This window comes from Aythya fuligula, chromosome 5, assembly GCF_009819795.1.
Source record: "Aythya fuligula isolate bAytFul2 chromosome 5, bAytFul2.pri, whole genome shotgun sequence".
NCBI lineage: Eukaryota > Metazoa > Chordata > Aves > Anseriformes > Anatidae > Aythya > Aythya fuligula.
Genome location: NC_045563.1, coordinates 6,023,101 through 6,083,323, shown reverse-complemented (window position 1 = coordinate 6,083,323; position 60,223 = coordinate 6,023,101). Strand labels below are relative to the sequence as shown.

Below are 60,223 nucleotides of genomic sequence, written 5' to 3'. Positions count from 1 at the left end.
GAGAGAAGGGAAGAGAAATCCTTGCAGTGCTTTTACACCCCAAATCTTTCTACAAACCTCTATATGAAACTATACATATAAACTTTTATGTATCTCTGTAGTTTCTACAATCTAGTCAAAGCCATGTCTCCTTGTATGTCTCCACAGGTGTGCACTGCTTCCATCATTCACAAAGACAGCAACAGCTGAAAATATTCTCAAACTTCAGCCTAATGGCTAACTTTCATCTGACTTCCATACCACTAGGACTGAGAAATCTGGGTCAACATCCTTCTTTGTTGACACAGCTAAAGACCTACCTGTTTTCACACTTGGTGTGAGACAGGCTCCTTGCAGCCACTATAGGGAAGCTGCTGCCCACTTCACCCAGCTCCAGGGAAAGGAGGTGTTCTTTGGCTTTTCTTAATGCTTGGCAGCCCACAGCCTCTTCTGGAATGGTGATGTAGAATTGCAAGGGTGGAAAGAGATTTCTCATAGGCTCTGTTATGCATTGTGTTAAAAAATTTAATGTCTAGCTGATTAAACACTTGAAAATTGTAGTTTCATGTTGTTCTATTAAGGATTTGACCTAATGGCCACTAAAGTCAGCGGGAACCTCTCTGCTAATCTTAAAATAGTTTGGATGAGTTGATATCAAGATGTGATGCAGAGCTCACCATCTGTTTATGCTACAAATAAGTATTACCCTTCTATTAAATAAATAAGTGAAACACTTCACTGATGACACCCACTTTGCAATGTCACCAAGGAGTCAGTCTGCTCCATAGCTTTTAGTGACTTCTGATGCAGTGCTGGTGCTCCCAGACACTCACGAGCTGCTCTGAGCCTTGTCCCCATGGCTTTACTGGAGACATAAAATGCAAACGGGATCAGCAATGCCGGGGTGAGCACCTGGGCCAGGGCACTGGGGGCTCTCTGAGCTCTCAGACGTCTGCACTTGGAAGGTGAAACTTAAGAGACCTTGTAATGGTTGAGTCAGCCCAGTAACACAAACAAAACTGAACAGAAAAAAATTGTATCTGTGTATGTACAGTGACATATAGAGGTGACATGTGAACAGCGAGTTCCAATGCCTGGAAGGCCAGGAGAGCCTTGGCAAGGTGACTTCTTCCTAACAAAGCACAGGAAATTGTTCAGAGTAATAAAGATAACAAATGAAAGCCATTGCTGCAGCCCTGTTCAGAGCAGCCTTTCTCCCGTCGCCCTGTCTCACACAATGCGGAGGTGACCCTGCAACCCCCCCAATGCTTCTTGGCACAAAAGGCCCGCCGACTCCTGCAGGACCACTGGGGACACCGGGGACTGCTGCTCGTGAAGGTTACACACTGCAGGATCAGGGCTGCACGCGGTGACAGCTCGGTCCCGCTTCCGCAGTGCGGGAGAGAAGGAAAAAAAAAAAAAAAGGCATTTTTGATGAAATAGTTGAAGCAGTGGGGATTTACTGAAACGGTGTTCCGCTGTCCATACAGCTTGCTCAGTTTGCTGTTGCTAGCAATTCAGATATTGTCCAAGCTGTCCTGCTCATCAGTGCATGAACTCTGAAAACACTTAGCCACTACCAGCTCTGTGCATTATTTCAGCTGGAAGAACCATGGTAGGTAAAGTAACGATGATGGATCTAAACGATAATAAAGTCTCCCTGTTGAAAATTTAAAGTGCTATACAACTATTTTTAGTGACCTCTCCAGCTGAGATAATGCAGAAAGCTAACTAGATGTGAACATCCATCTTAGGTGAATTGATTCTTACAGTTTGCAAACCAAGGTGAATTGTAGGAGGTTAATGCTCATACTCCAATACAAGAGATATCAGCTATATAAAAAGGCGTATACTGCACATGTAAAGAAATAACCTATTAAATATCTAATGTGGATGCAATGTGTGTTTTTTTTTTCCTCCTTTGTGCACTTTATATTTCTGTAATGGGCATTTATTTTAGCCTGAACACTAAGAGCTCCCTCTCTTATCTCCTCCTCCCTCTTCTCCCTCCATGTGTATGTGTGCATGATGTGCGAGAGGGGTTTTTGCCTTTTATTCAGGAAAGCAAAGGGTTCCTGAGTGCAGTGGCCTGACAGCACATTGAAAGAAAGGAATTACATATGATTTTCCAAAATAGAAGACATGAAAACAGTTCTAAAGTGATTTTTCTCTCCATTCAAACCTGCCCCAAACCTGAGTTCTTTGGTCAGCATTTTCAAATTCAGGACCTTAAAATGAAGCAACTGTGTTCATATTTTGTAGGATGAAAAGAGCTGAGCACTTGCAGCTCTCTCCGCGCAGAGATGCAGAGCTCTGGCTGCCTTTGCAAAATGTATTCCAGGACTGCTACGGCAAATTTGGTACTTCTCAGAGCTCGTTTATCTCAGAAGGGCTCCACGTCCAGCAGCTCGGCCTGTTCCCCCTCCCCTCCCAACCCTCTGATGGCAATTAGCAGCATCAATAAGTAATAGAACAAATACTTGTCTCAAAAAAAAAAAAAAAAAAAAAAAACAAGCCACAGACAGAGCAGCTCTTCGCTTTGCTCTTGGGCTGCATTACAAACCTTAATTTTTTATATTTCATCTGTTTAAAGCTCAACTCCTACAAACACTCTGTTTTGAGATGACACCCTTAAAAGTCAATGGCTGATGAAGGCTTAGGATGAGTGAAAGGCCAAGACCTGAAGCTACAGGGGCCCAGGGTGGAGAGCCAAATCCATCAAGCCCCATGCACACCAAGGATGCCACCATAAGGAAGATTTTCAGGTGAATTTTTATGACTCCATTTAGCAGAGAGCTTTGGAAGGGAGCAAGGAGCCTGTTGTTGACCTCTTGGCTCCTGGAGACAGCGAGTTTCCAACAGAAGCAAGGCCAGAAGAAAGTAGCAGGGACCAGCTAAAATATCGCAATAGGAGTTTTTATTAGCATTGCATAGCAATAAAGTGAAATATTATTTATTACTGAGAACAACAGCTTAAAGAAGTTGGAAAGAGACGAGCAGATCAGCGAAGGAGCCATGAACTATGTGCTGACAAGTAGCAGAGTGATTCTGGTATTGCTTCGAGAGCCTCTCCCCGCAGGAGACACCCCACCACCGACACCCTGAAGTACTTCTGACCCACGAGTGACCCGCCAAGCAAATCTGCTGGGAAATACTCCAGCACAACAATCAAACTGGTTAGCATCGCTCCTTCAACGCTCGAGGATGTCAAGGGATAAAGAAGACCGCGGGAAGAGAGGGAACAATACTCACAGAAGCTCAACTCTGGCCTCGGGAGTCTCACCTACCCCTGCAGTCAATAGACAGCAAGCTCTCGCAGGCGGGGAACTTGATTAGAGAGCTGCTCTCGGTTAAAGCCTCCTGGGTCTTCTCTACCGCTGGGGATTGAGAGGGAGGAGGCTGGGATTGTCCCTCGGGCAACGGAGCCAGATTGACGGGGCTGGATTACTGCACCCGGGTGGGATTAGGTGTGCGGAGTCACCTACCCCGGGAAGGCCTCGCCCCCACTGATCGTGCCATGAACCTGAGATCGGCCTCCTCCACGTCGGCATTGGGGACATCTCTCTGTCCCCACAGCAGCTGCTGGCCTTTATGGAGAAGCAGAGAGCACAAAGCGCATGGGAAAGTGATTGTGAGCCAAGGTAATTTTGAAGAATGACCCACAAAGCCTTCAAATTGACTTAAAAACCCTGCCCGGCCTGCACAGCGGTTTCCAGTACAGGAGTCCTGATAGAGATGTTTACGAGAAAGCTTGTTTTCTTTTTGTTTTTGTTTTTCAGCTTACAGACGCAGCAATTTGCTCCCAGAAGAGCAGTTCCATGTCCTTGTGTTTCTTTGAAGTGTCTGAAAACACAGTGGCTGTGCGTCCCTACGTGTGGCTGCCTTCACTGCACATTTAATGGGGAATTATCCTCCAGTACGATGTTGCAGAAGGAGGGCTGTCGTTCTGGCCTTGATACCTCGGCATTGCAGCTCTGTGGTCGGAAAACATTTCAAGAATTGCCTCTGCAGAAGCACATGGGTTTCAATAGGTAGCCCAACCAGGCAAAATTAGGAGAAATGGGATGTTTTTGTTCTGAGTGGAGCCACTAATGGTCATTGAAAGCAAAAGTTTTCGAGCCAAAAGAAAAACCATGTCCTGCTCTCCCATTGTAGGGTTCTCCATCGCAGACAGCGGGTCTTGCAAAAGAAGATGTAGTGCTGGCACAAAACCCCATGTTCTTCCTAGCAAAGCCCCCAAACCATGGGCATCACAGGTCGTGTATCTCCTGCAGGACCCCTTGGAAATCTGCATTTAGCCCAGGTGAACTTTTCCAAGGGGCTGAACTTCTGAGGCTGCTGAAGATGAGACATGGGCACTCAGGGCAAATATACACTCTCTTTCTGCTCCTGCCACTGGATTATGACAACCTCCCTTGCTGCAGATCGTCTACTGTCTGATCTTTGAACACCACCACCTGTCTGGGGGGGTAAGAGGGCTGAAGAGCATGGAGCAGACCATCCCTGCCAGTGGGCAGCACCACCAGGATGTGACATTTAATGACACAGACATGTTGCCATGTCCATAATGTGTCTCTACTGCGACTACTCTGAGTTAAAACCCTGCTAGATGTTTTCCAAGGGGGAGTCCATGCTGGCTAAAGGTGTGTTTGGGCAGAGAAACCTCCCTGTGCTGAACCAAGAGGCTACAAGAGGAGGTTGGGGGGTTTGAAGCCTCAAAATGGTTGGCACCATTTTGAGGCTTCCTGGGAGAGAAGCGGCCCAAGAGAGATGGGCTGAGGCCCCAGGGCTGACCCCAAGGAGGGTGGCACCAGGCCCTCCTCTGCGGGGTGTGAGGGGACAAGGCATGAAGCACAAGTCATGGTGTCACTGTGCCTCTGCCCGGCCTCTGGGAGACGCCAGAGGGAACAAAAACATGGATTTATTTGCTTTTGTGACCTTTGAAGCTGGGAACTGCCCTCCAAACCATTTTTCTTGCAGGGAAGGTGTGTGCTGGAGGGGTCTGTGCTGCAGATCAGAAGGCAGCAGGGTTAAAATGGGCTCCCCAGGGAATTTCTACGTTTTGGCAGGGCTTGGGCTGAATGTAGCAAATGGTGAAGGGAGGGGAGCCATTCCCTGGACTTGTGCTGGGAGCCTTGCAGCCTGTCCTGAAAGAGAAGGAAACAAAACTCCAAGGGCTTTATCCGTCACCCCCATGTTGAGAATAGAGGACGAGAGAGTGCAAAGTGCTCTATCCCTCAGGGGATCTGACACGACTTGTTCCTTCCCTCAATTCCCAGCCAGGTCTCACCCCCCCTCCGGGGCAGGCACAGCGAGGTCAGCCCAGAATTGGGGCTCCTTGCGGAGAGGACGGGGAGAGATCAGGCCCAGGCCATGCACGGTGCCCTTTGTGCCCTCCCACCCTCCATCTTCCCCTCTGGCAAAGGCGTTTGGATCCTCTGGAGGAGAAATAAAGAATGAAAATATAAAAAAGCCAACGCAAGGCATTGCTGTGGGAGGGTGCAGACATCACCGGGGGGTGTGATGTGTTCTTCCATGGTATTGCCCCTGCATCAGCCAGGGGTATCTGGAGCTGAGATGGAGTCTGATCCTCACGAGCCTTTAATTGGATGCATGAAAGGACCAAAACACAACCAGCTCTCGTGCTTCCCCCCGCCACAAGCTGCACCAGCTCCTTGCCTCCTTTCCAACCCCCAGCACCAGCCAGCTCCCAGGCCAGCGGGCCAAATCCTTGCAGCCAAGCAGGATGCTGGTGAGGGCCAAACATTGCACAGATCTCCAGACACCCCCACTTTTTGCCCTCCCAAGGGAACGCCACACTCAGGTGAGGGGCAGCCAGGTCACCGAGGGACGGTGCTCGGCGGCACTGCTGCAAACTGGAGCGTGGAGCTGGGTGTGCGGGGAGCATCACCGGGGCCAGGCAGCAGCTGGGGCACAGCTCCCAGCCTGCCAAGGCCGGTGTGGCCTTCCCGAGGCTCCTGCAGCCCCCAGCCCTCCCTCCAAGCCTGCTTCCAAGCAGCAGCAGCCCAGCAGCCCTCCTCTGGAGCTCCAGGCTGGGACAAAGCACCCGGGCTAAGTGGGCCTTCTGTCCCCAGCTGCACCGGGGCCAGGCTCGCCCCAACCTGCGAGCCTTTTGCTTTCCTCTTTTTTTTTTTTTTTTTTTCCTCTTGCAAAATCAATTTGCGGACAGCTCACTCCTTTCCCCCCCCTCGCAAACTTATTAGCTATTCAGCCCCGGCGAGCACTCGTAAGCATCCTTTGTCCCAGGGAGGGCTGGAGCCCCCTTCATTAGCAGTGATTACCCTGAGCAGTTTGACAGCCTCCCAGCCCGCTTACAAGACTTTCCCATTCAGCCCTGCCCGGGGCTGCCCCGTTTCTCAAAAGAAACGGAAATATTCAAACATTTCTCTCCCCCCCCTCCCCAGCTGAATAGAGGAAAAGCTGTTTCTCTTCCCCGCCCTCCCCATTCACTTCACTTCTGATACAATATTTTCCTTCTTTGTCAAACCGGAGAGAGAGGGGTCGAGGCAGACTTTTTAGCGCCCCTGTGCCGAGCGTTTTGTTTAATGTAAATACAGGCTCCCCCTGCCTTGCCCCCGATGATGATTATTATGATTTTTAAAACAGCCGAAAGCTCGGGAGGGCGACGGCTGGGGCCGACCTTATTAAACAAGAAAAACGGATGAAAAAACGCCAGGGGAAGGGCATTCCCTTCCAGGGTGGGAAGGGAAAGGGGCAGAGGGGAAAACCAAACCCGATTTTTCCTCCGCAGGTTGCGGCGGAGATGCCAAACGGCAGCGCTCGCAGCGCCCGAAGCCTCCGGCGAAATTCCGAATATACGCCCCCCCTCCTTGCCCCAGTCCCATTTTTTTTTTATTTTTTTTTTTAGGTGAAAACCCCTCGTTCGTGTATTTGTCTGCCTCTGCACTTGTCTTTCCCCGAGCTTTAATTCCTAAACGCTAAGCCCGCAAAGCCCGTGGAGAAATCTCGACGCGCTGCACCCGTCTCCGGGAAAGAAATGAAATAATAGGGCGCATTTGAGCACATTCCCTTTTCTGGTGGGAGAAAAAAAAAATCGTATTTTTTACTTTTTTTTTTTTTTTTCAAAAAACTCCTCGTTGGAAAGTGTCGCCCGTTCCCAAAATCCGGCCCCAAACTGGGTGCCTAGGTCCGAGCATCCCAGCGCGGTGTGCTGGGGACAAACCGGTGGCTTTTAGGGTTTTTTCTTCGGGCCGACAGAGCCGGTGCTGGGCTGCAAGCAGGGCTCCGACCCCTCTTTCAGGTGGGGAAGCCCCATCTCTGTTCCCCCTCCAAAAAAAATCGGGATTTACCGCACCACGATTTGCCCTCTCCAGCCACCGCAAAGAAACCCAGCCGGGGCACCAGCTCCTTGAAAACAACCCTAAAAAACCCACCTCGCAAACCTCTGCCCCACAGAAAGCTGCAGCAGCCCCGGACCCATCAATCGGCTTAGAGGGGAGGCAGCTCCCTGGGCACGGGGAGGAGGGGGGGGGAGAACAACGCCTGGACCCGGCAGCCAAAAAAAGCACAGCTCAGGAGCTTTAAAGATCAACGTCAAATTGTATAAGAGAAAAGCCTTCTGCCGGGAGAAAAAGCTTAGCCCTGCTCCTCCGAGCTGCCGTTTGGTCTCCTCCAGGAAAATCGCTGCGAAACAAAGCGAGGGGGGAGGACGGAGGGGACAGCCCTGCCCCGGAGCCGGGCTGGGTTTTTTGGGGTCTCTCGCCCCCCATCCGGCCCTTCCCGGTAAGTCCCCGGCTTCCCTTTGCTTTTGCCGACTCGGGGAGAAAACCCGGCTTTCCCTTGGCGTCCTCGGCTGGGCTGAACCCAGCTGCTTCTTGCCCTTTTTCCCCCTTTTTTCTTTTTTTTTTTTTTCTTTTCATTTTTTCCCCCTATTTTCCCCCCCCCCCTTTTTTTTTTTTTTTTAATATATTATTTTTTCCCCCATCCCTCCCCGGCAATTCGCCGCCGACAATCCCCAAAATCTCACCCCTTGGAATACAAAAAACCGCGGCGATGCCTTCTCCATCCCCATTCTCCTCCCCTTCCCTGGGCACCCGCATCCTCCAGCAACCCCAGCCCTGCTCCCATCGCCTCTTCCCGGCTCCCCCCGACCCCCCCAAGCCCCCTGCCTTGCACGGACATCACCCCCGGTGGCGAGCACCCGGCTATTTCGGTTCCTGCCGAGCTGATGCTGAAATGCTCGTGGCCTCCGAGATCTGCTCCGCATAAACCGGCGGGCTGGAGACCGACACCGTCATTTCAAAGCAGATCCGAGGGTCGTTCACCAAATATTTTATTATGGTTTTAGGCTGCTTCATACAGTTTCGTCCTGCACATGCTCTACAAGTCACCTGTGCACATAGAGAACAAGCCAAAAAATAATAATAATTAATAATAATAATAATAGAAAAAATCTACCATAGCAATCCCTTAAATAAGTAAATAAACATTATATATATATATATATAAAAACCCTTTAAAGTAAAGCGAAACCCAACCAAAAGAACAGCGTCTTTTCACCATGAAGCACCCCCGCGGGATAAGCGCAGGCGCTCGGACATTTTGCAGCTTGGCATTCGTTTTTTTTATCTTATTTTTTCTGTATTTTTTTTTTTTTTTTTACGTTTTGTGATTTATTTACTTATGTATTTCTATTTTTTTTTTTTTTTTAGGCATGAACTCTGCGAATCCTTCGAAATAAAGGCGGCGACGACTTTTGATCCCGTTTTTTCTTTTTTTTTTTTTTGTGTGTGTGTGTGTGGTTTTTTTGCTGAATGCAGTCCGCTGCGGGGGCCGCGCTCCGTGCCCCCCACGGGCTGGCACCGAGTTGTTGGGGGGGGGGAGAGCTCGACCTGCCGGCTCTCCCCCCCCACCCCGGCTTTGTCGTGGATGTCGGCGTCAGATGTCACATTCACTGTCGCTGGATGTGATGGAGATGGCGGAGGTGGCCGCTTTGCTGGAGAGGCTGGCGGCGGGGCTGGAGGGGGCCCCCAGCGCCTCCCCGCCGCTCTCCTCCTCCGCTTGCAGCGAGCGCCCCGAGCCCTGCGCTAGCACCTGCTGCTGTAGCCTGCAAGGAAGGGGCACACACACAGCATCACCGCCCGGCCCCCGCTCCCCCCCAGGCCGCCCCCAACCTCCAGTTCAACCCAGTTTCCCCAGTCGGACGGCTCCGTCCCCTCTCCGGCAGGGGTTGCGGGGACAGTGGGACCCCTCCCCGGGCTCCAAAATATCGGGGGATCTGCTCCCAGCGCTGCTTGTGTCGCTGCCGGGCGTTGTGGGCAGCTGTTTCGCTCTTTAAGGGAAGGGAAAAAATAGAAAAGAAAGAAAAAAGTGACCCAAGGCACGCTCGGAGGCTTAGTGCAAGAGAGGGGGGAGAGCAGGGACGTGGGGCCGGAGCGCCGGGGAAGGGCATTGCCGGCTCTGCCCCACGCAGCCCTACGTGAAATTGGGCTCGGTATGGCCGGGGAAAACTTTGAAGGGGGTTTTGAAGCCGCGAAGGGCCCCTTTTTCCTCCCTCCAGGTTCTGCTGGGGTCACGGCAGCATCCCCAGCCGGGGGGGTCCCATCATAAAAAATAAAAATAAAAGAAAAAATAGTACGAAAATGAAAATAAAGGGAAATAAAAGAACAGACAACCCCGTAGGCTTTTCCCCCTCTGCTCCTGCCTTGGCTCGCTGCTTTTCCCCGGGAGAAGCTCCAGCATCACGGCGGGGCCCCCGGCGGAGAAGCGAGCCCGGGGGGCTCGGGACCGGGCGCCCCGACGGGGCGGGCAGCACCTACCTGTTCTTGGCGGCTGCCGCCCTGTCCCTTTGCCTGCGGTTTTTGAACCAGTTGCCCACCTGCGTGGGGGTAAGTCCCGTGGCCTGAGCCAGTTCCCGCTTTTTGCTGGGGTTGGGGTAAGGGTCCTGCAGGTACCACTCCCGCAGCAAATGCCTCGTCCGCTCCTTGAAGCAATGCGTCTTCTGCTCGCCGTCCCAGATGGTGCGGGGCAGGGGGAACTTCTTCCTCACCCGGTACTTGTCCACCGGCCCCAGGGGTCGCCCCCGCAGCTTCTCCGCCTCCTGGTAGTGAGCTTCCAGCCAGAGGGCTTGCAGCTTGGCGTGGGACTCCTTGGTGAACTTGTGGTTCTCCAGGATGTGGTAGAGCTCCCGGTAGTTCCCCGTGTGGAAGGCCACGATGGCCCGGGCTCTCAGCACCGACTCGTTCTTGTTGAGAGCCTCGCAAGCCGCGGGGGCCACGGGCAGGGACCAGAGGAAGCGCCCCAGGCGCTCGATGTCCCCGCTCTCCTCCAGGGTCTCGCATACCCCGGCCACCTGCTGCGGGCTGAAATTGAGGATGGGCAGCTGGAACATGGAGGCGGCGCCGGGCTCCCCGCTCCTCTCCCCTCTCCGAGCACCCCCGGCGCCCCCCGGGCACCGGCCCCGCGGCGGGGAAGCGGCCGGCGGCCCCCCCCCGCCCCAGCGAGGCCTCCCCTCGCCCCTCCGCTGCTTTCTCCCGAGCCGGCGGAGCTGCAAAGAAGGGAGAGGAGATGGGGAGAGCTCGGCGGCTCCGGCGACTGGGGGGCGGTGGGTTGGGGAGAGGAGGAGGAGGATGGAGAAAGAAGAAGGGGGGAGGGAAGGAGGGAGGGCGAGGAGGGAGAGGGGGGGGGGGGGGGGGGGGGATGGGAAAGAGGGGGAGAAAAAAAAAAAAAAAGGAGAAAAGGGTAAAAAAAAAAAAAAAAAGAAAAGGCACAAGCAAAAGCTCCACGCCGCCGCCGCGCTGCTGCGGGAGCGGCTGATTCGCTGCCGGGCTCGGGAGATTGGCTCCGGGTTTCCATGGCGGGGCTGCCACTCACGGCCCCGCGCTGCCAATCACCGGCAGCCCGGCCCCGGCGCCTCCTTCCCCGGCACCGACGGCAACCGGGGCCCCGGGCCGCCCGGAGAGGGTCCCCGTCCCGCTGCCCTGCGCCCCGACCCGCTGCCCGGGGCACCATCCCTCTCCCTGGACTCCCCATCCCTCTCTCCATGTCGCCATCCCTCTCCCCGGGTCCCCATCTCCATCCCTCTGTTCCCATCCCTCTCCCTACGTCCCCGTCCTTCTCCCCATATCCCCATCCCTCTCCCCGTGTCCCCATCCCTCTCCCCGTGTCCCCATTCCTCTTCCCATGTCCCCATATCTCTCCCTATATCCCCATCTCTCTCCCCATAACCCCATCCCTCCCTCTCTGTGTCCCCATCCCTCTCCCCATGCCTCCATCCCTCTCCCCATATGCCCATCCCTCTTCCCATATCCCCATCCTTTTCCCCGTGTCCCTATCCCTCTCCCCATGTCCCCATATCTCTCCCTACATCCCCATCCCTCTCCCCATATCCCCATCCCTCTCCCTATATCCCCCTACTCTCTCCCCATGTCCCCATATCTCTCCCCATATCCCCATCCCTCTCTCCATATCCCCATCCTTTTCCCAGTGTCCCCATCCCTCTCCCCATGTCCCCATCCCACTCCCCGTCCTCCCCGTCCCGCAGCCCCCATCCCACACCGCCCTTCCCGTCCCGACCGGAGGGAGAGGCTCAAAAGGGGTCGGCGGTGGGGACCCCCGGGGCTCGGGGCGCTGTGGGGTCGGACCGGGGAGGGAAGGCAGGGCCGAGGAACCGGACCCAAATCGGCTTTTAGGGTCGCACCGGTGCGGCGGGGAGTGCCAGGGACAATGGATGCAGGCGGAGGGCTCCGGGAAGAGCCGAGGTTTACGGGAAAACTCCCCCCCGTCTCCCTATAAGCGAGACGAGGAATTCATCGCCCCTCTCTGTTCTCCCACAGCTTTATGATTTCGCCCCCCCACCCCCTAACATTTAAAACCTTATTGTTCTCGGCTGAGTGGCCCCGACCAGCCGCCGAGAACAGCGGCGGGGAGTGAGAAGTCATTTGTAGGTCAGGACAGCGACTCGAAGCAGATTTCGGGAATCTTTTGAAATATTGATCACCTCGGAGGCAGCCTCCGTGCGGGTTTCTTTGGCATCCCGGGCCGGGAAGGGAAGGGTCCCGGTTGTTCTCCGGGAGAGGAAAGCAAATAGGCAGAAGCCGCTCTTTATTCTGCACATAGCGGCTCTGTGGCAATTTCTTCCCGGGAACATTAGGGGCCATGCTCGGAAAGGCAGCATATATTTTGAATTAAGCTCAATATGCTCTTTCCTCCGCCTTTTGCAATGCACTTTTATTTATTTATTTATTTCTATTTTTTTTTTTCTGGAGCACTTGTCAAAGAAATGCCTCCTTAATTTGATATCTCGCCGTTGACTCTTTTCCCCCCCTCTCATTCCTTCATTTTTATTATTACCATTCGTGTTGGTTTTGTTTCCCTTTCCTTCCTTCTTTCCGAAAGCCCCTTTGCTAGCTGCCCACGGACCGAAATTAAACAGATTTATATTTTCTCCCATCATTTCTCCGCAGAAAGAAGCCGGGCTGGGGCTCGCCGTCTTTTCTTTAGTATCAAGTACAATTTGTCTTTTGCTTGTGAAGATTTGGTAAATCAGAAGGCAGATAGATAGCGCAGATGGTCGGAGGTGTCGGGTCAGATTATGGTACGCCTCAGTACAGTGCTAAGCTCATTCTGACGGAAAACCCTGATATTATTTTCACAGATCTACACAGTTCACTTGAAAAAAACCCTCCGAGCCATTTACATCATTTATGTGAGGCTCACAGCTAGCGGGATGGAAAAGCTTTCAATACTGCTCATTTTCATAAAACCCGACAGAGCCGGGGAGACAGAAAAGCACAGACAAAACTCACTAGTTCAGGGGCACTCCGCAGAAACTTGAAAAAAAATAAATAAAAGGGGGGACTTTTCGGCTTCACTTTACAGAGCCAGGTTAGGTTTCCGCTTAGGGAAAAGGGGGGGAAAGAAAAAAAAAAAAACAGAGAAGGGGAAAATATCTGCAAACATTGCTGAGGTTCAAAGGGTGATGGAGAGTCCCCTTTCCACCCCATCCATGTCCTCTCCGCTGGGGAAAAAAAAAAAAAAAAAAAAAAAAAAAGGAGGGGGAGAAAAAAAGAAAAAGAGTAACTTGAGCAGCTCAGTGAAAGGTCCCAAATAACCAAGGGTAAAAAAATAAAAACCCCAAGCTCCTCGGTGTGAGCATCGGGCTTCCCAAGGGAACGGGTGGGACGGGGCGACCGCTGCCCCCGCCCGGCCGCCCCCTCGAGCATCCCGGGCCGGGCCGGGGCAGAAAACCCCTGGCCGGGAGGTGGAAAGGTGGAAAGGCTGCGCTGCTGGGTGCCTAATTCCTCCTGGCCGTGTGAGGGTGATGATTACTAATATTACTGTAGGATTTATTTTTCCCTTTTTTTCTTTTTTTCCTTTTTTTTTTTTTTTTTTTTTTTTTTTTGAAATCGTGCACATGACCTGGCGAAGGGAGTTACTGGGCTGCAGCCTAATGACCATGAACAGAGCGAGACAGGCTCCATAATGAAAGCCAGGACTGTAGGCTAAAGAAATGAATCCTCATTAAGAGGAGGGAGAGCGGCTCGCAGGGGCGAGGGGCTGTCCCCCGGTCCCCAGCCTTTGTTCCCCAGGAACCGGCCCGGCTGGGGAGCGCTGGAGGATCTGCTGCGAGGGCGGGGGGGGTGAAAGAAAGGAAAGGCAACACTGAAAAAAATCCCTAGGAATCCTGCCTTCACCATTTAAAAGGTGACCCGAGGGGGAAAACCAGCCCAGCTCCTGCAGCTCTGCGCCCTCTCCAGCTCCGGACTGGGGAAGTGGCACGGCCCGGGGGGGGTCCTGGCCGGCGGGGGGCTTCGCTGTGTGTCACCAGCACCCAAACAGCATCCCCCGGGGTGTCCCCGCTGTGTTTCTGTAGGTTTTTTTCCCCCAAATACCAAGGGGACCGTCCGTGACATTGAGAGCCAGCACCAACAACCTTAAATTAAGGCACGGCTCCGACCCCCGCTACAGGTAGAGTGCGGGGTTATCCCCGCAGAGAGAGACCCACTGGAGGCTGAGGGATAAAATTGCACATTAAAAATAAAGATTAAGCGAAAGCCCTGCACGGAGCGTCCTTTGGCCTGCGGACCGCGGAGCATCCCAGCCCTGGGAGCGGCAGAGCTGTGCCCCCCCCCAGCCCGGCAGCGCAGTCCCCTGCGGTCCTTTCTGCAGAAGGAGTTTTCTAACGCCGCCGAGGTGCGAATACACTTTTTTTTTAAAGCCTTTGATTGGCGTTAAGCATTGCATTAAAAAAAAATAAAAAAAAATCCCACCCCTGGGAAGGAGAAGCCCCACTTTAGAGGTCTCGGCGGGCTCGCTGTGGCAGTTCACCAAGTGATGCTCACCGGGTCTGCAGCGCTGGCTGAGAGCCCCTGGGGCGGCTCCCCGGGAAATCAGGCGGCGTTTTTGTGCCTCGGCACCGGAGGGATGCTCCGGCTCGGGCAGGATCCGGGGAGCACCCCTGGTGGCTTTGCCCCCCGGCCCGGAGGAGCAGGGATGCTCGGCCGGAGCCCTTGGCCCCTGCGGGACCGGCTGGGGGTCTCTCGGGCTCCCGCTGGGCTGATGTGGGGGGAAACGCCCGGGTTTCGTTGGTTTTCGTGTGCTCGCCTTTCTTATTTTTAGTGTTAAGAGCGCCAGGATTGTTGAGAAAGCGGTTACCAGTCTTTCCGTTTCTCCCTAAAAAGGGCTGTGTTTAAAGCCGTAATTTGCTCAATGTTAGAGAGTTTGCAGGCTGGGTCCTCGCTTAAAGTTCCGAAAACCTTCGGAAACTCTGGAGAATCCCTTAAAATGCTGCCGGACAGACAGGGGTGGTCCCTCGCTTTTCACTCTCACCACGTATTGATCAAGAGTTTGTCCTGCGGATTACTTGGGTTCCCCACAATACGAAGCATCAGACCACAGGCAGTGTATTTCGCGTTAGAAATAAACACTGGAAACTCAAAAACCGGAGTTATTCGGAGACTGGAGAGTGAAGACCCTCCTTGCACAGGGCCCTGGCCAAGGCCAGGGCTGCAGGCAGGATGGATCTCCCACATCCGAGCTCTCTCTTCAGTTTTCTTGAGGTTATGGGCCTGGTTTAGGGTCCCCGATGCACCCGGACTTGTTTGCCCCCTGCCTCTACCCGAATATAAATTCACACAGCACCGAATCTCCTATTTATCTGGGGTGTATTCACTTAAAACCCTCATTCTGCTTAAAATTCCTGGTTTCCGTCAGGTTTTTATCTGAAAATTCGACGAAAAGGAAACAAAAATGAAAATGCTCAATTAAATATGGAAGTTTCTGCTCATACACATTTCCTCCCCAAAACATTCCCTCTTTTACACCTTTTTCCCATAGGAACAGCTCCTTTGCGAAAAGAAGGTGCTCGTGCGGAAAAATATTTCGGAATTGAAAGAAAATCCCTCAAATACCGCATGTTCTCCCAGGACGGGGGCTGTCACCAAACCATCTATTTAACGGAACACAGCAGTGGGGACAATTCAGGTGTTTAGGGAAGCGTGAGGGACCAGGATGAGAGACCCTGGGACAGCTTGGTGCCCACATGTGTGTCTACACGTCTTCTGGAGTTGCGCACATGGGGCAAAGCTGGCTCAGGGCTGATCTGGGACCCCAGAGGATGCTCGCTGCGGATGGAGGCTGCTCGAGGGGGAGCTGGGGTCCCCCGTTTTTTGGCGAGGGAGCATCTCGGCAGCTTTGGGGGCTCTGTCAGCAGCAGCACGCCCCGGGCAGTCCAGCTCCGGCTCCAGCTCTGGCACCCCGGGCTCGGAAATAGGGTCAGGAGCACCTGCCTGGGTTGCTTCCCCCTCGGCATTTCCAAAGTCCTGCCGGCACCCCGTGGGAGTGAAGACACCGTCCAGTCTCCTTCTGCGGGAGGAAAACCATGGGAGACCCAAGAAGCGAAAGAAAACGACGCTCCTCTGCTTTCCTCTTGGTGGATCTGGCCCTATAGAGATGTCCCCAGGCTCGTTCATGGGGACGCGGGGACAAGGTGTCCTGTCCTCCCTGCGGGGAAGGACCGGGGGTCCTTAGCCCTTTGCATCAGCTGGAGGAGGCTGAGGGGAGCTGGCCGAAATGCAAGGGGCATGTGAAGCCCTAAAAACAAGAGCCGGGGCCACAGAGAGGCAGTGTTAGGGCTCTCCGCGACGGGAGTCACAAGCCCTGGTGGTCTGCCAGGCGGGAGGGAGCTGGTTTGGGAGCCCTTTCAGAGCCCCGCATTGACCATATCTCTTTTCAGAGGAATGCGAGCCATTCAGCATTGATTGGAGATGATACTATGAAAGAGTCCTTCCTGCTTGCCGGTCGATAATGAAAGTAGTTGTTTATGACTTTGGGTTTCTTTAAATGAATGCTGTTGGGAAGCAAGGCAAAACAAACAAGGAGGAACCAGCGGGACACAAAGCCCTCGTTTCTGCAGCCTTCAGAAACCGTTTTTGGGTGGATGTACAGTGACAGCCTCGGGTCGGGCGTCCTTGTAATAAATAAATGGGTTAAAGCAGCTCAGGAGCCCCGGAGAACCCCAGTGGGGACCAGATCTTGACAGTCCTTAGAGGGAATTAACCGGGAAGTCCCCGCTGGCTTTATCCAAAGCCTGGTGAAATGGCTGGCACCCTTCCGGGTGAGCTCGGGTGGGACCTGTGGGAACCTCAGCCTCTCTTGGTATCGTTGCTCAAGGCACTGGGACATGGAGAGGTGTTAAGGAACACCATCGCAGTGTTAAACTCCTCTTCCTAGACGTTTAGGGAAGGGTCTTTAAGAGACTTGCTTAAGGTAGATTGAAGCTTTGAAGAGATTTCTCGATGGCTTTATTTAACGATTTGTGAAGGGGGAGCTGCAAAACAGTGATTTCAGAGGCCCTAAGGGCATCCAGGAATTAAAGAGTCCCTGGGAGCCAGGCAGGGAGGCTGCTCTCCCCTCCAGGACACCGGGGAGATGCGGAGGGGGGCACAGCGCAGAGGCTGCTTCCACAGGGACACGCTGCTTTTCACGTGTCTCCCTCTTTTCATTCCCCTCCGGCTCTGACCGGCAGCCAGGTAGGTCAGCTATTCCTCTTTGAAGCTGCATTTTTGTTGCTTCAATTCACTCTTCTGAAAGCAGCATCGCATCTGACCGACACCCGTGCTGCGGGTGGCAGAAACAGTTTTCTGTTTGTCTCTTCTGTCCTGTTTCTATTTTCTCTGCCCTTTCTTCTTTCATCCTCATTGCTGATGTCTTTTTTTTTTTTTTTTTTTTTTTTTTTCATCCCTCCACACTATACCCTCCTCACCTTTCCCATCTAGCTTATTTTCTTGCGTTTATTGGTAGCTTTAAATCCACCCTCTGCCTTAGTGACAGGGAATAAAACCCAACCCCATAGCTACTACAGTTGGTCGGAGGCAAGTATCAGCTTCTAGCCTCTTCCGAGCTTGGGCTGTGCATTTTAGCCGTGTAATGCTGTACATCAATAAATAAAGGCAAACAATTTTGTTAGCGCAACTTCTAGGCGAGCAGCGAGACCGTCAGCAAGGGCAGGAGCTGGTGGCATGAATCGGAGCTGACGGGGCTGGTGGCGTCCCCCAGCAGCTTCCCCTTCCAGCCCTGCTCCAGGATGTGAAGAATGACACTTTAATGCGTTTTCAATCCCTCGGAGGGCTGGGCTGCATCTCTGTAGATGTGAAGAAGGCTTTATGTGATCTCTGCTCGGCTTGCTCCGGGGTTAGCTTGGTGCAAAGCGGAGCGCCCTGCTCTCATCTAGCATGAGGGCACCTAGGAAAAATTGTAACATGAAATCATCCCCAAGCACAGGATAGATAAATGTATAAAACACCAACACGAGCAGATACTAGGCATTGGCTCAGATCCTCCAGTTGCCCAACCTGGTGTGAAGTCGCTGACTTTTCCAGAGTTGCTACAGATTGCACCAGGGAAAGAGGTAACAGAACCAGGCGGTCTGCAGGAAGGGCCTGAACTATAAACAAAGAAAAAAAAAAAAAAAAAAGTAAACTTGTGTTTTCAACGTTTTCAGGGCCGGGGGCTCCTCCAACACACCTGCTCCCCCACCCGTGGGGCCAGAATCATGCGTGGCACCAAAAAAAACCTTTATTTGTTTGCAAGGAAAACGCCCGGGGCCTTGCAGCCGCCTCGCCCGGCCTGCCTGCTCGCTCTGCCCGGCAGGTGGAGCATCCTCATCGCTTTTCACCCGCTCGTGGCTCCCCGAAGAGGAGGGGAAGGCTGCTCCTTCCCTCTCGGCTCGCCGTTCACGGGTTATTTTTTGGGGGACACCCGCACCGAGGCGAGGAGGGCCGCGCAGCGGCGGCGCTGAGGGGAGGAGGCGGCGGGGACAGGCGGGCGCTGCCCCGCCATTTTGCAGCCTCTCTGGGAGGCAAAGGGGAGAAGTAGGCTCGTAGTCGACCCCAGAACGGGCCCTTTGCCGGGTGCAGGGCTTCTCCCGGGGTAGGTTGGCTCAGGGTCGGCCTCTTTTTCCCTTCGAGGCCGCGGAGGCGAAGCTGAGGGAGCGAGGCGGTGGTGGTGCCCCGCGCTCCCTCCACCTGACGGCCGGGGCTCAGGCTCTGGATAGCTGTCTTGGCGCCCCTCGTCCTTCCCCTAATGTCAGTGTCTCTAACCACTTCAGGGCCACCACGTCCTGGTCACCTTCCAGGTGCCCATGTCCCTCTAAAAGCCGGAGCGGCCACTGACCGACCCGACCCCGTCACCCCGCTCCCGTCGGGGGCACCCGCTGCTGCGCGGCCATTTTGTGGAGCTCAGCCGCGGGCCGTCAGGTGCCCCGCAAGGCGGGTTTTCCCCTACAATTTAGTCAAAAATCGGCTTAATTTTTTTATTTAGAGGAATTCAGAGAATCGTCTACGGCAATAGATTCTAAGTTGTATGTGCCCGATTAGGTAAAATGCGTCAGTCGAGGTGTTTAACTCCGGGAGGACTCGACAGACGCGCCCGCAATGAAGGCATGGCACACGAGGCACGGTGGCAAGGCGTTTAAAGTGTTAAAAACAGCGAATTCAGAAATGAAGAGCCATACAATTATGCCAACTCAGATGTAGTAACTAGCGCTGTGGAATTGTCATCAGTCAGGAAAGGTCTCCGGTGTTGTTGTAAGCAGTGAAAACTGCAGCAGTTGTCACCTTGAATGCGGTGTTCAAGTCTCATTACCGGGTTCCTCAAACGATGTAGCAGAAGAGGGGCAGAGGAGGGTAACAGCACGATGAGAGCCACAGGCTTTTTGCAGACATAAAATTTAGCCCAGAAATGTGAACTCAACTAAATTTCAAGAAGCAATCACTCACGTAAGAGTGTTAAGGGATAATGAACAACATAGGAGAGGTACGCCTCGATCTCAAAAGCCTTGGTGGAGTTAAAATGATTTATATAAAGTTAACAAAAAATAGTGGTTTTGCACAGCAATGTGTAGAATTGAGCGTCACAACGGAATTCGAAAGAGTAAGGGTCGTATAAATAACACATACATCACAGCTTATTCTGGGAAGATAGTACTTGTAAAGGATGCCCTCGTGGTTCAATCTGAGCGCTGGGCATTTGATTTTAAGGAAGGAATTTTTCTCTTAGCTTATGGGTATTTTTCACCTTTTAATGAAGAACCAAGTAATGTTGTCAGGTGGGATATGAAACTACATCTATAAGTCTGCTAAGAGGTACTGCATTAGTGTTAGTATGGTGATAATAGGTAGATACTCCGGCAGATAATCAGGCAATTTGTTTGTGATTTCTGCAGTCAATGCAATCTCGTAATGCATGAAACTTCATTGCCACAGTTGAATTTCATATAATTACATTTATTAATGTGGTACAAAAATGCAAGATGTACAGTAACATTTTTCTCCTGGAAACGTTCTGAATATCACTGGCAGCATTAAGTGGAGACATCCATTAGAAATGAAGTATTAGTGTTTGAAACTGTTTAATATATGTATTAAATATTCCTTACACTTTAGCATTAAGATCCAGAAAAATGACAAATACATTGTTACCAAAGCTATCGATTTAATCACGACGTCTGATAAAAGTTTTGATTTTTAATTGCTTTGGGAAAAGTAAGTATCCCAACCTTTCCTAAAAACGCCTGATTTTCTGCTGTAGCAGAAGTTGATGGAGCAATTATTCTGCTCTTTAGTACCTCTTTCAGACTTAATAACAGCCTCATATGAGAACATCTTAATTTGTCATCCAATATTGGCTAATGGTTTGATGCAGCTTTTCTCCAGTAGCACCAGGAATCCTTTAGGACAGTCATATCATGGAAGTTATCAGTTGTCCAAAATCTAGACGTCTTTTGTTGCAGCCTGGTGCTTACTGCTGCTTTTAAGATCTACAGTAATCCCGTAGATTACCAAGGTAGTTGAATCTCTTAGTCCTTTCTACCAGGGACATGTGTCCTCTGAATGTATAACACAGGACAGCATTTGTCATTTGTAGTTACAATACTTCATTTAAATAAAGTCCAGAATATAAATGTTTTACATAAACATGCTTTCAGAAGCACTATCATTTTCTGCAATTTTACCCTTTAAAGAAATTGTATTGTGAAACCAGAGAGGAGGGAATAAACACCCCTCTCCCTTTAGTTCTGTTTCTCTCTTTTTCAAAAGCATTCAAAGACTAAGATGTATCATAGCTATTTTAAAGGAGTAAATGTTATGTTTCATCTTAATAATTAGCAGTTGCATAATCTGCTCTATGGATGGACCTCGTGTTGTGATTTATATAGCAATGAGTAGAACTTCTTAGCTCCTATGTGTTTAAAGTCTTTTTTTTTTTTTTGTACGTCTGCATAACTCCTGTGTATGCCCCATTTTCTTGCAGATTTTATAGGAACTGTCAGGGAAACAACTAACAAACATTGTTAAACTGTTTCTAGAGAAGGAATAAACAAGCCATTAACGTTTTCCACATGGTGCTTGCTGTTTGACTCCCAATTTACTTACAATACAGATTTCCTGAAATTCATATACTTCCTAAGGATATTTAACTAGCAGTGTCTACTTAAATACATTTAGGGTCAGATACACATCAGTCAACAGTTTACTGTGATAGTTTCATTTTGCATGCTGCAAACTTAACAGATCTTTAATATATGCTCCCAACTGTTTTTTACATCCTAAGAAATGACTTCTTTTTCCACATCTTGAAAAAGCAAAAATATTTTGCATTGACCTGTGGTTTGAAGTACTTCTGGACTTTTTTTCTTAGTTTTGTTTGCTATCTGAAGTGTTTCCAGGCACCAGGAACTAGGGTACCAATCTTTTAAATGTGTTTGGTAAAGCTGTTATCTCTTTCTCAGAGTTTTTATTACTGCCTGTTCTAATCCAGTCTCTTGGATTAGGTGTTCTGATCCTCACTTAACTATTAGCCAAATTCATTTCTGTCAAACATCCAGCACTTTAAATGCTTCCCCCCTTTCCCTCCTCCCATGATTTCACAGTCTCAGTGCTATAGTATGTAGTCCTAATGCCACTTTAGTTAAATTCTGCAGTTGTTTTCTATTCCTCTTTATCCTGGATTAGAATATCATCCTCATCACCAATTGATTGTGGTTTTACTTTTTACACACAACCCAAGGAAGTATTCCCCCCAGTGATATAAAAGAAGCCATTGTGGGACAGTCATGTTTCAAATAACTTGGCATAATGTTAAGTGTGTCAGAGCTAACTACCTGGGTTCAGTATGTTCTGATGGTGATTGCATCCTTTTTGCAAGATGATGTGACTACATTTAAAAAAAAAAAAACAAAAAAAAAAAACTAAACTTCTGCACATAGCAGCACTACACAAACAGAAGAATGAATTTGTAATAATCCACTTTCCATTGCATGTGAATTGTGACTTTAATCACACTTATATACACATCTTCTGATTTAAACGTTCTTCACAATTACTCCAGGAGGAGCGTACAGAACGGATAAGAAGCTTTTCCATTACCAGCATTGCGGTCGATAGGCTTAGTAAACCAGCTGGAGTAGAGGCTACACATTTTGTACACAAGCATCTTTTCTTGCATTCTCCACGCCTCCTAAGAACATTAAGCCTCTCAAGGTTAGAGCTGCTCCAGGAACCTTTACCCAAATTATACACTTCCTTTTTCTGAACTGTGGCTTAGACTTTCAGTAAACCCATTACCACAATCAGTGAGAAATTTGGTTCCACTAAAATAGATTAGATAATTAATTCATACACAGTTAAAACTGTTTTACTCCTTTTATCTTAAAATGTGTGGTATTGTCTTACAATTTTGACTTGTTTATTGTATCAATAAAGCTTTGGATTGCTTGTGTAAGTCCGTGAATTGCATTTCTCTTTTGTAGTTTACGTGATGAGTGACAGGCTCTTAAGCAACTTGGATAAACTTCTGCTCGAGTTCGGTAGGTCATTATATTATGTATTTTTTAACCGAAAATTACTACTGCCGTTCATATAGCGACGTTTTCAGCTTTTTACAGTTACATTAAATTCAAACAAGCAAATCTGTAGTATTAAGGTTTGGGTGATTGCCTACATAATGTTTTGTTCACTGTGAGGTTATGAAGCAGGGCGCTATCAATTACTTAATGGCAAAACTGCTTGTCTGAAGGGGTAATTTTAGATATCTTGTTAAAAGCTTTGTTTATTGGTGTGTGCAGGTAATATTGCACAACATTTATTTCACAGTTTATTGTAGGTAAATGTGAACAACCATTTATTTTTCTTTTCAGTTTTCCAGCTAAAGCAAACTTCTTATGCAAAGGAACATGTTAATCAACAGATAAATTGTGAGTAGTGATAAGTTATCATTTTAATAACCATTTTATTTGTATCACTGAGTACACTGCTTTTGTTTCATTAGTCCTGGTACATGTTCTGAGTTGCAGGGGCGGAAGCAAGCTTAATAATGAAAGCTGTCCAGTGTCCTGCTCTCACCCTACCTCATCTTTTGCCATCAATACTTGGTGATTCTCCCTAGCAGACTCTGCTTTTGCTTTCGACTCTTAGCTAATGCTGTTCAGCTGTCTCATGGACAGCCAGTTTCATGCTGCGCCATTTCCTGCTCTTACTCTGTGGCTCCTCACAGTAACTGGCAGTTCTTTGATTCAGCTGTGCTTGCTCTGTACATCTGCCACTTGCCCGCCTTTCTTTCTTCATGGTTTTTGTGCTTCCCAGATTTGGACCTCTGCCTCACTGCTTCTTCTCCCTTTCTGTCTTCCTATAATAATGAAAGTTCTCTCAGTTGCTGTGACCTACTCAAGCCTGGTTCTTCTTTTCTGCGGTCAAGCAGCTGGAAATTTTATTCAGAATCCAAAACAGTAATCCCAGTGGGAACGTCTTGCTCCACATGCAATTCTTTTTACCTAGGACTAAAAAACAGCATATTAGATCTTAGATCTTGACTGATTTGTTTTACCACATTGCTATGTGCATCACTTAGTTACGGGAATGGCTGTAGAGGAACTATTCTTTAGACGACCTGAGGATATCAGTGCTCATCACTGGTACCCCGTAAGTAGAAACTGAAGTTCATACCCTTAAAGAAGAAGAATAAGAGAGCATTTGGGTCTGATTGGTGTTCCTGTATTTCTAATAATCTTGATTGATATGTCAAAGCAAGTACTTACATATTTAGAGGTTTATCAATATTAAACTGAAGTATTTTAAACTTTAAAACATCTATAACATTACATCTGTTACATCTAGAATTCTGTATTAACTCTTTGGTCATGTGATTTAAACTTAGAGCTGTTTCTTGTCTTAAAGTTTATGGAAGATTTTGTAAATTAGGATGGTTCTAGGGAAAATCCAAAGCCCATGTAGTAACATACTATAGCTGCTTTGTTCTGTTCAGAAATATCTATACAGGCATGAACTCACAAGTAACACATGAACTTCTAAATGTTTGGGTTAAATTGTTCAAAAACTTACCCAGAAATAGCTCCACTGATTTAATTTAGTCTCTGTGTAAGTATTACTTGGCAGAAGAACAGTTGTGTCATTCAGCCTCTGACTTTTGGTGTAGGATTCATCAGACTTTTTGGCTGGAGTCCCTCTATAATCAGTGGAGAGAAAGATTCACTTCTAGGGTGTGATTTGTCTCATCCTAAAGTAAGAGTTTAAAGTAGGTTAGATAAAGTATGGTTTAAAAAAATCTCTGTCATTCCATAGTGAGTGTGGCTGGTGCCACGTGTGTCTAGTTGTGAAGTAGATGTCTGTATTGTAAACTTGGGTGGGATGGATCTCATTCACTTATTTCAGAAATGCCTATTTATAGAAAATTCTAAATGAAATGTTAAGTGTGTAGCTTTGATTATATAATAGACTTTTTAAAATATAGTTGTGTTATATCTTGGTAAATCTCAAAATGTCATCTGCAGGCTATTTTCAAATACACCTTTTTTCTGCAGAAATTAAGCGTATGTTGCTTGTCCAATAGTTTTGCTTCATGCTAAGTTAAGGCAATCCAAGTTATTAAGATATTAAAATATGTTGGGATTCTTTTCCTCTTCACTGACTGATGTTCATCTCTGATGGGTGTTCTTTACTGGTTTCAACCCAGGTGGCGTAGTGACTATGTAGCAAGTACTGCAAAACCAGGCCCAAACTTCAGGATGACTTGAAGCTCTAGAACAGTAATTGATGAGGAGGGTAGGATGGCTGTGATTGAGTGACTTCTGCTTAGGGACACTGCCTTTGTCTTACAGTGCATCAGGGCAGCCATGATGGCAAGGGAGAGTTGGCACAAGCAGTTCTGAAACCCTGTAGGAAAGAATAAATAAACAGCACAGAGTAAAAACATACACCTAGTTGTGCTCATTGCATTGCATGCTCCTCATTAACTTTTATCTGCTACTCAATACATCAATTTATCTTATATTCCAGGTTTCCAATCTGAGCAAATTCCTTTTTTATTTGGATTTATCTGTTTCTGATCTCGGCAGTCATTTGTGTATATGCTTTTAGTACGCTCTTAGTGATGTTTTTATTTTTCCCTTCTTGAAGTCAGCTTTCCCATTCTAAACATTTGTATTTCTGGACTTCTGTAAAAGAAAACATGTCTAAAAGAGACCTTTATCTCAAGCAACTTTTGTACTCTGATCAGTCTCCCCAGATGCCAGCATTAGCAAAGGCAAAGTGGCTTACACTCCAGTTTTCCTGTATACTACCTCTAGTGTCTGCAGACACATGTACTTCTGTGGCCTCCAGAGAAAACAAGGGTCAGCTTTAACTATTAATAAGAGCGCTTTACTTTCTACCACTATTAATTACTTCAGTTCTATGCAGATGGGGATGCAAAAACGGCATCAGTGTTTCCTTCCAAAGCCAATCTCATAATATTAAATGAAAATTAAGGTACCACACAGCTCAAGCCTTTTCACTCACTTTGTTGGTGCTTTGTTTAATTGCAGGCTGTCCGCTCATCTACACTATTGAGTCCAAGTATTTTGGAAGAAATTTTGATTCCTCCTGAATGTAGATTTTTTATTTCATGGATGTATTGAAAGAAAAAAACAAAACAAAACAAAAACAAACAAACAAACAAACAAAACAAAAACAAAAAAACACAAAGAACCCATATTAATGTTTTTTTTTATATTTCAGTGTATTCTGTAAAAATCACAGAAAAAAGGAATGAAATTGCTAGGTTGAAGGAAAATATAAATACCAGCAACGAAGCAATTGCTGATTTACGCAAGCAAAATGAGAATAGTAAGGACAGCTGTAACGCGTAAGTACACTATAAGCTGAACTTGTAGTCATAGGTGGCATTAAGAAAGTCACAGAGCAAGCAGTATAAGAATATGTGTGCTCAGACAGGAGTGATATAAAAGAAAACTTTAGTATTTTCCAATTATTTATTAGGCTGTGAATCAGGCACAAGAATTGCAGTATTATCCATCCCCTGAACAAATAAATCAGAGAAAAACAGGCTACGTTTAAGTTTGCCTGTTTTAGTGCTTTATTAGAATAAAAATGTTCAAAGGTCACAGGTACCATCTTTGCAGCATGCTAATAGACTCAGGTAGTAAGGTTGAACATGAACATTAGAACCATGATTCTTCTAATTTTTTATACATTGGAGTTCTGACAAATGTAGACATCTGACAATACAGAAAATTTGGCACAGATGATGTAATCCTGCCTTTTCATCCCAGTATTCATCTTTCTAAAGTCTGTCTAGCTCTTGGCAGCTGAAGTGGTGATTTGTTAGCATATCCTTTTTGTTTTCTTGCAAAACTGTATCTAGAGATAAGTGCTTGAAAATAAATGTTTATAGCAGATTTGAAAAAAATTTGCAGGATATGAATGGAGAATATGTGTGTTTCTAAGAATAAGAAAGAAGTGAAGATAGAGCAGGGTCCTCTCTAGGTTTACTTCAAACTATCTGAAAACAGAAGAAAGAATGGAATCAATAGTGTCTGAAGTGGGTATAGTTGGTAGCTGTTTGAATTGATTGCCTTTCTGTAATGATTCATAGCTTTATCATGAAAAGTTAGGAAAAAAATTTGAGCTTGACAAGAAAATCTCAGTGTTCTTTTATACTAAATTCTTGCTTACAGCACAATGTAGATACTTCTAATACTTTTGTAAATTACTGAAATCATTCACACTACTTCCCTCTTTTTTTGAAGTTGTAACTGTTACGTGATGCAAATATGGAAACAAAAAAACAAGGGTAGAATTAAGGATCTGACCTAATTTTTAATCGTTAAATTCAAAGGACTTTGAGTGAGGTCCTAAAAAGAATAATCAATGGCATTACTGTAAAGAGACTGAAAATGAGAAATGGCTCATTCATGGGTAGTTTATTCATACAAAGACTATGCTTGCAGAAGGATGATATTTCATGTCTTATATTATTGAAAATGTTGTTTAGCAACGTACTGAAAATTGCAATAATCAAGCCCTGGCTACGAGATCAGACAAATAAAGACCTAATGTACTAGAATCATCTTAAACTTCTGGTATTTATCTAGTTGATGCTCCATATACACTGAACATGATCTAATGTCGATTTTGTAAATTCAGATATTGTTTTCGAGTCACAATTGTCCTCACAGTTGATTGATTCAAAGACAAGTATTATTACATTTAGTTGCCAGTAGTACTCAATAGAGCTCTCAAAGAAACTAATTTTTGTCTGGATTACTAGGCATCATAAACATACTGAAGCACGTTCAAAGACTTTGAACAAAATACTGGATTCTTACATGCAACAAGTTTACAGAAAATACAATACATGAGACATATAGGGACACTACTGTGTTTTCTACAAAGATCCATATTAGTTTGTTTAACAAAGAACTGAAGGCACACAGGGACAAAAACGGAATACATATTCTTAGAAAAACGATGGCATTTTAAAAATATTTAGTTGATTGAGTGATTCAGACTTGAAATATTGATCCCAAAACAAGAATATGTGGTGAAATACAGTTGATGGGATGTTTTCCAATTTTACTCTTTATTTTCCTTATATGTTTTTGAAATTTCTCTTCTAGTGTTTGTATTTGGGTTCAAGAATGGTGAGAATTCATGGAAATAAAGGCAGATAAACTCAGAATGTTGCTAGTTTGAAAAGAAACTTCTGTCTTGTCCCACTTGCTAAATCACAGGAAATTTTTAGTGCTTTCAGTTTAGTGTGAATAAAGATCTTTTATACCCTAGCCAATGAAAGGAAAGACAAATAAATGTGATAGCCACCAAGAACCTCCATGAAACAGTGATGCATTTAACAAATTAATAGATCAGACTACTTCTATCCTTTTTCCATTGTTCTGTTGGGTTTTCATACTTCATGGTTTTTGTGTATGTGCTGAATAGGTGTGAATACAAAATGTAACACACAACGTGGTTTGCACTTTGGTTAACAAAAGCTCCATGACTTTTTCATTGATCATTTTTTCATTGCTCATTTGTTTTCCTCCAAAGAAAGATACAAAGTTTTCTGGAAGAAGAAAAGTGTTTGTGTGCCAGTGCACTTTTATGCATGTACTGTTGGTCTCTATTTTTGAAAGTCTGACCTCTTTAAAGTGTAGCTTTTTGCTGAATTCGTGGTAGGTGTGGTGAAGTAGCATTTTGTAATTACTTTTTAATCACTGTAGCTTCAAACAATTTGTGCCAAATAATGCTAACTTTCCTGGATGTATGCTGCACTTTCTCATTCAGCTTTTTTTTGTTGACAAATTTTAAGGCTGTTATAAAAGTTGATTATATGTTGTTTTTTTTCAGCACCTGAAGTACATTATCTTTTGTTCAGGGTTATTGGACTTCAGCAATTTAATTGTAAGGCCTTTGTTCTATTCCAGCTTTGGAGTGCTTGTGCAAATGCACAGTCCTACTTTGTATGATTGCATGCTACAAGCTCTCCACTTTTGAACCACAGGGTATACTCACATCCCAAAATGCTGTTTATGTGCTGTACTTGTGAATATACGGTGTAAACAGTACCATATATCCTCAGTTGCTCTCACTTTCCAGTAGAGAATTGCTTGCTTTGTTCGGTTGTAACCTTGTTCTGTATTGCCATTTCTCTTCTCCTCATCATTGATTTCCATCCCTTTAAATGTAACTTTTTTTTTGACCTGTATCTTTCCTGTTCCAGTTTTATTTGGTCGCTAGCTAGCTGTGCTTCAGGTGCTTATAGTTTTCTTCTTCTCTCTTCAATCTTCATCTTTAATAGGATCTATGTAAGTCTTCCTTAAGCTGTTTCTTACGTGCACATCTCCTAGGACAGATAGTTCCATGCAAATTTCATTGTAGGTGTTTGTGTTGCCCTAGAGTAGCTTGTGTTCTAGACAAATGCTGTATTTATAGATAGTTATAAGCCCTGACCAGAGAGAGTGATTGTGCTGCCTTTTTCTGTAGAAGGTTCACTTGGAGGGAATGTGCTTCTTTTTCATTGTAAATGGAGTCTCTGTACCAGTGTAGCCCAGATGATTCAGCCATCATCTGAATCTCAGCTCCCAGCATCTCAGAATTTGGCTGTTTACAACCTGTCACTACAGAGATTATTCTCTCTGAATGAGAAGAATGTCAGTAGCAAAATAATCTATTTAGCTCCATAGGCTTAAATTTAATTTTTCTGTTTCTTCCCTCACATCACAACACTTAGGTGTCTGTTCAGTCTTAATGAAAGATTACTCCCTGTTTGAAGGCTCCATGCATTGAAGATTTCTAAGTTAGTTTCTCACCATCTGTAATTGAGCCCCACCCTGGCAATTTACTGTTACAATTATTTGTGAAAACATCTTTTCTGATAGCTGGTATCTCAGCTGGGAAGGTAGGAGACATCCAGGCCCTAATGGTTGTGCTCTGTATTTATCTTTTTTTTCAGGCAGGATGTTTTCCTTTTAAAGACCCACTATATGCCTCTCCTAAAGATCACATCTTAATTTCATTTGAATCAGAGTTTACCTGCCTGTTTCCTAGAGTGCCCACATTCAGGGAAGAGGCATCTTTAATACCTGGATATTGAGAAAGTACTGTTGGCATAGCTTCAGGAATCTTAAGTCCATCATGTCCTGAAGTCCTTTCATTCCTGAAGTTGCTGTGATTTCATCTAATCTACAGCATCCTGCTGTGGGAACATCACTTTGGTGAGCTGCATCATAGTTCTTAAATTATATGAGGCTCCTGAAAATTATAAACAACCAACCAAACACACAAAACCCACACAAAATGGATTATTTGTGTTTCAAGGCTGTTGGAGAACCACATGAGAGGAGGCAAAGTGGACCTATTAGTTTGCTCTGTAGGAATCTGTGACTCCAGATTTCCAGGTCAGCACTTGCAGTCTCTGGGTTATCGTACTGAAAGGCAACATCTCTTTCTGGCTGTTTTCTGAGCAGGACTTGCTTAGCAAATGGAAGAAGCTCTGAGTTGGTGGCTGCTGCTTGCATTTAAGGATGAGGTAGGTGCTGGTGATATTGCTGAGAAAAAGCAGCGTGCATTTCCAAGAACATACACATTTAAAGGATTTACTGGTGGCACTGTTCTGAGTACCTAAAATTTGTGTTTTGATGCCTAAATGCTTAGCACCATAGGTCCTGAAAGCTTGTGAAGCTCACTCTATCCCTTAAAAAGTGCTTTATAATCATTGCTAATCCTATATATACTCTTGAATTTGCAACTTAAAATCTTGAGAAAATAAATGTATGCATGTAAAAGCTTTCTACATTAAAACCATTTATGTTTGACTTTCAAAACATTAATTGTTCTAGTTAGCTACCCAAAGTAACTTGATGTTTTCATTTTTAAATGCCTTTTTATTAGGAGAGACCATTTATACACTTTTTTCTACTTTCTCAACAGCTGGAAGCCCACCTATGCAATTCTTAGCAAGCATGAAGAATATTTGAAAAATGAACTCGAAGTTTTGCAAGAAGCTACAGAAAATGAGAGGTATCTGTGATCATATGAGATGAGGTTTCTAGCAGTAGTGTCTATTAACTTCTCTAAGCTGATCAGCAAAGAAAGCAGTCTGCATCAGAAAGTTTTGGTAAACTTTTCAGTGTAATAAAAGTATATTTGGTTTATATTATTATGAGTTCATCAGCTACTTTTTAGTTACTAATGAAAAAGGATAAAATATGCTTTTTCCAAATTCAATTGCTTCCTAACTGTCTATCATAAATTTTCATAACATTGTTGAATTGCCTACAATTTCAAGAAAAGCCTGTGAAATAAAGGTAATTAATATTTCAGCTTTGGCAGAAATATGAAATATTTGACCACATTTGCCGGAACATGTTTTATCTAAAGATTTTTTTAACCATTATTGTGACACATCTTCACATAGTGTATTTCAGATATTCAGGTTTGGGAAGACTTTTTGGAAAATAGTGAGGTTCTGTTTTTTTCAGAAGCATCATGTAAATGACCCTAAGCCTTTACTTTCATATATGCACTAAATAAGACAACAGATGCATTCAGATAATTTTGAGCCTTTCTTATTTGTGAATATGAATTGAATGTGATTATTAGAATACGCAAAAAAAAAAAAAAAATCATGTACTTCTATATATTCTTGAAAATAACTACAAAGCATACACATTCAATGAATAATCATGAAAAATAAGGTAAGTGCCTAAGGAAAGCCTGCTCCATAATCATCTTAAGACCAGTTGTGGGTAAGGTTTTTGTCAGTATTAATTACATGTTCAATTTTGTTTAGTAAGTGGCATTTCTTTTAAGTTTCATCTTCACTAATTAATTTCTACATTTTAAAGAAATGGCTTGTTATGGAATGTAGCTGCCTACGTTGAACAGGATAAAGAACAGTTCCTGAAAATCTTCACTGAAATTTTCAAAATGGGGTGTGCAAAGTTAACCCTGTGAAGTATTGTTTAACACTCATATAAAAGTGATCTTAATTTTAGAGAGGCTGCTCACCTTTACTGATCTGCTTGGGAAGGGGAAGAGATTGGTCAGCCTTATGCTGAAAAAATCATGACAGATCCATCTACATACCTAAATACCAATTTAGAGATGTAACTGTAGATAGCTACAGTTAAGTTGGTTTTGTTCTTTTATATGTGTTCTTCTTTCCAGTAGTTTTAGACAGCAGAAATAGATGTCTTCTTTTTTAGGGCTCCATATTTGGTGAAAAATAAGGCCAAAGTGCCTTTCTATGATTATATGATGAAGCCATTTTGGCCTTTTCTAGTTAGATCTAACAAGCCGAAGAATCATTACTTTTGAATTGCTTCTTTAGATAACTAGTTTCAATTCCAACCTCCCATTTTTTTTTTTTTATTTATTTTCCTGAGCTTAATTATAAGACACCATGACTATAAATGATTAAATGAATTTAATTTATATATTTTTCACAATTGGTCTTCAGATATTTCTTTCAAATACAGTTCCTGTGTACTGAAGCATTTAATTATGTACTCAAATTAGCAAGATGTGCAGTCAACAAATTTTAAATATATAAATTAGGAAGACAAATAAGTATATTTAAAACTTCATGTGCTAAATGCCCATCTTATCTGGCATAAGTGAATATTCAAGGCATGCTGCTTTAAATTGAAAGATGTTTTTAAAAGATGGGCAGATCAATTTACATTTAATTAAGCACTTACTGTGGAGGTTTTAAAAACATTCTGTTTTCTTTCTATTATTAGTTTCAAGAACATATAAGAATGCGTAGTACTGGAAGTTCATCTTGAAAGTATCACTCATGTATCATGTTTTATAAGTGATATTTTCAGGATGGAAAGAACAATAAAAAAAAGGAAAGAGGAATAAATAACTATCAAGGTAGTGTTCAGGAGCTTTGTGGATGTTGTCTTTTTTTCCTTTTGACATTAAATTAAAACTTTTTATAATGACTTTAGTGTGAACAGTGCTGAATTCTAGATAGCCTATGTTTAGCTACATGAACTGGAGGATGTGAATTACTTAGGAAAAATACTAAAAACTGTGATAATTTCTCAAGACTATTACACTATTCTATATATGGCTATAAATATTTATCTGTGGAAAATACATTTTTGGGAAAGGCATTCAAAGTTTGAGGTTTATTTTCAGAAGTTTGAAATGTACCAGTTGCAACAAATTATATGACTTTGATATATTTTTTTTCGCATTTATTTGTAATGCATTCTTAATTGTATATCTGCAAATTTCATTGTTGCTTAGCTAGTGTTTGTAGCATCTACTACATTCAACAGAGCTAAATATCTTCCATCTTTCGTACCTTGAAAATCTGATACAGTATACACAAATCTCAACTCTGTGTAATATTTATTTCTCAGTTAATTGACCAGGCTGTATTAATGATATGTGCTATATGTCTGGAGCTGTGGTAGGTCTTTATAAATGTGTACCATCAGCATAAATTATTTCTGTCAACTGTTATTATGTATTTTACATATGTCCAAATTCATCCTTTTTTTTGGTCAAGGATGAGGTTGAATAGAATACAAACATTTTAAATGAATGACTTAATTTCATTTTAAAGAGTTATTAAGCTTTTGCTTTCAAATGCAGAGAGAAATATACTGGACTATGGTTGTTATTCATACTATTAAAAGACTGTAAGCAATTAAGACTTGTCATTTGGGAAATACAGACTTCCAGTAGGTTTATACTTACATTAAATGTGTGTGACATTAAGAACTAGAACTAGCTCTTTTGTTAATTACTCAGTGTTGTTAATTACTCAGCTAAAGATACTACTTCTGCACTGGAAATGACCTGTAACAAAAGTTATGCTTAGCATCATTATTGGTGTAACAAAAGATGTTTCCCAATGAGATAGTTGAATATTGATCTGTCATTAGCAATCTATCTTTGTAAATTCCTTGTCTGAATGAGAAAACAGACCAAGTAAAGTCTTTTCCAATGTAGTCACTGTCATTGATTTAACACAAGATGATGGCTGCTGTGTGCAAAAGTGTTTTTCTTTCTTTTTTTCTTTTTTTCCAAGCATAATATTGATCAATTTTCAGCCTTATGTGATGAATTACATCCAATTGCTTGTTATGCTATTTGTTTTTATAGCAATTTTTTTTCGAAGCCTATTTAAACTTGTAAGATGTCACGAACATTTACTTAACGGGGCCTCTTAATTGATGCTACTTACTTCAGTAATTTGTAGCTATGTACTCACACGATGTCAGTGAAATTGTATTAGTGTAGGTTAAATTTTGAGGGCAGTCCTAAAAAAAAAAAAGAGTATTCTGGCTCTTTGCCACTTGAACTTTTAAATGTTTGCTTAACCTTAAGCATAGATAATGCTATTGTTTTAGGACTAACACACGCTAATGTGTATGCTTAAGGCTTCCATGAATCAGACTCATATTGCTCAGCATTTCCTTGGAGGCAGCTCTTGAGTGATGCATCAGGCTGCTGTAAAGACTGGACGCTAGGCCAAATCCTCTTTTAGTGTAAGTTTGATACAGCTCCACTGAAAACACTGGAGTTGTGCCAGTGAACACAAGCACAGAATTTGGCTTGCTATGAGTATCATGATAATTACAGAAGGAAGAAACATTTGTCATCTGCTGAGCTACCTTTGGACATGGTATGGTCTACATTCCTGTCAAAATAATGACTGTTTGTTATATCATGAATGTATTCTTTGTTATGTCCAGTATAATGATCCATGAAAATAGCTGGAAGAGAACAATGAGAGTCAAATAGTGATATGCTAAAAGTTAATATGACTTGTTGCAGAACAACAGCGTCTAATTGAGCTGATTCCATAAACTAGGCATTTTTTCCTGATAAACAATAGCTTAATAAGTGGAAAAAGTTGTGATTTATTTTATAGGAAAATGTATCAAGATTACATAATCCAGTATAAAGAGATTTTGGAGCAACACCGTGAAAAGTATGCAGAAACTGCTCTTGCACAGGAGTGTTCCAAAAAAAAGAAAGAGATTGAAGAAATCCAAAACAGATTTCTGAAGCAGTCTGAACAATATAAATTGAAAGAAGACGCTTGCTCGGACATTCTGGGTACTATTATTATCAATGCTTAAACTGTGCAGCCTGTTGCTAGTGTACTGCACATTAGAAATGCTGTATAGAAATCCACTAACTGATTCGTCACAATTTCTCTTAAGCTGATTAAAATTCTTCTTTTTGTTACACCATTTTTAAGGGAAAAAAAATGTAGCAAATTGAGATTTGGAACAAGATTTTAAAATACACATGCTGATTTGCCATTAGGCTTCTTGGGGTAAAAACATTCCCAAATTACTTTAGAACTAGACTTTCAAAAATGTACATTTATTTTTCATGTATGTTTTTTGTTCTGTTTTAAATGGCATTACCTTCAGTATTACTGCTGTTTCTGTTACGTACACTTAGCAATGATAAGTGTTCCTGAAACGTTAATTTAGCTTGTATTTGTAAAGAAAATTAGACTTGTTAATGATTTGAAACAAAATTTTCTTTCTGCAGAGCCTGTTCCTTTCAAATCCTTTAATGACTGGGCTTTGCATATGTATCCTTAATGCACAGTGTTTATAGAGTTTATGGGGAGGAAAGTTTCTATTCACCTTTTACATGTTTTTATTAAAAAAATATAATAATTGTTTATTTATATTTAGAGTGGCCCTAGTAGGCATTTCCCCATGAGGAAACTGAAGCTCAATTAATATTCTTCAGTTAAGTTTTATGGGAGCTTTTTGAGGGAAGAAAGTAAAATTTCATTTAATGACATATCAGTCAAAATGCTTCATTAAGTAGGAGAAGACTAATTGAAGTTAGATTTCGAGACTTGTCTATGAAATGTGGATTTGTCAGAGCTTTCTGTAGCTGTGTAATTTTCAGTTAAAGCATAGAACTGTGAGGGATCTGTTAGTATTCAGTGCTTGAAAAAAATAATGTTGCCATGTTTGTCCCTTAACATGAAAGTGCTTCTTTGAGGCAAAAAACACAGGAAATGTTAAAGCTTGCTGAAGTTGCTACACAAGAATCAGTTGAACTAGAAAGAGAAGCAGAGGAATTAGAAATGAAAATTAATTATTTTAAAAAGGTAATGGCATTTTAATTTTCTTTTATATAAGTATGCTTTATATATGTAGGTGTTTATACTGTCATTTGCTGAAACAAAAAAAGTACGTTTTCAAGCACATGGGCCAACAGGATGATATCAGAATTGGCAATTATTTTTCAATAGCATCACATATGTTTTCTTGGAGAAGAGATGTCCATGAATATAAAGGCTCTTAAGGCTTGCTTTCTGTTGACCTCAGTTTACACCATAATTCTCTCAAGGACCTGTGTGCAATGACTTTCATGTTAGCTCAACAGTGCCAGAGCATACTCAACAAAATATAACAGGACTATTCCTTTGGAAGCCACAGGGCTTGAGTATACTGCCTTCACAGGTCCTACTATTTTTAAGAAGGTTTTGTTAATTTGAATGTATTTAACTAAATATGCTTTACAGTAAGAATTGCATAAATTCCTTTTCTTTCCTTCTTAAGAAAACTTTTCATTGTACTGCACATATTTTAATTGCAGCACATTTTTTCCCCCAAATTTTTATGTTTATCTGTTCTTTATCTTTTAAGAGATTTGAAGAGACTACAGAAGATCAAAATGATGCAGAAATGGTTGAAGGAAAAAATCTGAAAAGTCTAGAGAAGCCAAAGAGTTTTAAGGAAAGGTATGTTTAAAAATTATTTATTTTCCCTTGCTTTAATCCAGACATATGTGTGGATAGTTTTAAAGGTTTTGGATACATTTACAGTGACTGTAGTCAGAAATAAAGTGCATTAACTCTACTAAACACATAATTGGTGAAAAGGAGTCATGGTTACAAATGTCATTCGTCTTCAGCTCTGAATTACTTAAGAAATTTAACTCCTAATTTGGTTCTTAAAAAGAAGAATGAGTGAAAGTTTCATAGACAGGATTAATCATTTAGTAAATTAGTTATCATTTACAACTTGGACTCACTTTAATTTGAGCTCAACCACAAGGACTGAAATCACCATCAGGACCATCTTGCACTCATCTGGAGTTCTTGTAAGTATTAAAAAATTGCCCTTAAAACTGTTCCTGTTAAACCAAAAGCTGTTTTAAACTTAAAATAAGTCCAAAAGTCTTCCAAGTGATTTTACACCATGGTCTTCTTGAAAAAGAAGTTTTTTAGAGTTTGGAATTGGAATTTAGTGGACCATGTGTACAGAAATGTGCCATCTTAACTCTCTAAGCTCCTTTCATAGGGACATTTTAGGTTTTTAATATCTGCTTTTATATCCCTGAATTAATCAAATGAATTATTTTTTTCATGGTTTAAAGCCTTATACCTGTTCTGCCTTCTAAGCTTTTTATGATTGTCAAGATCTTACAAACAAAGGGAAGCAAGAAATCCACTTTGTTGTAAGACTAGGTGAAAAAGATTGGAAACACTTTCTTGAAATTTTCAGAGGAACCCAAGTATGTTCAGTCTGCAGAAACAAAATGGCAGGAGAAGTAGATTTATATTCTGGGTGTGGAGACGTAAAAAGTATTCAATTAAACACTCAATGGAAAGAAATTCATAGGGTGCATTCCTAGACCTTCCAGTGGTATGTTTATCTCTGTCATGGATCTTTCAGGTGCTTTTCCTTTCACCGGAAGTTTTGTCTTGGTTGCATACAAGTAGATCTTTTTGGTGCTCTTATCAAAGAAATAATTCCATGGCTTATGTCATGATTATAAGTTTCTGTAAACATTTTGTGCTATTACAACTCACATTTCTCTTTAACCTCCATGTATGTGAGATATAGCATATAGTATCAGACCACAACCTGATTACTAATTAATGGTTTTGTTTTTGAAAGCTTTTTCTTGTCAAAGATATCCTCAGCATAAAGGGTTGTGGAAAACTGTAAAAATTGTTTTAAAATATCCCTATTTGGCATTAGTATATTAAAAGAAAAAGGAAGCACAGAATTAACTAATGTTAAGACGATCACAGAAGCATAGAAGTAACCACTGATGTTAAAAATCGGTATTTTATTAATCTGTAAAAAGAAATCAAACAGAAAACGTGTTAAGATAATGAGTCATATGAATTAAAACCTTTGCAGACTCAAGACAACGTACAAAAATATAACAGCAGAATATGGGTACTAAAGACAGGAGTCTATTGTATGTTGTTCTGCAGCCACTACACTGTGGCTCCTAGGCAAAGAGAGCTTTGTGAGGAAGCAGGAGGTATCTTCATCTTCTGCTACAAAAGAAGGATGGAAAGAGAGTTTTGATACATTTGATACATTCTTCTGAATAGATATATATTGTAAAATAAAACTTTATTTAATGTATGGCAATTTTCTAGAAATACAGAGAGTTGTCTGCTAGGTTTTACAAAAACACACAGAAACTGATTCCAGGAACTTGTAAAAACACAATTGGCATCTTAACCTGTGTAAAAAAAAAAAAAAAAAAAAAAAAAAAAAAAAAAAAAAAAGGTTAATGGCAATCTAAACCATAACCATCAGCAGCAGCCTTGTTCAATTCATTTTTGAATGATGATTGTGATAAAGTGGCCAAATGAGCCACACTGAACAAAGTGAGCAGTTTTAGCCAGGGCTCTCTGCTTAGCTCTAGTTTTATCACTCCTTGGTTTAAAGATTTCCACGTCTGATCTTAAAGATAATTGGTCATGTAAACATCTTACTTCCCATAGTACTTGTTCTTGACACAAGTAACATCTATAATTGCTGTAAATAAAAGAAATAGACATTTTAGTTTTTTTTTTCTTTCCTTCTTTTTTTTTTTTTTTTTTTTTCCTGGTTTGTTTGATATATTGGGTGATTTCTGTAGTTTGTTAGGTTGTTGTCCAGCTCAGCACTTACTGTGTATACAACTTCATTGGTACAGATTTTTCTTTTTCATCATTGTTATTTGACTGAGGTGCATTCCTGATTTTATGTGATCACAGTTGAGCATGCACCTGAGTTTAATGTGTTGTTAGGTCTGATATCTTAACCAGTGCTTCTAGCACTGGTATGTTTTAACCAGCAGTATTGCTAACTTTACTCCATGCTACCTTATAAAGTTCATTGTATTTTTTATCTTATTTTCATTTATGAAAAATTTCAAGAAAACCAGGAAGACTGGCTTTCTTGCAATCTTGAATCTTCAGTTATTCCGAGTAGTTTTGCTTAGTCAGCCAAAAGCAGATGTTGCAGCTAGAAACACAGAGGCATCAAGCAGGAATGCCAAAGAGAAAATAAAATAAAAAAAAATATTAAAATAAAAGTGGTAAATGTTCCTGTGCCAAATTGTTCTGCTAACTTTTGTCTTTCTACTCCGTAAAAGGCTATTTACCATACACAGATAATTACCCTACAAGTGAAAATGTTTGCTGTTGTTTTGTCTTTTGTCTGCCTACAGTATAAGTATTTTGGACAATCTCAAGGAGTGAAAAAGTGTTTTTAAATGTGGAAGTGTGATTGCAGAGCTACAGTTATGATTAAAGCTCTTTTACAAAAGTGTAAAACCAAAACTATTAATACTTTTCTTTGAGACTGACAAAATTAAAGTCAGCAATGTTCTTATGATCATCTTATTGCTATTTCATGTCCCTGCTTTCAGTGGTATTCTCTGTCTGGTATTCTTTAAGGGAAAATTAAATCTTACTGATTGCTGGAGCTGTAAGATGTAGAACCTCTCTGGAATCATGCATCTCCTTTGAAATCTCCACTTATTTGAAGCAGTTGTATTTTATGATTTCCTTTCTTTTTCAATCATTGCCTTAATTTTTATTTTTAGGATATTTGAAGAGAGTGAGCATCCTTCTTTGTTAAATGAGAAACATCAACTGTATAAACCATTACATCTCCTGTGCATTCCCCGGAAATCAGTCCAGTCTGTACAGACTATTAGATTCTCTATGAAGCGAACGGACAAAGGTGCAGTGTGTTTCCAATGATCTTTTTGTGAACATTTTAGGTTATTTTTATGTAAATAAATGAAAACCATGGTAACAAATGTACTCAGCTGTTTTTACTGTGATAGTTGAAGCCAAGCTTTCAATGAAAGTTGAGTACATACCTGTCTTCATGTTCTGAAAACCTTCTGATTCTTCTCTCATCCATGCAATAAGTAAAGTGACATGGTGGGTATATTTAATACATAGTGCCAGAGAAAAATGAAGCATACTTTTTGCAGTGTTTGTAAAAAAAAACAAACAAACAAACAAAAAAAAAAACTAAACTAAAACAACCAGTAAATAGTATTTGCTGTAATTTGTTTGATAACTTTCATATTTTCTGATACCTTTGTTTTAGCTATTCATTAGCAGGAAAATTTCTAAGCTTTGTTGATAAGTGCACTTTAACAGTGCAGTGCTTTGGATGCTTACTCCTATTGACAGTATTAAGTAAGTTTTGTTAATTTAGGGAGGGAAGAAAAAGAGAAACATATGGAACATTCAGTTGCTACTAGCAGTTCCTCCAGCCATGCAGAAAATCCGTCACAGGTATGCAGTTCTCCCACTGGTAAAAACATGGGATTATATAATGTTTTGTGTGGTTGTTTAAATTGAAAATACTTCAAATATATCCAGTGCTAATCTTATATAAAACTTAAGCTAAATTAACACTGGAACCAGGACGCTGAAGACTTGGTAACCGTAATAAAAATCTGTGGTACTAGTTCCAATTCAACTGAAAATATGTATACTTTTGCAAAATGTTTTTAAAATTTAGAGTAATCTTTGTAGATGCTGTGGTTTAACCCAACAGACAGCTGAGCACCACACAGATGTTCGCTCACTTCCCTGCAAAGAGATGGGGGAGAGAATAGGAAAAAAGGTAAAACTCATGGGTTGAGATAAGGGCAGTTTAATAGGACTGAAAAAGAAGATAAAATAATAATAATAATAATAATAATAATAATAATAATAATAATAATAATAATAATAATAATAATAATAGGAATGAAAATAAATATACAAAAGAAGTGATGCACAATGTGGGGAGGGAGGACCTTCATAAGATGAAACAAGACAACATGAATCCAAAGATGAGGATGGGAATCTGGGACCTAGAATTGCATTAGAAAATAGTGGGAAGCAGTAAATCAAAGTTAAGGGAATTTTAGGAAAGGTTGATGGCAACAACAAGATGGAGTCTGAGGGAAAAATAAAAAGAATGAAGGAAAGGAGGTTTTTATGCTTCAGAAAAGGAGTGTGGTAAACTACAGAAGGTGAGTGGCAGACAGATTCTGCATACCTGGCCCTTTTGTCCCTTACCCCAAGCTGAATTCAATTTGATAGCATTTTGCAAATTAAAAACAAACCAGAACTATCAACTCGCTGTGAACTGATGTGTTAGCTGACGCTGAGGCATAAATTCTTAGTGCCACTCTTCCCTTAAGGCACAAATACATGTTGCATGTTAGAGACAGAGCTTCTGATCTGATGAAATTCTGTGAGGTGGGAGTGTTTTCATGTTACTTACAGTTATTGCGTTCACATAGCAGACACTCTTTGTGTCCTCTTTGTGTGCCCTCTTTGACCTTAGGACATGGAGACAGGCCCTTCAGCCCGTGCTGTATTGCCAATCAGGACCAAACTGGCTGCAGTAATAGAGAACACGTATAAAGTTTGTAAATTATGTAATGTTATTATGACTGAGAAGTTAATTTTTCACCTCTAGTTATCAATGCTGTGAATGCAACTTTATCAGAAAAATGGAAGTGCTTTTGGGTATCGTGCTGTAAGAAGAAAAATGTTAATCTTAGGTAAAACAGACAGGCAAAAAAGTGTATATGTTGCATAATTGTTTAGCAAAGATTAACAGAATGGATTTAAACAGCCTAAAGAGAAATCAGAATGATATTGCTGAAGTGATAATTTTATATGCTGCCTCAATTGATTTTTTTGCAATGTTATAGATGGTTATGGACACTGCATGGACTAATAATCTACAAATTGCCCAAGGTCCATCAACAGCAAGCTTGCAAAACCAAATGCAATTCAGGTAACTTTTCTCTAATGAAGTAGCTTTCATTCTTGAGATTAAAGTTTATGGAAATAATCCACATTGAAACAAACAGCAGTGTTACTTTTGTCTTTTAGACAGGTAGTTCCTCCAAAGCAAGTGACTACTAATCAACAGTTCGAGAGTGAAAATACAGCAATAGGTAAAGTACCACAGACATTTTCTGATCAGGTGTGCTCTTACTGTAAACTAGACCACAAGATGATAAAAGGGAAAATTCTAGGACCCAAAATTTCACCCTGGTATGAATGGACCACCATTTGTTTTCCTTTTACGTCTTGATTATTTAGTTTAAAATTGAGAATACAGTAGGCAGGCTGAGTCCTAATTTAAATGGAGACTGAACTGTGCAGTAATGTAGTATGCATTCTACATTAACCACTGCTAATGAAGGGCACCTCCCAGCATTTCTTGTAAATCTACGCTCTTAGTTTCTGTTTGGAAACCTGTGTGAAAATCTACCCAAAAGGCATGATAAAATGCAAAGAAAAGGGCTATAGCAAACTAAGGAATTCAGGAAACTTGAAGCATCAGATTAAGATTTAAAAAATGAAAATTAAGAAGTATGCACAAAATGCTTTCAGAAGCAAAACAGAGTAGCTGCAAATGCATTTACAGTTTTTAAGTCCCAGGGCACTGAGCTGTAGCTTAAATTTTTTTTTTTTTTTTTTTTTGTCCTAATTGTACTGTCAGTTTAGATGCATTTCAAAAACTATAGTCTATTTTTTTTATAAATAGGATCCTAATTATATGTCCTGAAACACAGGATCTTAGCCTACAGTGTTGCATGGTCTAAAGCTTTCAGCAGAAGGTTGGGTAGCATTCTTCTCATTTCCTACCCTAGATTTTGCCCAGGTCTTGAAGATATGTTCCATCAGTCTCATATGGATGTGCTTTTTATGCTGTTTCTACGTGGTTTCTATTGACTGGTATTAGCACTCTCAGAGCGCAACAGCTGGATTAGACAAAAGTAGCACTCAGGGAGCAATAGCTAGATTTGAAGAACACACCAAACAATATGAAGAAGCTTTAACATTGCTTTAATGCTAGTGAGTAAGTGGCAGAACGAGAGGTAACTATTATGAAAATGGCCACAAAGTGGGTTATTATGAAGACTACGGTCGGAACACTTCCTTATCAATAGCAATGCCAAGTTAGTAGATCTTTTTCAAGGATTCTTTCCCACAACATAACTTTTACTTATCCATTTAAAATGTTGTTACAATACAAACAGTACTGTATTCTTTTTATAGAAGACCAAGAGGCCAAATGTGATGATAAAGAAGCAGAAGATGAGCCTAAGGATTCTTCGTATATACCTCAAGTAAGGAAAGCGTTTCTTATGTCAGACATAGTTATTTTATTTACTGCAGTCAAACTATTCTGAAGTATTTGAATCAATTGGTAAGAGGTAATTAGATTTCTCAGGAATTGGCAAAGTGACTCACTTTAAGGCACCCAAGAGGTGAGAAGCCAATCTGTGTCTTCTGATTACTAATACAATGATCATTGCTTTTGGCCTTGTCAATGTTAATGTTTTTTTATGCTACCTTGACTATGGGCCATCTATGCCCATATGCACAGCATTTTTTAGATAGAACTGGTACATGTAACTTTCATCTGTGTGAGCTAAGATGCGTGGGAAACTCACTTCTTCCACAAAACTCTAGAAAATAGGCTCTGTGCTGGCTACAGAATCCAAAAGGCTCCATTTGCACTACTTCTACAATCTGTACTTGAATGGGAGTTTAAACTCACCATGCCGTAATATTCAAGCTACTTATTTGTACAGCTTGCATGTATAGGTGATACTGAGATCAAGTTTGAGATACTCATCTTCTTCTAGTTGGTTACAGGTTCATGGCTGCTAGCAGCTGGTGGAGAAAAATATCTTTAAAACAATATTGAGCCTGGTGGAAATTGTTCTACAGAATTCAAGTGTATATTCTACATTAACATTTTCTGAGAAAGAAGAAATAGTCAGATGAAATATATTCTGATGGTTGATGTTCCTTTACTTCACTAGAATATCATGTGGATTCCAATGTGACTCAAAGCATTAACTAAGAGACACTTTAGAAAGAGAGAGTTCTTTTATTCCAAATCATTTTTCTTCAGTCAGCTTACAAGTTTATTAATTTTGGAATGAAAATTTTCATACATAATTGCAATCAGAAGTACTCCATCTTAATTAGTTAAACTAAGGTTACAGTTGTAACTGTGGAGAATATGTAACAGTGAGAATTTATTGAATTCCCTTAATTTTTTATGAAAATAAAAAATCTAACTAAGCCTGAAGCATATGATGACTATGTTTAAAACAATATTTGGGGAAATTACATATGCCATAAATGTTATCATATGTTTCTTTTAAACAGAAAATACATACCTATTTTAAGTCAAATGAAAATAATCCAGACACAGCAGAAGAAACTGCAGAACATTTTCTAAGAACACCTGAAACACCTGAGTTTGTTGGAACACCTGACTCAAAGGGGAAGAAAACCCAGTTCTCTAAAACACCTCCATTTGACTTGTATGATTTCAGCTTTTATATTTAGATTTCATAAGTTAATTTGTAATTATGTTTATTTTATATTTCTGCTATTTTTTGAAAGATATTACAGAAAGATTTCCATAGAAAGCTCTTCTGAAAATACTATTTTTTTTCTGAGTTAGATTCTGTTCTCCTTGAAATGTAGCTTTTTCAAGACAGAGGGGGACTTTGCTTACAAATATGTGAGGCAGATTCTTTGTAGCTCATTTGCTAAAATTGTTTTCTTTTCCTGCAGTAATATTTGTTAATCAATTACTATCTTTAAGTGTTTTTTTTTGAAACACGAGAGTAAAATTGGTAGGAACACTTCAGTCTGATTTGAAGGGCTGTATTACCCATTCTGTGTTGCAAGAAGTAATTACTGTTGGAAGATACAGTAATTTGGGAAAGTCACAAAACATAATAAGGACAAATAGAACAACAGCAACAAAAAAGCCATCTGTGCTACTTTTAAAAAACTATTAATGTAGGTTTTTCCCTTCTGTCTTTACAGTATTCACAATTTAGGTTGTGAAGAAGGAACATCAAAATCTCCGGCTTTCTTTTCTCTCATGAACTTCTCCCAGAAGTCACCTGGCTTTAATTTGTTTGATTCTTCTGTGTTTGGGGCAGAACATTCATCTGATGAGGTAAAAATGAGTAAATAAGAATATTGAATTTCCACAAAGCAAACAATGATAAAAAAAAAAAATAGTATTGACTGCGAATGAAGATTTCTTGAATGATCATCTTTTAAGCATTTTTTTTTTTACTAGCATGCTTAATTTTACATTTGATATCTTTAGGAAAAGCTTATCTCCTTACCTGTTCATTCTCCTGTGATGACTTCTGATCAAGGATTGGATCTTACCCGTATGGGCAAGATTGGATATTGTGCAGATGCACAAGTGACAGGATTCACAAAATGTTACTGGCTTAGCATTGAAATGCAAAATTTTAGGTACCCTGGCAGAATTCACAACTCACACGCCAATCCTGCATAGTTTTGTCTCGCTGTAGTGGGGAATCGGACACTTAAATTTTTTTATTTTTATTTTTTTCATCCTCCAGTTTTCACAAAATGCAAAACACTTAGGAAAAGAATAAAGGTTTATTTATTAGGAGAACTGAAAAGCAAATATATTTTAGCATCTATATTTAAATGGAGGAGATAGCCAACTAATTGGAACAGGGACTGGAATCCAGCTAGTGCTCCTTATCCTTTGCAGATTGCCTAGCTGTTGTGTTCCAGAGTAATTTTTATTCTCTCTAGGCTAAGTGATAGGCAACTGGATATTCAGGATAGATGTGTGTCAGTGTGTAACACAGTGGTTAGCTACCACTCACTGGTAATGCAGATGCAAACCTCATTATAGAAATAAGGGACTTGAACCCAGGTATCTCGTATTTCAGTGGGTGTGCTCAGTCTTCTGGTTACTAGGTGAAATCTAAAGGAGGAAAGAGGGACAATATTTATTTTGCATTTCTCAAAATACATGATGGTGATATCTCCTATCATCAGCCCTGTGTAGGAGAAAATAGACCGGTGGATAGTTTGTGAACTGTTTAGGAATGAGGTAGGTCTAGGTAAGGTGAGGTAAGTGAGTAGGTAAGTCACCTAATACTCTCAGAACCCATGTTATATTGTAACAGCTCAGGAATTTACCAGCCCCTAGCAGTCACTTCACTCTTCACAATTAACAAGTTAGATGGGAATTTTGAAGGTCTTAATATGGACTTAAGTATCCGTTATAAATCTTGCCTAAGGATTCTGTGTATTACCTCAAGTAAGGAAAGCATGAAATGTATCAAAGAATTGACTGTGCAAACTCAGGGATTGATATATAAATTTAAATTCAAATGCTAATATTCACTGGTGGGCAACCTGATCTAGTGGGTGGCATCCCTGCCCATGGCAGTGGGGTTGTAACTAGATATCTTTAAGGTCTCTTCCAACCCAAGCCATGCTATGATTCTATGAATATGTCTTTCTCGCTTATTACATATCAGCATTAGAACTTACATTCTGTCTTTTAAATTTGTTAAATGAAATGTCTGCTTTGTTTCAGACAGAGGATAATTATCATGTGGGACACTTGAATCCCATGTCCCCACAGAAAGATTTTGGTAAGTCTGAAAGTACTCGTGTTTTCGATTTGTGATATTGTGGTTTAGTGGTTTGTTGTGTTTGTTTTTTTGACTAGCTTGAATCTTTCTCTTCATACTTGTCTTATGGACCTCAAATGTGTGAAGTTTCATGGAAAAAATGAATGTGAGAAAGAAGAAACAGAAATAGGGATTGTCTTAGGTGTATTTGAAGCAAACTCTGAGAGGGGCTGCAAGGGGAAAGAAAGATTTAAGTGTCAAAGTTTTGTAAGCCTTTTCATTCCTGAAAGGAGCTCTGTTCTTTAAATGTAAAAAGCTATAGTCCTGGTAAAAAACACTTTTTTAAACTTCAGGCTACTATCTCAGTGTTAGAAAAATACATCTATTGTTTCCACACCCCCCCCGCATCTGTAACAAAAGCAAAGTTTTCATTTGATAAAAGAAACCTTGATCATCACTTTAAATCATTGGAGGTACACAATGTAAAAATATCACAAGTGAGAGAGGAGAATGAGACTTCATAAACCATATCTTCTACCCATACAAAGTGAGCCACACACATTTATACATTCTGTGTGAAATCCTGGCTTTAGTGAGGAGAAAGGACAATTTTTCAGTGATAACAGTAGGATCAAAATTCACTTTTGATCAAGCGTTTTTCTGAAGGGAACTGTAATCTACTCTTTTTAGAGGTCCTGCAGGTGCAAAGCCACTTTTTTTTGAAGTGGATGAACAAAAGTTTATATGCATACATAGGTATTGCAGAGAAAAGGGTATGAATTTTGTGTTACTGAATGTGAAACTTGGGCGATTCCTGTTTATAGCTTTGTTTCTCCAAATATTTCAGTGGTTTTTCAGAGGAGAAAGAATCCACAAACATGTATCAGTTTACAAAGACTCTGTTGCTTAGTATTCAAAATATTTCACCCAGTATATACTGAAAAAGTGTTTTGTTATTCTAAATCATTCAAGTGCTTCATTCTACATAATTTCTGATAATGCCCTCCTTTAAGTACCATATCTAGTGCAGAAATAAACACACAACTGTAGTCTGATATGCAGTGGGCATTGGGAGTAAAATATGATTAAAGGAAGCATATTATGCTGAATGCAGTATTCTTTCAGTAAGACAATCTAAAAATATAATATTCACTCTATATAGGAAGCTTATTTGGGAAATCAGAAAGTGAGGATGCATTTGCCTTTCCCTTCCCCTTGGACTCGACTTCTCATGCATTTGGAGATGGAAAAGATGACTTTAGTTTTCCATTTGCATTTGGACAGGATCAGAGATCATCACAGTCTCCTTCTGTGAAAGGTTTTCATTCTTCCTTACAAAATACAAAGCCATCTACATTCTTTTGAATACCTTTGCCTTCCTTTTAAATTCTTTTCCTACTTAGCCTTGACAAATGTTTTCAGTTTCTTAAGTTAAAGTACAAAGCATTTCATCTTCTCCTTTCATTTCATGTAAGAATACATTATTGCAATTGCTGCAAGAGCATGTGTATCTCCAGCAAGCACATGCTTTGAGATGCAGCTTTCATTTTTCTTATTTATTTTCTAAACATGTTGTTTTCATAAAATGTTATGATACACTGTCCCTAAATTGGCACTTACAAGCAGCAGAAATACCATTTTAAAATAGCATGTTGAGTTAATTCAATATCTGTGAGAGAGCATCTAAAGAGTACTTCTAGATGAGTACTTTCAGTCTCTGATACAAAATAAAAGAAAGTGTTAGTAAAAGTAACTTTATTGTACCAGACAAAGCTGAATTTGAGTTACAGTGTTCTTAAGTTGGTTATCTGTTATAAAATGTTTGAAATAAACATTTTTGTTAATTTCGTGCAAGGTTTTGTAGATATCTCTTAATATCTGAAGTGAAATAATGTTGTAATAATACTTGACATTTAAACTTCTGTCTAACTTGAGATGCTGAAAGCAAAGTAAAATCCTTCAACTTTATAGAGGTTTTCCAAAAAAATAAAATAAAAATACAAAGTGAGTTTCCAGAGTGAAACAGTGGTCAATACAAGCGTATCCACCAGCTCTCCACAAATGGCTTGCTTTCTGGACTGGGTGGTTGTGAAGATGATACCATAGTAACTCAGCAAGGAGTGCTTACTGTTCAGAGCCACCACACCACTGTGCCCTGTGAATGCCTCAGAACTGTCCTCTCCAAAAGCAGCAGTTTCACATTTATGGCCTTTGAAGGAGATATGAGGTCGCTTTTGAGTTTTTATTTTTTGTTTGTTTGTTTGTTTCTGTTATATGTGAAACACCTATGACTAGTTTTTGAAACTCCTGATAAATTTATAAGGGATATCTGTTTCTTGGTAATTTACTTTGAAGTAAATACTCTGTGTAACAGCAGGCAAGCACGATGCTGGAATGGAAGCAGAGGAAATAAAAGAAAGACAGTATTATTCAGTAAACTTCACAGAAGACACTGCAGGTGCACTAACTAGTCAGGAGGGCACATGGACTGAGTGAAAACAGGCTGATGAAAATCATCTTACCATTATAGTCTGTCGAGTCCACCAATCAAAGGTCTTCAAGGTCCAAAGGGGAGTAGCATTTCTCTTCCCTCTGCTGACCCACAAAGCCCTGAATCATAGAATGCCCTGGCTTGAGAGGGATCTTAAAGACCATCTAGTTCCACCCCATTGGGGTGCCACCCACCAGACCAGGCTGCTCAAAGCCCCATCCAGCCTGGCCTTGAACGCCTTCAGGGATGGGGCATCCACAGTTTCCCTGGGCAGCCTGCAGCAGTGCCTCACCACCCTCTGAGTAAAGAACTTGCTCCTAAAATCTAATCTAAATATCTCCTCTTTTAGTTTAAAACCCATCTCTCTTGTCCTAACAATATCTGTCCAATAAAATGACCAAGAGCTGTAATCCATGCCACTACTTCTTATCCACTAAACCCCTAAAATGTCTTAGGACCATTTTCATGCAGCCCAGCTTCTCCTTCAGTACCTGTGCTTGGACATTGGTGGAAGTTGGGCATTTTTTAAGCAAAGTGGAGATGGATTGAGGAAGCTTAATTGAAGTGCTGCAGAGATCCAGCTAATAAGACACGTATGGGTTTGGTGGACTTTATATGGGCTTCCATGCTTATCTATTTAAAACATTTTTTCTAATTTACTGCACACCTAATTGTCTAAAGGCAAATTTGAGAACCTGTCTGTGTTATTTGGTATAGTGTGTTAGGATATGCTACTGACAGATAATCTTCGGAGATCATTTAGTAAGCCCAAAAGTGCAATTTTATTGGTTTTCCTGTTATCTGATGAATTTTGTCATCCATGCCTCAGATGTTTGTTATGCTGCAGTAGCATACTGCAAGGCTGCTGGCTGAAGTGGGAGAAACCACAGTTCAAGATCCTGCTGGATGATTACTTAGAGAAATAGGATAGGCTTGTTAATAAAAATAAATAAAAAATCACGCTACTTCATAAGAGGCAACCACACAGTATTTGGAATACTCTTCAGAGATTTACAACCATGAACTACTTTTAAACATGTACTGGGATTTTTCATTGTAAATGAAACTGTCAGTTTCTGCATAATCCCTTGTTATTATGCATATAAAATCAATAGCGGTCATGTTGCTGGGCTGCTGAAATGAACACTTCTCACACTGAAATATTTTGTTCTTACTGTCCTTTACACGAACACCTGACTACACCCATCTCTGGTCTAAAAGTGTACGTAGAGATCCTCTTGTCAACGTAGCAGGGGTTGGTTGAGAACAGCGTGCTTCTTTGTTCATTACCACTTGTTATTTGCCATTACAGGCCCCGAGGTGCAGATAAAGTTGAAAAAATGTGTGGTTGTTCCTCACTCCTCAAGGTAGAGTTGGTAGATTTAACTTCTATCACTGCTGAAAGTGTGGAACGCTAACTTAGCTGACTCTGGACTCTTGTGGGTGAGGAACAGGTGACTGCAGCTTAGCTGGAGACCAGTAGCCTCCAGCAGCATGCCAGCAATGGCAGCTGGGGAGCTGTAATCTCTTAAAAGCTGTGCAGCTGTCTCCGAAGTGGTAATATGGTGCTACTGGTGCTGTGAACCCTTGGAGGTGGGGGTTGTCTTGTTGTTCTGCTCTTGTACTGTACCTAGTAAAACAGAGTTCAGGTTTGTAACTGAGCCCTAAGGTAATAATAGTAAAAACAAACAAACAAAAACCAACCCACTCTTTTAAATAAACAGAGCAGGGGGTTGGCTTTCAGTCTTGTGTGTGTACTCTAATCAGAAGGTAAATGTTTATTTAGGGCCTGATATCTTTACCACTCCAAGTTTTTATTACAGTTTTCACAGAAAACTGTGTCACCTGAAAACTCCTCGTAACAGCTAGTGCATCAGCCAGCATTAGAGAAGATTATAGATCAGTTCTGGTTAAATACATAACTGTAGGAAATATCTTAACATTTGAATAAGTCCTTTTTTTAATTTGTTGAGTACAATTTTTAAACACTAAAGAAAAAAAAATTATACTCTTACCCTCTGCTGCTGAGAGGAGGACAGTCATGCCTAATTTTTCTTTCTCCCAGAGAAATAATGCCTATATCGAGATGCCAGTTTCCCAATGGGATTTAACACAAAGAACATTTGTCCACCTTTCCTTTGGCATGCATAGTGGTCTTCCAGCAAAAAATATTCATTATAGTTTGTAAGGTGATATTTCTGTAACACTTTGACCAGAGGCCCATCTACTATTTTACTGTTAATTTTACTGATGCCCAAATGTAAAACATGCTTATAAACTGGAGAGCACATTTAGCTAACAAATATGCAACAGCTGGACAAGTTTCATGCTAAAATTAATTTAGAAACTAGGAGGTAAAGGCTACCTGGAATGACTTCCAGCTGTTGTGGGATATATAATTTATTTTCATGTTACGCTGATTTACGGCTTCACACAACACCTTTGATAGAAAATTGCACATTTGTTGAACTGTTTCCACTCAAAAATCAGGTTTCCCAATAAATTGTCAAATTTATTCCTTTCGTTCTCAGTCTATCGATATAAAACATATACACACAGCATATATCGATATAAACATATACACACAACTCTTTAGGGCAAATTAAATTGTTCTATTATATATACTTCTTAAGGTGATAAAAACACAAGAGTTCCTTCATTTTGTAGCAGAAAAAATGTTCAATATTCAAGTATGAATGAGGCATGTAATAGTGATGAAATGGGTTCTTCACAATACTAAATTTTCAACAATACCATTGTGTGAATACTTTGAGAAAAAAATCGTATATAGTATCACACTGTAGACTCAGCTCGTATAAATATCCACTCATTTTATAAGCAATATAAGAAGAGCAACCAGAATAATGAGCTGTAAAAATTGCACAAAAAAAAAAAAAAAAAGTACAAAACTAAGTTACAACCCATGGTATTGAGTAGAGAACATTAACTATAAGTAGTAGCTCTATGTTTAGCTACCTGTTAAGACTTACTGTAGGGTGCCAAAAATATCCCATGCTTGCCTGCCACTTTTGGGCCCTAAACAGAAAAAAAAAAAAAAGATCTATTTCAATTTTCATTTCAAGACTATGAACATAATTAAGACAACGTTGGAAGTCAAGAGGCATCACAGCACATATATATATATATTTAAATGCAAACTGTCGGGACAGTGGTAGAAGAATCATTGCATCATAAGAAAACAGTCTTATACTATAGCATTAATACGCTTAAGCATTTCAAGGAAATAAGCTTTAAGTGCTACTTATTGTAACAGATTGGAATGTGTAGACTTACAGTATTAGATGGTAGTAATCTCCCTGGTGCAAGGCTGATTGCATGAGTAGCAAGAGTTGGCTAATCCTTTTCGGCCAATGGCATAAAACAAGGATTAGTTTTTCATTTACTGCAACTGAGTGGGTCATTAAGATCCAAAGACACTAATGAGCCTGAACAGGCAATTGGATTCTGGTTTCAAAGTTATGGGCTAGTCTAAAAGGAGATGATTGTGTCTTTTAATGATTTAAAACAGGATGATTTAGTGACCTTTTCCCTGAAAAAAAGAAAACAAAAAAAAAAAAAAGGAAAAAAAAAGGAATGAAGGCTATAACCATGGAACACAAACCTGGAATGCTGATGATTTCTCTTGGAACTTGAGTTGTTGCCAGATTCATTGCCTTAGAGGCTGAATGGCTCATTTAGAAATGTATCTGTTGCCTTGCTTTTATGTTCTGCTCTTGATGTCTCCAGAGTTGACACAAGTCACATGCAATCAAGTCTGTATTCCTGGTGGACAGGCACTGTCCTAATGTTCTCTGACTCACACCCAGGTTGTTTGCAGCTCAGCAGTTCTGCTTCCAGACACATCGCTTTTGTTCTGATGCTAACATCTTGCTGAGAAATTGCCTCTTGGCACGTTGTTTCTTGAATCCTGTACCTTGCTTGATTTGATGTGAAGATGATGCTCTTTTTAGCACTTGCAACACATTACCTTTGAAAAGGTAAATCTTTCCCCCACCTTGCTATGTCCCAGATTTTCTTCTTTTCTATAATCATTTCTCCTCCACAATAATATGTAGTTTGTATTTGGTTTCATTCAAATCAACAGATCCTGCCAGAAGAATGTTAAACACCAAAACATTTCAATGTGAAGAGGATGTTTAAACATATACAAAGGGCAAATACATTGATCGTTACGATTTCTTAGGGGAAATACTGTCAAATGTTCTAATAGCATAAATGTATTTTTCCATATCATACCATAATCCAAAAAGCAGTCACGGTATTATTTCACAGCACACTTTATTCCATAGCACTTTGAGATTTTGGTTGGGGAAAAATCAGAGAAAGAAGTGCAGGGTTAAGTAAGTAAAAGTTCTGTGTAGCAGGGAAGCAGCTGCTATGGCTGGTGGGAAGCTTGGTAGTTGACTGTGCATAAAATCTGTTTGGGGCTTGCAGTTCTTATCCCTTCTGTTCCCTTCTGCTGGAGCAGGACTGCCTTCAGCTAAGGGTGGGCTCTTGCTGATTTTTCCTTTTTCTTGAGGCTCATCTTTGGCTAATATTATGGTTTCCACACAATACATGGTACTGAGATCAGTGATGTTCACCGCCACAGATGGAAAGGGTTTATGTCCAGAAGAAGTTAGTAAAAATGTTTCTTAACATTTAGCTACAAAATCCTTTGTAAGCAATATTCCCATTACATTTCAGGGAGATGCCAAGACTTTGAAGCATTCCAGCCATTACCCAAGTATGACTGGCATTCACCACAGCTTTAAATCATCCCGGATGGGTTGACAAATGTCACCTGGTAAAATACATACTTTAAAGTGTTTTTTTTTTTCCTTCCAAGTCTTGCCCCAAATGCTTGACCAGTTGTGTTTCACCGCTACTTATATTAAAGGAGTTACCACATGTAACTGCTTCTTTCTCTCTCACAGTTGGAAGAGGCTCACAGCTTATAATTAATGAGATCTACAGGGTGAGATGTTAAACCAAGGCCCTGGTCATCTGTCCTTGCAATCCCCATTGCTTGTCACTGCTGTTGCTCTATTAGAAGAAGACAGGTGCAGAACATAGCTTAGGTTTTGTTTTGTTTTGTTTTTCCCAACTTGAACCAATACTTGTGAATCATCATCAGGGGCCTTTTTTTTTTTTTTTTTTTTTTTTTTTTGGTTTTCCTGGTTTAGCCTTACTTCATGGACCTGAGAGCTATGAAAGTGGCTTTCCCTTATGGGGCTTGAGGGGCTGCCAGTGTCACCACGTACAAAGAAATACAGAGTAATGTGACTGGGGTCTGCTGAGTGCCTGGTGCCACGTGTGGTAAGAATTGTGTGTTATCACTTGTCCACAGAGTTGTACCTAAATTACCAATTCCTGTGACTTTATGAAGAATCATTAAAAAAGCCAATAATTAGATGCACATAAGAGGTTAATTGTTCAGGCTGCTCTTTTAAATATTCCTGAGATATTCTTGGTGTTTATCAATGGGACACTTGGATTCCCTGTCTTGTGTTGCCCTACAACTATGGATTGTCCTTAGCTGAAGAAACTGCCCCTTACCCCAGTCCCTGAGTATCTCTCAGCCCCCAGTAGCATAATGAGGAACAGCATTTGGGGTTGGATTGTTAAGGGACATTGGGTTGTTGCAGACTTCCCTCAAACCTACAAGAGGATCACAAGCAGGAATGGTAGGTCAGATCTGAATCTGTTGCTTCTATCTGAACTGCTGGACTATCTATGGGTGTGTAAAGAACATTCATCTCCATGGCTGTCAATATTCCCAAGGGCTACACATCCACGTGAAAATAGTAATGGTAGGCAAGACATTTTTGTGCCAGCAACCCACAACCATATGAAATTTCTTTTCTGAGGAATCAGAAAATGATGAGATACAGATCAGCTACCTTCGTCCATAAAGCAGCTGTGGGTTTGCCCTAAGCTCTCGGCAATTCCTGTGCCTTTACAATAAGGGTTTGCTGGGTTATGGGAGGTCCACGCACACCTTCTGCTGATGTCTCTGCACTGGTCTGGGAGGAAGAGGAAGGCACGCATGATCTAAAACAGAATTCCTGTGCTGGCAAAGTTCAATTAGTGTTACACTGGGCAGCTCTGTGATGCAAAGCACATGCAAAGGGCGGAGGCTTAAGGCTTTTTCACTATGCAAATTACACACTTGCAGCAGCATAAGGCTGGCAGCAGCGTACTCCACTTTGCCTGTTTCTTGCAGCTAGCTCACATATTGTGGTGTCAGTCTTTCAACACAGAACATTTTACATCAGAGAAAAGGAAAAAAAAAAAAAGAAAGATGCTCCAGTGGATAGCGTATGTATTTCAGTTCCCTTTGTTGAGCCTTATCTGAGCTGACACTGCTGGAATAAAGTAGATTGTCAAAGGCTGGGCAGAGCACTTTCATCATTTGCAAGTATTGGCATAAAGTAAAATAATGATTCGAATTTCTGTTTTCTGTCTTTTGTGGCTTACATTGTCAGTTACCGTGATGTTTTTGACAAGGGAGTGCTGCTGGGTTAGTGATTTCTTCCAGAGCTTCAGAAATAGTTAAGTTATCTGCTATTATCATCATATCAAGGCTGACAGTTGATGGTCGGTGCTTATTTATTGTCTTTGTAAATTACTAAATGAAGTTAGGAGCAGCAAATGTACTTTTACAAATGTACTCTCCACTTTTATAATGTTAATTCCATGGAATTGTCCGTCGCGTGTGTACATTCACATCTGGCCAAATCCTTGATCCTTGTAAGATGTGCAAAATAACTGCAGGAGACAGGTTTTCTGGAGTAACAGAGCAGGGAAGAGAAAAATACTATGCTGAGCATTTCTCTTGAAAACTTTTACAACCTAGTGCCTATACATACATGTAGGTAACATTTCACAGAATCACAGAATTTCTAGTTTGGAAGAGACCTCAAGATCATCGAGTCCATTTACCTCAAGTTTCCCTAGGTGAAGCCCTAGTCCTTATAATTACAAAGTTCTTTCACTGAGGCTTGTAATACGTATACAGTTTAATGATTGTACCATGTTTAAAAAGAGAGAGAAAGGTGAAGTTCTGAAGTCATATAATACTGAAGTCATATAATTAACCCTTCACTCATATGACTAAATGATGGTTAAGTATCAAGACATACAGCTGCATTTGCAGTGGAGTTATAAAGTATGAGCAGTGTGACCCTGGTGTTGGCAAGGGAAAACATAATTACTGCTAAATTATTTTGATATTATGGTTGAGATTCCATGAACTGTGTAATATTGGATCAAAACTTAGTTTTGCGCACTCAGCTACTCCTAAATAATGGCTAGTTTGACATTCTTATTCCCTGTATGTGAGAACTGGGTAAACCTTGCATAAATATTCCTAGCTGGGAACACATCACTGCTGTTATGACTCGAAAGATGGATTCAGGAGCAATCCTTCCTGTTTTCCCTTCATCAGTGAAAGCAAGCACAGGTCTGAATTACTTCATATGTATAGCTAGGAGACGTATGTAGCAATTATCATGTATATTGCAGAAGTGCCCACAGGGTACAGCTTTGTTTAGGGCTGCATTCTGAGAGAGTCCAAACTTTAAATATTTCACAGTTTTAAAAGACTGGGCAGACAATGGTGGGCTGGATCATAAAGTCCTGAGTGCTTCCCATACGTGCTGAGCACCTTTGGTTTCCAGTTGGAAGCCAATGGGGGTTAAGGTTGCTTAACTCCGTACCAGTCGGTACCAGTCAGTCTGCTCCATCAAGCCTGTAGGACTCATTAAAAATAAAATATCAGCTTTTTTATTATTATTTTTTAAAGAAAAAAAAAAAGGAAAAAGGAAAAGGAAAAGGAAAAGGAAAAGGAAAAGGAAAAGGAAAAGGAAAAGAAGAAGAAGAAGAAGAAGAAGAAGAAGAAGAAGAAGAAGAAGAAGAAAAAGAAAAAGAAAAAGAAAAAGAAAAAGAAAAAGAAAAAGAAAAAGAAAAAGAAAAAGAAAAAGAAAAAGAAAAAGAAAAAGAAAAAGAAAAAGAAAAAGAAAGCCTTAAAAGAAGAACTAGGCATTTGGAAATTGTGGTTGTGGGAAATAGAATTCCTCTCTTTGGCTGTGTTTTGTAGTATGTTTCAGGAAGGCATCGTTCACCAAATTCAAACCGGGCTGTTTCCACTAGATCAGTGTTACTGACAAGCCATGCTCTGAGCAGAGTTGTCATCAAGAGCTTAATCTGGGAGAAATTTATAAAACCTGAAGAACAGCAGCTTTCAAAGTGCTGGATGTCCTTTCAATTGTATGTCAGTCTAGAAAGATGATGAAAGAGCAAATCTGGTGAGGCAAAGAGAGGCAAATAGCACAGAAGAAAAATTTATGGAAAAATCATTGGTATCAAACGAAGACTGGCAATTAGCACCACAGACACAATGCATTTATTCTTTCTTACCCCAGATTGTGTAGGCCTATGTGTAAGATAGTAAATGCCATCTCCGCTGGGGTAATTTTTATTGTCATACTGGAGTCAGCATCACAGCTTCTGGCAGCTGTTGGGGGAGGTGGAAAGAAGGCTGTCCATATGGCTCTGTGTATTGTACCCAAAGCATCCCATGTTTGGGAAGATCCTTACAATGTCAGTGGTGGGTCATCTAAGGCCTGCTTTTGTTTCTGTAAAGTCAGTGGGGATTTTGGTGTTTATTAGTGGGAGCAGAAACAAAACCTTAATCCCTGCCAATTCTGTTTGTATTAAATTATGCCCAGAGTGACACGTGTGCACAGTATACCATGATAAAAACAGGCTCTTATGCTGCCATCACCTCTTCAACAGCAGTGGGACTGAAGGCAGAGTGGACCTGCAGACAGGCAGCTTTGGGCCTCTTCTTCATTTTTTCCATCCCCTGTGTGAGAAAATAAAAGTGGGGGGAGTGGGTGTGAACCACTAAACTTATTTATGCTACCCATAGTCTTACTGGTGGTGAGCTCTCAAGAAGCTGGCAGTATCAGTTGGCCAAACTCAATGTTAGCTACTGCAGGTGTCATAAGATCCAGAGGAGGACGAGGGGCATTTGCAAACACGGTGCAAGGGTGGGCATTTAAATGGAGACTGGGGCAGGGGAGCCAAGCAAGAAAATATAAGTAAGCAACAGGCAGGATATCAGGAGAAGAACAGGATCACAAAGCACAATGAAGGAACACTGGGTGGGAAAGCAGATCCCCAACCGGGCCCTGTTTATTCCAGCTGAATCACTTTTCTTTGACCTGAATGCTTTGCTTGCCTCATCAGCATCTCCTCCCTGCTGTGCGCTGGCTCCAGTGAAGTCTGGGCAGTGCTGTGAGGATGTGGCCGAGTGCTGCTGGTCAGGGCCCTCGGCTTTCTTACTGCTTTTGGAGCTTATTGTTGGTACCTCAGAGGCCGATTACATAGACTTAGATGGCAGTGATCAGGGGAGATGCTCAAGTCTGCTGCTCAGAAAGTAAAACCATTGCTGAGAAGGACAGTAGCAAAGAAATTTGGAAGTCCTGATGCCGAAATGCTTAAGCCTGTGCGTGCCTCTGCTTGCATAACCCCTCTTCATGCCAAGTGCCAGGCCTGGCACACCCCGCTGCACGGCCGGGCTTGACCACTGCATGAAGCATCTTTTCATGCCCCACATTGTGCCTCAGTGCTCCAGAATGCCAGGGTCGTCCCTCTGCAGAGTTGACCGGAGCAAACCAAAGTGGCTGCTCTTTGTTAGTGAAGTGGGCTGCACTCGATCTAGGCGCTGCTCCAGCCTGACAGGCTCTGCTAAAATTGATTTCTGTGTGCGAGCTGCTTGCACACCGTTAGAACAGGACTTGTGTCTGGCCAGCTTCTTGGATGTACTGTCAGGAATGTGAGGACACTCAGAGCATAATTTACGGAGGATGTGTGCATCATTGGGGTTTTGTGATGGATGGAGCCAGTCTCATGGACTCAGAATTCACTTCACCATCTCCAGAGGTACCAACTGATTTAAAAAAATAAGTTTGTTGTCAGGATTCTCCAAAAGTGGCAATGTTTTTTATTGTATCATAGATTTATTTCACATGATGATGTGTTTATTCTGTAATAAACCAAGTGATAACTGTGTCTGGTTTACATTGCTTGCCAGTACTTTCTCAAAGCCTTGGAAAGTAAAGCAAGGACAAACTGCTTTTCAGCTTTGTTCCTCTTGCCCATACTTATAGCATGGTATAAGTAGCACTCACACGCTGCTGTGGCTGGCAGACCTGGCTGTTCAAGCATTCATGAGCAGCAAGAACATTATCTCCATAAACGAAATACGTGCAGACGCAGGCTCATGTACACAAACAAACAGCAATACATTCCCTCTTGCATACGCACTTCAGTTGTCAGCCTCTTACTTCCTGAAGCACATGGGGATGTAGGAAAGCCTGGCACTAGTGCAGACTAAACAAACTGCTGAATGAAGGGAAAGCCATGATCATCCTTGTGTATCTATGCCATTAAATACATTTCTAATTAAAGCAACCATAAATGCAGCTTCACCATTTCTGGGCCAGTCCTATTTTATTAAATTCAATGGTCAAGCTCCAAATGTATTTGTTTTATTAAGCCTCTGAAGAACTGGATACGTTTCTGGGCAAGTCAGTTTTCCTGCGTCTCTACTCTCAATGGATCAAAATTACCATGTTAATAATGACATTACTGTCATTAGTATTTTTTATGTGCTAAAAAGTCTATAAGAAGAAGTAATGTCCTTTATTAGACTGAATGATTCAGAAAAAAAAAAAAAAAAAAAAAGCTATCATAATTTGACTTAGCTACATTTTGCTTTCAAGTGCAAGCTCCTGCACCTGGGCTGGGGCAATCCCAAACCCAAACCCACGCTGGGCAGAGAATGGATTGAGAGTAGCCCTGAGGAGAAGGGCCTAGGGGTGGAGGTGGATGAGAAGCTCAACATGAGCCGGCAACGTGTGCCTGCAGAAAGACACGCATGTCCTGGGCTGCACCAGCAGCAGCGTGGGCAGCAGGGAGGGAGGGGATTGTCCCCCTCTGCTCTGCTCTCCTGAGACCCCACCTGGAGCCCTGCACCCAGCTCTGGGGCCCCAGCACAAGGGCAGGGACCTGCTGGAGCCAGTCCAGAGGAGGCCACAAGGATGTCCAGAGGCTGGAGCCCCTCTGCTGTGGGGACAGGCTGAGGGAGCTGGGGGTGTTCAGCCTGGAGAAGGGAAGGCTCCAGGGAGACCTCACAGCGGCCTGCCAGGGCCTAAAGGGGCTAAAGGACGGCTGGGGAGGCGCTTTGTGCCAGGGGGTGGAGTGACAGCACAAAGGGTAATGGTTTTAAACTAAAAGAGGGTAGGTTTAGATTACACGTTAGGAAGAAATTCTTCATTCTGAGGGCGGTGAGGCCCTGGCGCAGGCTGCCCAGAGCAGCTGTGGCTGCCCCATCCCTGGCAGTGCCCAAGGCCAGGCTGGATGGGGCTGGGGGCAGCCTGCGAGGGGTCCCTGCCCTTGGCAGGGGGCTGTAAAGTCCCTGCCAACCCAAACCATCCTGTGATTCTGTGATCTTAGCAATACACAAGTGTGACTCCAAGTGAAAACACACCCATACACCACCTCCCGCCTTTTCCACTGTCATGTCCAGCCCTTGTCATTGACTTTGTCTCTTTCCGTTCCTCTTCCTGGTGGAAGGTTTTATGACAGGGTTTGACATTTGAAGCACAACCTTTCTCCTGTGTTGGAG

The 60,223-nt window shown here is 41.9% G+C and overlaps 2 protein-coding genes across 2 annotated transcripts; one reads left to right on the top strand and one right to left on the bottom strand.

Annotated features, from left to right (window-relative positions):
- Nucleotides 1-8,898: 8,898 nt before the first annotated feature.
- SIX6 (SIX homeobox 6) lies at nt 8,899-10,351 on the bottom strand. The gene is made up of 2 exons (XM_032189154.1): nt 9,780-10,351; nt 8,899-9,067 (listed from the first exon to the last, which is right to left on the bottom strand). Exons 1-2 carry the CDS (start codon nt 10,349-10,351, stop codon nt 8,899-8,901), a joined length of 741 nt encoding a protein of 246 aa, XP_032045045.1.
- A 9,004-nt stretch (nt 10,352-19,355) lies between these two features.
- On the top strand, nt 19,356-47,399 carry C5H14orf39 (chromosome 5 C14orf39 homolog). Its single transcript, XM_032187861.1, has 18 exons — nt 19,356-19,392; nt 22,271-22,327; nt 22,658-22,714; nt 25,533-25,659; nt 30,246-30,335; nt 34,213-34,400; nt 34,848-34,890; nt 35,304-35,424; nt 35,966-36,060; nt 39,159-39,298; nt 39,788-39,867; nt 41,286-41,371; nt 41,470-41,534; nt 42,646-42,716; nt 43,771-43,928; nt 44,443-44,578; nt 45,998-46,055; nt 47,197-47,399. Exons 1-18 carry the CDS (start codon nt 19,356-19,358, stop codon nt 47,397-47,399), a joined length of 1,812 nt encoding a protein of 603 aa, XP_032043752.1.
- The last annotated feature ends 12,824 nt before the right edge of the window (nt 47,400-60,223 follow it).

Coding starts and splice junctions, on each gene's coding strand:
- SIX6 (XM_032189154.1), bottom strand. CDS start 10,351: ATGTTCCAGCTGCCCATCCTCAATTTCAGCCCGCAGCAGGTGGCCGGG. Junction 9,068..9,779: donor GCGGCAGCCGCCAAGAACAG/GTAGGTGCTGCC, acceptor CCTTCCTTGCAG/GCTACAGCAGCAGGTGCTAG.
- C5H14orf39 (XM_032187861.1), top strand. CDS start 19,356: ATGTGTAGAATTGAGCGTCACAACGGAATTCGAAAGA. Junction 42,717..43,770: donor ATTCTTCGTATATACCTCAA/GTAAGGAAAGCG, acceptor TCTTTTAAACAG/AAAATACATACCTATTTTAA. Junction 46,056..47,196: donor GTCCCCACAGAAAGATTTTG/GTAAGTCTGAAA, acceptor CACTCTATATAG/GAAGCTTATTTGGGAAATCA.